Source organism: Oncorhynchus nerka, linkage group LG13 (assembly GCF_034236695.1).
Source record: "Oncorhynchus nerka isolate Pitt River linkage group LG13, Oner_Uvic_2.0, whole genome shotgun sequence".
In the NCBI taxonomy this organism is placed as follows: domain Eukaryota; kingdom Metazoa; phylum Chordata; class Actinopteri; order Salmoniformes; family Salmonidae; genus Oncorhynchus; species Oncorhynchus nerka.
In genome coordinates, this window is record NC_088408.1 from 17,445,733 (window position 1) to 17,517,821 (window position 72,089).

The window sequence follows — 72,089 nt, forward strand, 5'->3', positions numbered from 1 at the left end:
GTCCCCATTCTGCCAAAAATAACAACAATGATGTGCTACCTATTTGTAGCATTTCTGACAATACTGACATCTTTTCAGCTGAATCTCAGAGTTCTACAACTGGGTCAAGTAACTCAATTACTGCGCAACTGTCACGTTCTGACCTGTTTTCTGCTGAGTGTTTGTATCTGCACCAGACAGAACTGTTTCGGTTTCGTTCGTTCACTTTGTTGTTTTTGTTCAGTGTTCTATTACTTTATTAAAAATATGGAAACTTTCCACGCTGCGCATTGGTCCTCACCTTCTTCCACCGCCAACGGCTGTTACAGCAACTGTACCAATTGGATGAGAAGCAACAGGAAGGTAGCTAGCTAGCTAGGTTTATTTAGCTACGGATGGTTTTTCATATGGCTGTGTCATGTGTGTAAGCTGCTGACCTGGACACTTCTGCGTAATCAGAGCACAAACAAATAAAATAGCGAATGTCCTTGACTGCTACTGTATCCAGTTAGTTCATTTATATTATATGTACACACACCAGACAGACGCGTTGTTAACGTTACGAGATCCAGAGCAAATCCCCTAGCCCTAGCTCCTCTGCCAAAGCTATTTTATAATCCACATTTGCGCTGACTGATCAACACACTGTCAATTTACTTTTCAATGTGTTCCCGAAATGGGAAATCACCATCCACAAGTAAAAAGTAGCAGGGGTGTGGTTTGCTCACAAAGCATCCAGGTAAAACAACAACAGCATAATGATCATTGCTCGCGACCTGTGCACAGTCAAAAGAAAATGCCATGTTTTGCTAACTTGGTTAGCAATGTGATAAAATGAAACATTTTTCAACAGATCAGCTATATACAGTGCCTTGCGAAAGTATTCGGCCCCCTTGAACTTTGCGACCTTTTGCCACATTTCAGGCTTCAAACATAAAGATATAAAACTGTATTTTTTTGTGAAGAATCAACAACAAGTGGGACACAATCATGAAGTGGAACGACACTTATTGGATATTTCAAACTTTTTTAACAAATCAAAAACAGAAAAATTGGGCGTGCAAAATTATTCAGCCCCTTTACTTTCAGTGCAGCAAACTCTCTCCAGAAGTTCAGTGAGGATCTCTTAATGATCCAATGTTGACCTAAATGACTAATGATGATAAATACAATCCACCTGTGTGTAATCAAGTCTCCGTATAAATGCACCTGCACTGTGATAGTCTCAGAGGTCCGTTAAAAGCGCAGAGAGCATCATGAAGAACAAGGAACACACCAGGCAGGTCCGAGATACTGTTGTGAAGAAGTTTAAAGCCGGATTTGGATACAAAAAGATTTCCCAAGCTTTAAACATCCCAAGGAGCACTGTGCAAGCGGTAATATTGAAATGGAAGGAGTATCAGACCACTGCAAATCTACCAAGACCTGGCCGTCCCTCTAAACTTTCAGCTCATACAAGGAGAAGACTGATCAGAGATGCAGCCAAGAGGCCCATGATCACTCTGGATGAACTGCAGAGATCTACAGCTGAGGTGGGAGACTCTGTCCATAGGACAACAATCAGTTGTATATTGCACAAATCTGGCCTTTATGGAAGAGTGGCAAGAAGAAAGCCATTTCTTAAAGATATCCATAAAAAGTGTTGTTTAAAGTTTGCCACAAGCCACCTGGGAGACACACCAAACATGTGGAAGAAGGTGCTCTGGTCAGATGAAACCAAAATTGAACTTTTTGGCAACAATGCAAAACGTTATGTTTGGCGTAAAAGCAACACAGCTCATCACCCTGAACACACCCCATCCCCACTGTCAAACATGGTGGTGGCAGCATCATGGTTTGGGCCTGCTTTTCTTCAGCAGGGACAGGGAAGATGGTTAAAATTGATGGGAAGATGGATGGAGCCAAATACAGGACCATTCTGGAAGAAAACCTGACGGAGTCTGCAAAAGACCTGAGACTGGGACGGAGATTTGTCTTCCAACAAGACAATGATCCAAAACATAAAGCAAAATCTACAATGGAATGGTTCAAAAATAAACATATCCAGGTGTTAGAATGGCCAAGTCAAAGTCCAGACCTGAATCCAATCGAGAATCTGTGGAAAGAACTGAAAACTGAACAAATGCTCTCCATCCAACCTCACTGAGCTCGAGCTGTTTTGCAAGGAGGAATGGGAAAAAATGTCAGTCTCTCGATGTGCAAAACTGATAGAGACATACCCCAAGCGACTTACAGCTGTAATCGCAGCAAAAGGTGGCGCTACAAAGTATTAACTTAAGGGGGCTGAATAATTTTGCACGCCCAATTTTTCAGTTTTTGATTTGTTAAAAAAGTTTGAAATATCCAATAAATGTCGTTCCACTTCATGATTGTGTCCCACTTGTTGTTGATTCTTCACAAAAAAAATACAGTTTTATATCTTTATGTTTGAAGCCTGAAATGTGGCAAAAGGTCGCAATGTTCAAGGGGGCCGAATACTTTCGCAAGGCACTGTATATATATATATATATTTTTTTTACCCCCTTTTTTCGTGGTATCCAATTGTTGGTAGCTACTATCTTGTCTCATCGCTACAACTCCTGTACGGGCTCGGGAGAGATGAAGGTCGATAGTCATGCGTCCTCCGATACACAACCCAACCAACTGCTTCTTAACACAGCGCACATCCAACCCGGAAGCCAGCCGCACCAATGTGTCGGAGGAACCACCTGGCAACCTTGGTTAGCGCGCACTGCGCCCGGCCCGCCACAGGAGTCGCTGGTGCGCGATGAGACAAGGATATCCCTACCGGCCAAACCCTCCCTTATCCGGACGACGCTAGGCCAATTGTGCATCGCCGCACGGACCTCCCGGTCGCGGCCGGTTGCGACAAAGCCTAGGCGCGAACCCAGAGTCTCTGGTGGCACAGCTGGCACTGCACTGCGCCACCCGGGAGGCCCCCAGAACAGCTGTTTTTGACAAAAAAAATACCAAGCAAGGAATGCATTCCAGGTAACTACCTCATGAAGCTGGTTGAGAGAAAGCCAAGAGTGTGCAAAGCTGTCATCAAGGCAAAGGGTGGCTACTTTAAAGAATCTCAAATATAACATATATTCTGATTTCTTTAACACTGTTTTGGTTACTACTTGATTCAATATGTGTTATGTCATAGTTTTGATGTCTTCACTATTATTCTACAATGTAGATAAAAGTAAAGCCAAACCCTTGAATGAGTAGGTGTGTCCAAACTTTTGACTGGTACTGTATATATATTTTTTCTCACAAAGGTAGTTTTGTTTTAGCTGACCGATATAGCCATCTGTAGCCCGGGTACAAATTCTCAATTCCCAATCATCTTCCCACGGCTATTGATTCAGTACACATACAGTACATTGTAGCCTACTCATATGTGTTAGTTTCATTTAGTTGATGTTATAAATATGAACCGGTATGAAAATAAAGCACATAGCATATTGAGGTGAGATCAAGGTTTGATGAAAACTATTTAAAGGTGTAGGCTCTACAAAGTATTCCATTACAGTTTCAGGGTCAGACTTCTCGACCTTCTTAAAGTTCCCTGATTACCTCATTTGAAATATACTTACTAGAGGTGGAAGTGAAACTTGCCTGTTGAGGAACTAGGTTAAATCATGATTTGAATGGAATGAAAAACCATTGTAGTCAGATCTCCCTTTATATTGGTTCTGTAATGTGTACCGTGCAAAAAAGAAAAAGTATTCATCCCCCTTGGCGTTTTTCCTATTTTGTTGCATTACAACCTGAAGGAAAAAGGAAACCGCACACTGCTCTTGATAGTATCACTGCTCTTGATAGTATCACTGCTCTTGATAGTATCACTGATCTTTAATTAGCTTACGTATCGGCCTCACGGCCTTCGTCAGAGCTTTTGAGTTTTTTTTAAATTAGCACCCTTATGTAGACCTATGTAGGCCTAGCCCCACCCACATCCCTTCCACACATGGAAAGGGGTGGGAGGCGAAGGAAAAACAAAATAAATGCTACCAAATATGACAATATGCATTTCATAAATATTAAAATAATGTAAATAAGACGTGTTTAACACGTCTGTAAAACCACAATGAGGACATAGCAAGTTTTCATTAGTCATTGGGTACATCGTACGAAAAATAGAGTCATCTTAAATAGGGGCATAATTCATGTTCAAATTCACAACATAACATTTCATCATTAAGTCCTTTAGGAAATAATGTCTGGAGGGTGACAATCCCAAAACATAATTAATATCATCTCCCTTGTCTGATATCTTAACTTTCTCTATGCCACAACATCTAAAGGTAGAAATGTCCTGCTGTAGGTCATTAAAATGTACTGCGACTGGATAATCCCTGTATTTTCTCCTGATTAAACGTTTATGTTCCCTGATTCTCTGTTTGAGAGAACGAGAGGTTTTACCTACACAGCACAGCCCTCATGGACATGATATAATGTAAATAACATGGGTGGTGGAACACGTAATAATGTCATTTATTTGGAACCGTTTTCCTGCATGTGGGTTGCAGAAATGTTCACTTCATCATATTGTTGCACTGTGCGCATCCTCTGCATGTATAGCTACCATTTGGAAGAGGGCATAAAAGAGCCTGGCTGATTTTCTTTTGTGGCTGGCAGTTGGCATGAACCAATTTATCACGTAAATTGCGACCTCTCCTATACACAATAAGTGGTGGATTTTTAAATTCAGCTGGCAAAACTGGGTCCGATGATAAAATATGCCAGTGTTTCTTGACCACATCTCCCACTTTTTGCGAGTTCAAAGTATATATATTGCAAAAATCCCAGTGTCTAGATGTGCCAAGCTTATAGAGACATACCCCAAGAGATTTGCAGCTGTAATTGCTGCAAAAGGTGGATCTACAAAGTATTGACTTTGGTGGGTGAATAGTTATGCACGCTCAAGTTCTGTTTTTTTGTCTTATTTCTTGTTTGTTTCACAATAAAAAATATTTTGGTAGGCATGTTGTGTAAATCAAATGATACAAACCCCCCAAAAATCTATTTCAATTATATCTAGAGGATAGCGAAGGAGTCAGGCGCAGGACACAGGCGAAGGAGTCAGGCGCAGGACACAGGTGCAGGACACAGGCGAAGGAGTCAGGCGCAGGACACAGGTGCAGGACACAGGCGAAGGAGTCAGGCGCAGGACACAGGTGCAGGACACAGGTGCAGGACACAGGACACAGGTGCAGGACACAGGCGAAGGAGTCAGGCGCAGGACACAGGTGCAGGACACAGGTGCAGGACACAGGCGAAGGAGTCAGGTGCAGGACACAGGAGCAGGACACAGGTGCAGGACACAGGACCAGGAAACAGGCGCAGGACACAGGCGAAGGAGTCAGGCGCAGTACACAGGTGCAGGACACAGGTGCAGGACACAGGCAAAGGAGTCAGTCGCAGGACACAGGTGCAGGACACAGGTGCAGGACACAGGCGCAGGACACAGGCGAAGGAGTCAGGCGCAGGACACAGGTGCAGGACACAGGTGCAGGACACAGGCGAAGGAGTCAGGTGCAGGACACAGGTGCAGGACACAGAGCAGGACACAGGCGCAGGACACAGGCGCAGGACACAGGTGCAGGACACAGGCGCAGGACACAGGCGCAGGACACAGGCGAAGGAGTCAGGTGCAGGACACAGGTGCAGGACACAGGTGCAGGACACACGCGAAGGACACACGCGAAGGAGTCAGGTGCAGGACACAGGTGCAGGACACACATAAGAGTAAAAAAACACTGTATTTACTCAATCCAAGAACGTAACAAAAATCCCGTCACAAAACAGGACTCCTACTTCAACACACGAAAAACAATCACGCACAAAACAGAAAGGGAAACCAGAGGGTTAATAAATAAGGAACATAATCATGAGATGGGAACAAGGTGTGTAAAACAGACAAAACAAAAGGAAAAATGAAACATGGATCGGTAGCAGCTAGAAAGCCGGTGACGTCGACCTCCGAACAAGGAGAGGGAATAACTTTGGTGGAAGTCGTGACAAATTACAGGTTGTAAGGCAACTAAATAGGAAAAATGCCAAAGGGGGGGGGTGAATACTTTCGCAAGCCACTGTACTGTTTGTCCATCCAGTTTCACTGGGATTCCCATTCAGGTTCCAAAGAGGCCTTAGTGAAGAGAGAATGGACAGGTGCACGTTGTTGCACACACACACACACACACACACACACACACACACACACACACACACACACACACACACACACACACACACACACACACACACACACACACACACACACACACACACACACACACACACACAGCCTTAGGACACACATCCAGAGAACCGCAGAGGATTTCCTGGATGGAAAACATGTGCTCTGACTAAGGTGGTTATGTCTGGGTGGTTTATCTCATTGTCATGCCAGCCTGCAGAGCAGAAAGTGTTCTGATTATTCCACTAGGTAATGAGGCCTTGGTCCCTACTCACAGATATACTGTATACTAGATTGCTGGGGATTCATTTTCTGATGAAACTCAATGTTTGTGTATACAGTAAGTGTGCACGTTCTACTGTGCATGTTGTGCTAATGGATGTAAGCAGTGCTCTAAACATGACTACTGTATGACTAATGGACATATGCAGTGCTCTAAACATGACTACTGGATATATGCAGTGCTCTGTAGATAACTACTGGATATATGCAGTGCTCTATACATAACTACTCTATGACTACTGGGTGTATGCAGTGCTCTATACATAACTACTGTATGACTAATGGACATATGCAGTGCTCTATACATGACTACTGGATATATGCAGTGTTCTGTAGATAACTACTGGATATATGCAGTGCTCTATACATGACTACTGGATATATGCAGTGCTCTGTAGATAACTACTGGATATATGCAGTGCTCTATACATAACTACTGTATGACTACTGGACGTATGCAGTGCTCTATACATAACTACTGTATGACTACTGGATATATGGAGTGCTCTAAACATAACTACTGTATGACTACTGGATGTATGCAGTTGTCTATACATAACTACTGTATGACTACTGGATATATGCAGTGCTCTATACATAACTACTGTATGACTACTGGATGTATGCAGTGCTCTATACATAACTACTGTATGACTACTGGATATATGCAGTGCTCTATACAGAACTACTGTATGACTACTGGATATATGCAGTGCTCTATACATAACTACTGTATGACTACTGGATGTATGCAGTGCTCTATATATGACTACTGTATGACTACTGGATGTATGCAGTGCTCTATACATGACTACTGTATGACTACTGGATGTATGCAGTGCTCTATACATGACTACTGTATGACTACTGGATGTATGCAGTGCTCTATATATGGCTGCTATGTGACAACTGCTTGCTTGCTTCATTTTGTCAAATTGTGTTGCCTTGGCAACCACACCGTCCATCTCATCTGCTTTGCTGTGTGCTGCTGCATTGTAAGGAGAGAGAGAATGATAGAGAGTGAAGAAGATAATGCGAGAGAGAACAAGAGAGAGTGAAAGAGAGAGGGAGAACGAGAGAGAAAGAATGAGCGTGAGCTGGCCAAGGTTTTGGATGTTATACAGCAGGTACAGTATGAACCGTGACTGTTTTCCTGTGACTGTCCTACTATCCTCACCTCAGCCAACATAGAGCTATAGATTAGCCTGTCATATCGTCTGTATGTTAGGGGTTAGCGATTTGCCAGGGCTTCACTCAGCTATTCCCTTCATCTACTGAGCCAGTCTGCTGAGTTTCACTAGGCTATTCCCTTCCTCTACTGAGCCTGTCTGTTGAGTTTCACTAGGCTATTCCCTTCCTCTACTGAGCCTGTCTGCTGAGTTTCACTAGGCTATTCCCTTCCTCTACTGAGCCTGTCTGCTGAGTTTCACTAGGCTATTCCCTTCCTCTACTGAGCCTGTCTGTTGAGTTTCACTAGGCTATTCCCTTCCTCTACTGAGCCAGTCTGCTGAGTTTTACTAGGCTATTCCCTTCCTCTACTGAGCCAGTCTGTTGAGTTTCACTCGGCTATTACCTTCCTCTACTCTACTGACTCAGTCTGTTGAGTTTCTGGACTGGACCAGGTGGGATCAAACCAGGAAGGTTAGCATCAGAGAATGGACCAGGTGGGATCAAACCTGGAAGGTTAGCATCAGAGACTGGACCAGGTGGGATCAAACCAGGAAGGTTATTATCAGAGACTGGACCAGGTGGGATCAAACCAGGAAGGTTAGCATCAGAGACTGGACCAGGTGGGATCAAACCAGGAAGGTTATTATCAGAGACTGGACCAGGTGGGATCAAACCAGGAAGGTTATTATCAGAGACTGGACCAGGTGGGATCAAACCAGGAAGGTTAGCATCAGAGACTGGACCAGGTGGGATCAAACCAGGAAGGTTAGGATCAGACTGGACCAGGTGGGATCAAACCAGGAAGGTTAGGGTCAGACATGATTCCTACGATGGTCTGTCGGAGGACCTGTTGAGTTCAACAGTGTCTTTGTGTGTCTTTGTGTGTTTGTGTGCCTGTGCGCTCATGTGTGTGCATGTTTGTGAAGGTTGAAGAGGTCTTTCCTTCCATGTGAGAGACCAGTAACATGCCTTACTCCACAACAACAACAGCATGTGAAAGACAACACCAACCATGCCAATTGTGTATAAGTACATGTTTCACATTACACACTTTTTTTTAAAGACTGGGTCCTCCTGAAGAGCCTTGAAAATCCTATAATGTTTTTTTCCCGAATTTTTCAGCAGTGGTTGCCATGACAACTGTGCATTTTATTTCAGGCTCTTTTGATACAGTGTGGATCAGAGTACCTACAAATTATGTATGATGATTGTGGATTTATTCATGATGGGGTTTCCTGACTACCAGCTCTCACAGGCGCACGTCAGATGTTTCTCCAATGTCAAATTTCAAATTTGTTCCAAACATAAAATTAAAGGTAATAAAATAACAATAATAAACAGCGAGTAGCAGCAGTGTAGAAACAAAGGGGGGGGTGTTGGAGTCGTGCTTGGCCACTCAGTTATGGGTGAACAGGGGGGACTAAGCACGCACCCTTGAGGGGCCCCCGTGTTGAGGATCAGCGTGGCAGATGTGTTGTTGCCTTCCCTAACCACTTGGGAGCGGCCCGTCAGGAAGTCCAGGGTCCAGTTGCAGAGGGAGGTATTTAGTCCCAGGGTCCTTAGCTTAGTGATAAGCTTCATGGGCACTATGGTGATAAACGCTGAGATGATGGTGTTGATGTGAGCCATGACCAGCCTTTCAAAGCGCTTCTTGGCTGCCAACGTGAGTGCTACGGGGCGGTAATAATTTAGGCAGGTTACCTTCGCTTTATTGAGCACAGGGACTATGCTGGTCTGCTTGAAACATGTAGGTATTACAGACTCAGTTAGAGGGAGAGGTTGAAAATATCAGTGAAGACACTTGCCTGAGTACACGTCCTGGTAATCCGTCTAGCCCTGCGGCCTTGTGAATGTTGACCTGTTTAAAGGCCATGCTCACATCGGCGTGATCACACAGTTGTCCAGAACAGTTGGTGCTCCTATGCATGCTTCAGTGTTGCTTGCCTTGAAGCGAGCATAAAAGGAATTTAGCTCGTCTGGTAGGCTCACATCACTAGGCTGCTCGCGACTGGGTTTCCCTTTGTAGTCCATAATAGTTTGCAAGCCATGCCACGTCTGACGAGCATCAGAGCCGGTGTAGTAGGATTCAATCATAGTCCTGTATTGACACTTTGCCTGTTTGATGGTTCGTCTGAGGCCATAGCAGGATTTCTTATAAGCGTCCGGATTAGTGTCTCGCTCCTTGAAAGTGGCAGCTCTACCCTTTAGCTCGGTGCAGATGTTGCCTGTAATGCTCCAGAGGTGATGGAAGAAACCATTAGTCCCAAGCTCCTAGGTATAGTTTCAGAGGTGATGGAAGATACCATTAGTCCTAAGCTTCTAGGTATAGTAGAACAGGAACAGATGTAGAGTGATATGGTTTCGTTTATGGAGGACTCATGAGGATGCTTATGGAAAAGAGGAGAGAGAGGAGATAAATAAGAGAGGAAACCTTCCTGTGGGCCTCTCCAGATCCCTAAAGCCCAGAGAATGATTAGCCTGAGTCTCGCAGCCGGGCTCAACCGGTCTTTATGGTGCTGTGCTGCACTGGTGGCCGAGTCAGAACAGCCTCTCAGCCGGGCTCAACCGGTCTTTATGGTGCTGTGCTGCACTGGTGGCCGAGTCAGAACAGCCTCTCAGCCGGGCTCAACCGGTCTTTATGGTGCTGTGCTGCACTGGTGGCCGAGTCAGAACAGCCTCTCAGCCGGGCTCAACCGGTCTTTATGGTGCTGTGCTGCACTGGTGGCCGAGTCAGAACAGCCTCTCAGCCGGGCTCAACCGTTCTTTATGGTGCTGTGCTGCACTGGTGGCCGAGTCAGAACAGCCTCTCAGCCGGGCACAACCGGTCTTTATGGTGCTGTGCTGCACTGGTGGCCGAGTCAGAACAGCCTCTCAGCCGGGCTCAACCGGTCTTTATGGTGCTGTGCTGCACTGGTGGCCGAGTCAGAACAGCCTCTCAGCCGGGCACAACCGGTCTTTACAGCCCTGCACTGGTGGCAGAGACAACAGCACTGGTGGCCTCAGCTTGGCTCAAACTGTCATTTTGGAGCTGCGCTACACTGGTGGGAGAGACAGAACAGCCGGACTCAACCGGTCTTCACGGCGCTGCACTGCACTGGTGGCAGAGACAGAACAGTCTCTCAGCCGTGCTCAACCGGTTTTTACGGTGTTGAACTGGTGACAGAGAGAAAACAGCCGGGCTCAACCGGTCATTACGGCACTGCACTGCGCTGGTGGCAGAGATAGAACAGCCCCTTAGTCGGGCTCAACCGGTCATTACGGCACTGCACTGCGCTGGTGGCAGAGATAGAACAGCCCCTTAGTCGGGCTCAACCAGTCATTACGGCACTGCACTGCGCTGGTGGCAGAGATAGAACAGCCGGACTCAACCGGTCATTACGGCACTGCACTGCGCTGGTGGCAGAGATAGAACAGCCCCTTAGTCAGGCTCAACCAGTCTTTACGGCACTGCACTGCGCTGGTGGCAGAGATAGAACAGCCCCTTAGTCGGGCTCAACCGGTCATTACGGCACTGCGCTGCGCTGGTGGCAGAGATAGAACAGCCCTTTAGTCGGGCTCAACCGGTCATTACGGCACTGCGCTGCGCTGGTGGCAGAGATAGAACAGCCCCTTAGTCGGGCTCAACCAGTCATTACGGCACTGCACTGCGCTGGTGGCAGAGATAGAACAGCCCCTTAGTCGGGCTCAACCGGTCATTAGGGCACTGCACTGCGCTGGTGGCAGAGATAGAACAGCCCCTTAGTCGGGCTCAACCGGTCATTACGGCACTGCACTGCACTGGTGGCAGAGATAGAACAGCCCCTTAGTCGGGCTCAACCGGTCATTACGGCAATGCGCTGCACTGGTGGCAGAGATAGAACAGCCCCTTAGTCGGGCTCAACCGGTCTTTACGGCACTGCGCTGCGCTGGTGGCAGAGATAGAACAGCCCCTTAGTCGGGCTCAACCGGTCATTACGGCACTGCACTGCGCTGGTGGCAGAGATAGAACAGCCCCTTAGTCGGGCTCAACCGGTCTTTACGGCACTGCGCTGCGCTGGTGGCAGAGATAGAACAGCCCCTTAGTCGGGCTCAACCAGTCATTACGGCAATGCGCTGCGCTGGTGGCAGAGATAGGACAGCTTCTCAGCCGGGCTCAACCGGTCTTTATACGGTGCTATGCTGGTGGCAGAGACTGAACAGCTGGGCTCAACCGGTTGTTACGGTGCTGCACTGGTGGCAGAGATAGGACAGCTTCTCAGACGGGCTCAACCGGTCTTTACGGTGCTACGCTGGTGGCAGAGACTGAACAGCTGGGCTCAACCGGTTGTTACGGTGCTGCGCTGGTGGCAGAGATAGGACAGCTTCTCAGCCGGGCTCAACCGGTCTTTACGGTGCTACGCTGGTGGCAGAGCTTCATTTTTAAATCGGGAGGAGCCGGGACAAAAAGTGAGCGTGAGAGTGTGATGACCTGAGGAGTTCTGATGTAGCGGAACACATAAAACATAATAATAATAACCTTCATAGTAAAGCATTGCATGCATATCATCGCATTTGCGTGGTTGCATAGAGCAGTAGAGTAGAGGCACTTATAGAAGTTGCACACATGGGGAACATTTCTAGTAGCCAATGGTCCGGGAAAATGTTGGCCTTTATAAACACATTTTATGCAATTCTACTTCATTTTACATGACTGGAGACTTTGGCCTAATCTTTTTTAATACTGCACAAATTATCGAAATGACAGGCTACTTTCACTGAAAACTGAGGATCTGAGATCAATAAAAACAACCTTGTCTCATCTATCAATTGCCTAGGTGGGGGAAATTATAGTTTTAAAAATGCTTTCAGTTTCACTGACTCAAACCATAAACCTGGGCCAGCCCAACCCAAATCAACTTTTAGAATATTAGGCCCGGGCTGAAAATCAACTATTTTTACATTCGTTTTTTTTTGTGGGGGCAGGCGAGTTAACTAAAAGGCAACTCAAATGTACTTTGATCGCTTTTATTAGAATCTTTACATTGCAAAAATGATTCTTCATGCCAAGAGAGTTACCAGATCTGACCAAATAGGTTCCGGAACAAAAGAGTTAAAAATGGAGAGGTGCAGCTGAAATGAAGCACCGGCACTGCAATGGTGGCAGACATGGAACAGCCTTTTATCTGTTTCAATAGACCTGGCACAGGAGGCAGGGGCACAGCAAGCTCCTATTCAGCTTCAATAAAGTGAATATCATTATTTGATCACTCCCTGCACAGCAGGAAATGCAAATTGGTAGTGTATTAGAGGTTTAAAAAGGTTTCTAAAGTTCGTCATTTCCACTTAAATGTCATACTTGATTTGCCCTAAACAAAAATGTATCAACCTCATTATACTTATCAACCCCAACATTAATTATAATCCACATAATAATTCACATTTCCTGCTGCTCAGAAACTGAACTGATCAAATTAAGATCCTACATCTGTATGTAATATATATTCAAAGTAAATAATCAAAATCTTTATTGGATTTCATGAGATTTTAAAGATACACTTCCCCAGCTCTCTTGCTGCCGTTTTTGAAAGCAGCTGAAAAAACAATTGAGATTTGGAGCGATCACTTACTGCACCTGCATAAGGTGACTGAATGCATTTACACAAGTCTGAGCATAATTCTTATTACTCTCTCTCTCTCTGTGTATTTCTGTCAGACCAGCAGTATTCCCCTTGGTCCCCGTCTCGACACTTCGATGAAGGCAGACGCCACCCCGTCCCCCCAGCTAGGAACATGAAGGGCTTATCGGGCGGTCGCTCCCAGCACCAGATCCTCTCGCCTCATGGGCTAGACCAGTTCGACTACCCCCAAGACATCCATGGCATGGGTCACCATGGTGGCGCCTCCGACTCACGCCACACCTCCTACCTGCTCAGCCCCACTGAGAGCTGCCCCATGGATTACCACCACCGCTACTCACCGCGCAGCTCCATCCACTCAGACTGCATGATGATGTCCCCCGTCATGATGGCGCCCTCGTCAGTCGGCGTTGGCCCCATTGACCACGTTTCCAGCAGCACCTTCCCCAGAATGCACTACAGCACCCAATACTATGACTCAGCCACGCGGGACGACTGCGCCGCCATCACTGCCTCCGCCACCTCCCATGCTGCTGCCACTGCCGCTTCCGTCTTGCAGTACCAAGGCAGCGGCAAGAGCAACCGCATCCCGGCCAATCTGCTGGACCAGTTTGAGAAGCAGCTGCCGCTGCATCACGATGGCTTCCACACGCTGCAGTACCAGAGGGCGTCAACAACCACCACCACGGAGCAGCGCAGCGAGAGCCCCGGACGCATCCGCCACCTGGTCCACTCTGTCCAGAAGCTTTTCACAAAGTCCCATTCCCTGGAGGGATCGTCCAAGATGAACGGCACCAAGGGTGAAGGAGGAGGAGGGGGACACCACGGAGGCTCTCAACACGGCCACCACGGAGGCTCCCAACACGGCCACCATGGAGGCTCCAAGCACGGCAGCAAGCGGAGCAAGAGCAAAGAGCGCAAGGCGCACCGCTCGGGGGGCGCGGGTGGCTTCTGGAGCTCTGACGACAACCTGGACAGCGACAGCACCTACCGCACGCCCAGCGTCATGAGCCGTCACCACGGTGACTACGCCCATGCCGCCCACTGCTACCCGGACTCCATGCATCACAGTCACTTTGGGGACATGTCCCTCAAGACCTCGAAGAGCAACAACGACGTCAAGTGCTCGGCATGCGAGAGCATGGCCACGGCTCCGGAGGGGAAGTTTATGAAGAGAAGTTCCTGGTCTACGCTGACTGTCAGCCAGGCCAAGGAAGCTTACAGGAAGTCCTCCCTCAACCTGGAGAAACCCATGATGCACACAGACCTCAAGCCCTCACTACGGGCCTGTCACTATCTACAGGTGAGTGGTGTTCAGAGCCGTGTGTGTGTGTGTGTGTGTGTGTGCGTGCGTGTGCGCATGCACGTGCACACTGATACTGCTGAACAAAGATGTTGAACCTTGCCCAAAGCTTACAGTAGCTTTTATGTTGTATGTGGAATAATTCATGACAGAGGTAAAACATGACAGAGGTAATATAATAATTTCCCAATTTATCGTATCACACATCCAAATATATTACGAACAGTAGCAGCCATTGATCTCATTGATTCTTAGAAAGGACCTCCTGAGCAAAACATAATGATGGATGCATCAGTCAGCCCAGTCAGTAAAACCTCCTTGATTGAATCTGTACTTTTCTATTCTCAGAGGAACAATTCAAGCTCCTATGTGTGAGGCCAATATACTTTATCTGTGATTCCCCATTGTGAGTTCCCTGGGGGAGCTATTGTCTATTTAGAGCGATCAATTGAGGGAATCAATGTCATGGAGGAAGAGACTGTAGATAATAGGGATGGAAGCTTCCTTGGATAACCTTCTCTATCTGGTGGGCAACTCCTGCTGTTTTTCAAACACCATGGATCTTTTTCACGCACACACGAACAGAGAGACAGAGAGAGAGAGAGAGAGAGACAAAGAGAGAGACAGAGACAGAGAGAGAGAGAGAGAGAGAGAGAGACAGAGAGAGAGAGACAGAGAGAGAGACAGAGAGAGAGAGACAGAGAGAGACAGAGAGAGAGAGACAGAGAGAGACAGAGAGAGAGAGAGAGAGAGAGAGAGACAGAGAGAGAGAGAGAGACAGAGAGAGAGAGAGAGAGAGACAGAGAGACAGAGAGAGAGAGAGACAGAGAGAGAGACAGAGAGAGAGACAGAGAGAGACAGAGAGAGAGAGAGAGAGAGAGAGACAGAGAGACAGAGAGAGAGAGACAGAGAGAGAGAGAGAGAGAGAGAGAGAGAGAGAGAGAGAGAGAGAGAGATTTAAAGTAAAATACACTCACCAGACTTAACACACAGCAGCAATAAATGATGCTATTTCCAAGTTTGACACGTTTGGGGTTTCAGACTGTTAACCTACGGACACAAGGTATAGGCTACGGTTTTCATCTGTTAAATGTTTGATTTCTACCTCAATAACGCTGAATTGCAAAAGTGTTCAACACTGCCTTGGCATATTGGATTTGTGTAAAGTACACTTCCATAGAAGTTTATATAGATGTTATTATTCATTATAGCTCTTTGTTGGACACTAACAATCTTCTGAGATAGTATTGTAAGATGATCAGGGATTGAGTCAAGGGTATACGCTATTCACAAAATAAAAGAGACGCGAAACCTGTGTTTACTGTACGTGGCTTTTTATTTTGTGAATAGCGTATATCGGCTGTATTTTTTTTTTACCACTACATCCCTAATTATAATCTTGCAAAGTCAGCAAATGTGATACATAAAGACCTTTAGGACCAGAGGTATGTACATGCAGGTTTGTCTACTCTACACAGAGTCTACAAAACATTAAGAACACCTGCTCTTTCCATGACATAGACTGAATCCTGGTAAAAGGAAGGTGTTCCTAATATTTGGTATACTCAGTGTATAGTCAGTGGCCTAATTCTGATAAGAAACAGGTTGGTCTATATTCAGTGACCTAATCCCGATAAGAAACAGGTTGGTCTATATTCAGTGACCTAATCCCGATAAGAAACAGGTTGGTCTATATTCAGTGACCTAATCCCGATAAGAAACAGGTTGGTCTATATTCAGTGACCTAATCCCGATAAGAAACAGGTTGGTCTATATTCAGTGACCTAATCCCGATAAGAAACAGGTTGGTCTATATTCAGTGACCTAATCCCGATAAGAAACAGGTTGGTCTATATTCAGTGACCTAGGCCTGGTAGAAGCAGAGGACTCAGAGGTAGGACCGTGATTGAGAAACGCTGAGCTGCTTCTTCCAAGGGAAGTCATTATGCTAACAAGATCCAATAAGTGTCTGCTGCACCTGGTGTAGAAACGGCGAGACCACATCAAGATGATGGAGGTGAAGCCTGTTGTGTAATAAAGTGATACATTCAGGTCAAAGGTGAGGGTTTGATTGCATTACTTTCACTCCAGGCCTTACTGTCGCTTCAGTCACCAATCCTTCTGTATTATTGTGGGAGCGATATCACCCACAATATAGGCATTGATTAAAGCTAAATATTCAATTAAAATCTCCCCACCATCATATCTAAACCAATATGACACCAATCTAGATGAAGATTCGTAAATCAACTTGATTGGAAGCACAGAATACATTCTAGCCTCTCGTCATGAGCCGTCCGACTGTTACAGAGAACCACATACCAGATTATTTAACATGGTTTCTAGCAAACTGAGTTTTAAGAGTATTTTCTGCACCTACCTTGCTCAAATTTGAGACATCGGATTAAAATGAGACGACAGCATCCATAAAGTGACTATTGGATTTAAGAAATGTCGGATTGACTAAGTTTGTAGGTGCAACAATTTTAATTAAATGTATAATCTATTGCTCTCACATGCTAATTTCTGTTCATTAAGAACCAACGATGTGCTACCTTTTTGTAGCATTTCTGACAATGCTAACATCTTTTCAGCTGAATCTGAGTTCTAGAACTGGAACCAACATTTCGGTTGCTGCTTCTCACCAGTCAGATGAGAAGCACGCTACAAGCAAAGGAATGGAATTTAGCTAGATAGGTATATTTGGTTTGCATTTTTTTTCAAAAAGGACAAAAAAATCAAGAATCAAAGGTGAAACGTTCAACTACAGTTTGTTTATCATATGGCTGTTTATCAGTGAATCTGACCAATACAGGCCTCTCATCTTTTTAAGTGGGAGAACTTGCACAATTGGTGGCTGACTAAATACTTTTTTGCCCCACTGTATATATATATATTTTTTTACATTTTCACAGGTGGAAGGCCTACACCAGTATTGCACCGATATTGATGCAGCAAATGTGATGAGATAGTCTGGAGCCTGGTAGAGAGGTAGACTGGGCTGAATCTGTCAGTCTTCTGTACTGAGCAGACATTTGTATCCTATCCATTCATCCACATGGCTTTTGAAGTTAGATTTAGACCAAGTATTCTCAGTAACACATCTGAAGGTCAAGCTGGTGTCCCCTGGTGATTTGCACCAGTCATTGTAACAAATGATATCCCCAGGGCCTAAACACCCCAGCATCCACGTGCTTAGAGAGTGTGACACGCCTGCCTGCCTGCCTGCCTGCCTGCTTACCTGCCTACCTGCCTGCCTGCCTGCCTGTCTGCCTGTCTGCCTGTCTGTCTGCCTGTCTGCCTGCTTGCCTGCCTGCCTGTGCTCACCATGCAGCGTTATTGAGACGGATTAGGGTAATGGTCTGCATCCCTGTCCGGTGGGCGTGCTTCAACATCTGGCCGCCGTACATGCACCCAGTAATTGTAATGAATAAGCTGTCAAGCCTTACATATATATTTCTCCCTGAGTGCTCGCTGGCTGGGGCGATCTGCTCGCCACACTCAATAAAGTTTGATGGAATGGCTTCTTCTGTCCGGCTGTCATCTTGTGTGTCTAGCACAGCTCAAGCACAGGTGGCAGGACTTTGATTCTTTCACATTATAAACTGGGTGGTTCGAGCCCTGAATGCTAATTGACTGACATCCGTGGTATATCAGACCGTATATCACGGGTATTTGTACTGCTCTAATTACGTTGGTAACCAGTTTACAATAGCAATAAAGCACCTCTGGGGTTTGTGGTATATTACCAATATACCACGGCTAAGGGGTGTGTCCAGGCACTCCACGTTGCGTAGTATATTGGCCATATACCACACCCACTCAGGCCTTATTGCTTAATTAGAGACCCAGGGTGCCTGTGGCATTGTTTTTTTTGTTGTTTATCTCATTAATGCAATGTTATGGTTTCCATTTTTACTATGAGAATTATTACATACCCACACAGCCGGAAACTCCCTCCCTTCCTCTACTGTTAAACAGTCTGTTTAAGGGAGCGAACCAAATGTATTAGATGGTGGGTACTAACAAAAAAAAAAATGTTATCCAATGTGTGTCAAACTATTCTGAGCATTTTAGTGTTCATCATTCAAGATAGTCCATCTTAGTGTCCTAGAAACGTTTAACTCACCAGTCTATGGGTGTTGATAAAATGTATACCAACTAATGGCACCAGACCTTTTCTAGCCTAATCGAACCCAGTGGCGCAGCCAAGCGCCTCTTCATTCAGGTGTGACAACATCCACTCAGAGAAGAGACAGGGGAAAGCTAACAAGCTAGCGCTGGGCTCTCATGAGCGATGCCTGCCTTGTTAACCACTGCCCCAGCTGATCAAAGACAACGCATTAGGAGAAAAAATAATACCTTTGCTTTATTGCTGTCTTTAAGCATGATTAATTTAGTTTCCACACAATCACTGTATTTTTATTCAACTCTCTCTTGTGGGAATGGAGAAACGCAGAAACAGCAGATTAGTGTGAATGATAGTTTTGCTGATAGAGCTTTGAAGTGAAGATATAAGCAAGCCAGCTAATTATCCTTTTGGCTTGTGAAGTCAGGCATTGCTGAGGAGATTTGCGTTAAATTTTTTACATATTTTTATTTTTAGAGCTTAGCCTCTTTGCTCTCTTGTTAAGCAGTTTGGCATGCCAACATGTCCACTTAGGTCACAACAGCAGTCTGTCTGCAATTGCCTTTTGACCCAACCTGGCTTTGCAATGCTTTAGGAAGTGTTCATCAGTATTCACCTTGTATGTAATTAGTTACATTGAATTAGATTTTCCTGATTAATGTTTTTATTTGCTGTATCCCTCCCTCACTAATCGTCAAGGCAACACTACTTGAGAGGTACTGGAATGTGTAGCACATAGCATCCATACTGCCTTTCTGAGACAGAATTATTGTTGCTCCGGATTCAGAAATGCCTTGTCTTTACTTGGTCAGTGGTATTGACAGCGATTTTTGAGTATGTTGTGGAACGGTGAGGAAGGTTGCGCGTTCACGCCCTGGCTGGGGTGGAATTTTCACTCTGTCACATATGCAGCTTCCTGTTGGATCCGTATCACCTCTTCTTTGAAGTCACCTGACCTGATGTTCTTTTGCTCTATACAGATTATATGCTAGAAAGGAGCCGTTTATAGATCAGGTTTATGTCCACCGATGGCTGCATTTAATATACATATATGTGTGAGTGAGTGAGGTTCCCTCCAGGAACAGAAAACCCAACATTCATCCTACTCTGCTCTCTCTGATAGCAGCCCAGGGACTGTGGAGGGGAAATAACCAGACAGGGCCCATGATTGGTTGGGGGGAATAACTGGCAGAGGTAGAGAGGGAGACCACTAATGCCCCAGGCTGTTGTTCTAAGAACCACTGCTCCCCTTGTCCACTGGGGGCACAGCGTGATGGAATTTTATGTTATACATCCAGTACATACGCCTGATCATTATGCTGGACAGCTACAACATATGTCTGACATCATTCATTTGATTGGCCGTTGATGGCTAATTTCATGTCAATGCCAATATGCCTTGAAATGAGTAGATGTAAGATATATGGTTAAAGTATATGAATATGATCATCCGTCTTAGAGTGCTAGAAAATATTTTCAATTCGCATGTACTGTCTACTAATGTGGATTGACTAGAACATGCCTTATTAAACTATTAACCTTCTTTGATTTCACCAATTAGAGCTACTTGTACAGTAAATTAGCTGCTTTGTTTTGGTGTGGAAATGTTTATGGCAAAGCAACACCATGTAATTAACAATGATCCCTTAATCACTATTAATTGTTCTGCCGTTCGTCGAACGACTGTTACAGTCGAGGCTACGCCGTTGCATATGCACGATGTGTTAATGTCGCTCTTTTATCTGCAGTTGCTATGGCTGCAACCTACACACTAGCCTACATTCGCCTTAAAATGAGTGTGGAGGATTTGGGAGGAAGACATGGTATTATCCATGACTTTATTACTCCCCTCACTGTGCAGTGTAACGCTCTTCATCCTATAGCTGACCCTGAGACCTCTGGATTTTCAGTAAAATGTTCATATTTCTACCAACAGAACATGCACCACTTGTCTATGCTTGGTAACTGCTGTTGGGGTTCATGGCACATTACATCGTTTCCTAATAATAGTAGCAAGATTAATTAACTTGTCTGCTGCTAAAATTAATAATTTGTCACTAACTACAGTACATTGTGTCAACGTAAAAGTTACAAGCACAGCCTCAGGTGAATGAATGGCAGCCACTGTAGGTAAGGTTCAATCAAACCCACACTGTGCCTAGACCGCAATTGTGGGAGAAATCCCATTGTTCCTGCTTCTCAAGAATGTATGAACAGGTTGAATGTTGGTCTGTCTCTGCCCTAACAGTCTAACAGGGCAAAGTGGAGCTAGGCCACAGAGCCCCCCTGTAGATTAAACAAGCTTTTCTTTCCCACTCAATTCACACCCCTCCTCTTCTCACACTAAGCCCATTTCACTGGGACTAGTCACTCCGACAGGCTTGCAGTGCCATTCACTGTGTGGATGGCTTGGCAATCTGTGATGAGATGGAACTCTACAGGCCACACATCCATTCCCTAGGAAGTTTGACTCCACTCACTGGAGTTTAGACCTCAGAGCCATGCTGTACATGAGAGGATTACAAGGGGGAAGGGAATTGCCATTTGTATTCATCCCTGCGGTACACCATCTCTACAAAAATGTACATTTAGTAAATGTATTGTGTATATCAGTATCTCAGTACTAAGTCATCTGGATTAAATGTGCAACCAGAGGGAAAAAAAACTCTAGACCATCTTTTCTCCAAACACAGAGATGCGTACAAAGCTCTTCCTCGCCTCCATTTGGAAATCTGACCATATTTCCACAGTCCTGATTCCTGCTTGCAAGCTAAAATTAAAGCAGGAAGCACCAGTGACTCGGTCAATAAAAAAAGAGATCAGATGTATTTATTTATTTTGTATTTCACCTTTATTTAACCAGGTAGGCTAGTTGAGAACAAGTTCTCATTTACAACTGCGACCTGGCCAAGATAAAGCAAAGCAGTGCGACAAAAACAACACAGAGGTACACATGGAATAAAAAAAACATACAAAAGAAAACGTCTATATACAGTGTGTGCAAATGAGGTAAGATAAAGGTAAGATAGAGGTAAGGCAATAAATAGAACATAGTGGAGAAATAATTAAAATTTAGCAATTACACACTGGAGTGATAGATGTGCAGAAGAAGCTCATCTGGAGGTTAGTTAACAGCGTCCAAAGAAGGACCAGAAGTATACAGAATGGTGTCGTCTGCGTAGAGGTGGATCAGAGAATCACCAGCAGCAAGAGCGACATTGATGTATACAGAGACAAGAGTCGGCCCGAGAATTTAACCCTGTGGCACCCCCATAGAAACTGCCAGAGGTCCGGACAACAGGCCCTCCGATTTGAGACACTGAACTCTGTCTGAGAAGTAGTTGGTCAATCCGTCATTTGAGAAATCAAGGCTGTTGAGTCTGCCGATAAGAATGAGGTGATTGACAGAGTCGAAAGGCTTGGCCAGGTCAATGAAAACAGCTGCACAGTATTGTCTCCTATCGATGGCGGCTATGATATTGTTTAGGACCTTGAGCATGGCTGAGGTGCACCCATGACCAGCTCAGAAACCAGATTGTATAGTGAAGAAGGTACGGTGGGATTCGAAATGGTCAGTGATCTGTTTTGTTAACTTGGCTTTCAAAGACCTTAGAAAGGCAGGGTAGGATAGATATAGGTCTTTAGCAGTTTGGGTCTAGAGAGTCTCTCCCTTTGAAGAGGGGGATGACCACGGCAGCTTTCCAATGTTTGGGGATCTCAGACGATACGAAAGAGAGGTTGAACAGGCTAGTAATAGGGGTTGCAACAATTTCGGCTGATAATTTTAGAAAGAAAGGGTCCAGATTGTTTAGCCCGGCTGATTTGTAGGGGTCAAGATTTTGCAGCTCTTTCAGAACATCAGCTATCTGGATTTGGGTAAAGGAGAAATGGGGAGGATTGGGGTAGTTGCTGTGGGGGGTGCAGGGCTGTTGACCAGGGTAGGGGTGGCCAAGTGGAAAGCATGGCCAGCCGTAGAAAAATGCTTATCGAAATTCTCAATTCTCGTGGATTTATTGGTGCTGACAGTGTTTCCTAGCCTCAGTGCAGTGGGCAGCTGGGAGGAGGTGCTCTTATTCTCCATGGACTTTACAGTGTCCCAGAAATGTTTGGAGTTTGTGCTACAGGATGCAAATTTCTGCTTGAAAAAGCTAGCCTTAGCTTTCCTAACTGCTTGGGTATATTGGTTCCTAACTTCCCTGAAATGTTGCATATCGCGGTGGAAATTCGCGTTGGATGCTAATGCATTACGCCACAGGATGATTTTGTGCTGGTCAAGGGCAGTCAGGTCTGGAGTGAACCAAGGGCTATATCTGTTCCTGGTTCTAAATTTTTTTGAATGGGGCATGCTTATTTAAAGATGGTGAGGAAAGCACTTTTAAAGAATAACCAAGCATCCTCTACTGATGGAATGAGGTCCATATCCTTCCAGGATACCCGGGCCAGGTTGATTAGAAAGGCCTGCTTGCTGAAGTGTTTAGAGAGTGCCCCCATTCTCATCGACGGGGCTGTAATGGAGCAGGTTGAGAGCTTAAAGATCCAACAAACTGACATGGTCCAAGCACACCAAGACAGTCGTGAAGAGGGCACGACAAAACCTATTCAGAGGAAGGCCCTAAAAATTGTATAGGACTCCAGCCACCCTAGTCATAGACTGTTCTCTCTGCTATCGCATGGCAAGCGGTACCAGAGTGCCAAGTCTAGGTCCAAGAGGCTTCCAAACAGCTTCTACCCCCAAGCCATAAGACTACTGAACAGCTAATCAAAGGGCTACCCAGACTTATTGCATTGCACCCCCCCCCCCCACCCACATTCTACACTGCTGCTACTCTCTGTTATTATCTATGCATAGTCACTTTAATAACTCTACCTACATGTACATATTACCACAATTACCTCGACTAACCTGTGCCCCTGCACATTGACTCTGTACTGGTACCCCACTTTATATAGCCTCACTATTGATATTTTACTGCAGCTCTTTAAATATTTGTTATTGTTTTTTTTATATATATTTTTTGTATTTTCTTTTGTTGGAATATTTAAACTGCAATGTTGGTTAGGGCTTGTAACTAAGCATTTCACTGTAAGGTCTACCAGTAGCAGTAGCAAACTTCCGGGTTGGAGCGAGTGGTCGCATCCGCACTTCGCACTTCGGTCCGCAGGTATAACTTTTCATTACATTTCATTACATTTCATTATAGTACAACGGCTTGATTTGTCTAATCTTAGCAATTTCTTCTTAGCTAGCTACATAGCCGTCATTGTATCAAAGATAATTGCGTAATTATCGTATTTCGTCGTCCTAACGTAGTCTACACTGCTATCTGCCCAGCAGCTAGCCAGCTAGCAAACGTCCACCGTTTACCGAATAGCAGCACTGCAGAAACTATCACACTCAACTGAACGACTTGATTAGTGTAGTGTTAGCTAGCTACATAGTTGTCTTTGCTGTCTTCGTATCCAAGATAATTGTGTAGTTTAGAGTGTGTAGTTTTAGAGTGATTATCTTAATTTACCGAGGTTAGCTAGCCAGCTATTTGTCGTCCTTAACGTAGGAGACACTGCTAGCTAGCCAACAGCTAGCCAACGTCTACCGAATAGAACTTCCGCACTCAACAACCCGGTCCGCTTCGCTCCACAGGTAGTATCACATTTTCATTTCATTTCATTACAGTACAACGGTTTGATTTGTCTGATCGTAGCTAGCTACATAGCTAGCTGCATAGCCGTCTTTGTATCAAAGATAATTGTGTAGTCTAGAGCGATTTTCTAGGTTAGCTAGCCAGCTATTGTCGTTCTTTTAACGCAACGTAACGTAATCAACACTGCTAGCTAGCCAGCTAGCCCCCGAATAGCAGCACTGTAAAAACTATTACACTCAACGGAACGACTTGATTAGTGTAGTGTCAACAACGCAGCCACTGCCAGCTAGCCTACAAAGTCAACAACGCAGCCACTGCCAGCTAGCCTACTTCAGCAGTACTGTATCATTTTAATCATTTTAGTCAATAAGATTCTTGCTACGTAAGCTTAACTTTCTGAACATTCGAGACGTGTAGTCCACTTGTCATTCCAATCTCCTTTGCATTAGCGTAGCCTCTTCTGTAGCCTGTCAACTATGTGTCTGTCTATCCCTGTTCTCTCCTCTCTGCACAGACCATACAAATGCTCCACACCGCGTGGCCGCGGCCACCCTAATCTGGTGGTCCCAGCGCGCACGACCCACATGGAGTTCCAGGTCTCCGGTAGCCTCTGGAACTGCCGATCTGCGGCCAACAAGGCAGAGTTCATCTCAGCCTATGCCTCCCTCCAGTCCCTCGACTTCTTGGCACTGACGGAAAGATGGATCACCACAGATAACACTGCTACTCCTACTGCTCTCTCTTCGTCCGCCCACGTGTTCTCGCACACCCCGAGAGCTTCTGGCCAGCGGGGTGGTGGCACCGGGATCCTCATCTCTCCCAAGTGGTCATTCTCTCTTTCTCCCCTTACCCATCTGTCTATCGCCTCCTTTGAATTCCATGCTGTCACAGTTACCAGCCCTTTCAAGCTTAACATCCTTATCATTTATCGCCCTCCAGGTTCCCTCGGAGAGTTCATCAATGAGCTTGATGCCTTGATAAGCTCCTTTCCTGAGGACGGCTCACCTCTCACAGTTCTGGGCGACTTTAACCTCCCCACGTCTTCCTTTGACTCATTCCTCTCTGCCTCCTTCTTTCCACTCCTCTCCTCTTTTGACCTCACCCTCTCACCTTCCCCCCTACTCACAAGGCAGGCAATACGCTCGACCTCATCTTTACTAGATGCTGTTCTTCCACTAACCTCATTGCAACTCCCCTCCAAGTCTCCGACCACTACCTTGTATCCTTTTCCCTCTCGCTCTCATCCAACACTTCCCACACTGCCCCTACTCGGATGGTATCGCGCCGTCCCAACCTTCGCTCTCTCTCCCCCGCTACTCTCTCCTCTTCCATCCTATCATCTCTTCCCTCTGCTCAAACCTTCTCCAACCTATCTCCTGATTCTGCCTCCTCAACCCTCCTCTCCTCCCTTTCTGCATCCTTTGACTCTCTATGTCCCCTATCCTCCAGGCCGGCTCGGTCCTCCCCTCCCGCTCCGTGGCTCGACGACTCATTGCGAGCTCACAGAACAGGGCTCCGGGCAGCCGAGCGGAAATGGAGGAAAACTCGCCTCCCTGCGGACCTGGCATCCTTTCACTCCCTCCTCTCTACATTTTCCTCCTCTGTCTCTGCTGCTAAAGCCACTTTCTACCACTCTAAATTCCAAGCATCTGCCTCTAACCCTAGGAAGCTCTTTGCCACCTTCTCCTCCCTCCTGAATCCTCCCTCCCCCTCCTCCCTCTCTGCAGATGACTTCGTCAACCATTTTGAAAAGAAGGTCGACGACATCCGATCCTCGTTTGCTAAGTCAAACGACACCGCTGGTTCTGCTCACACTGCCCTACCCTGTGCTCTGACCTCTTTCTCCCCTCTCTCTCCAGATGAAATCTCGCGTCTTGTGACGGCCGGCCGCCCAACAACCTGCCCGCTTGACCCTATCCCCTCCTCTCTTCTCCAGACCATTTCCGGAGACCTTCTCCCTTACCTCACCTCGCTCATCAACTCATCCCTGACCGCTGGCTACGTCCCTTCCGTCTTCAAGAGAGCGAGAGTTGCACCCCTTCTGAAAAAACCTACACTCGATCCCTCCGATGTCAACAACTACAGACCAGTATCCCTTCTTTATTTTCTCTCCAAAACTCTTGAACGTGCCGTCCTTGGCCAGCTCTCCCGCTATCTCTCTCAGAATGACCTTCTTGATCCAAATCAGTCAGGTTTCAAGACTAGTCATTCAACTGAGACTGCTCTTCTCTGTATCACGGAGGCGCTCCGCACTGCTAAAGCTAACTCTCTCTCCTCTGCTCTCATCCTTCTAGACCTATCGGCTGCCTTCGATACTGTGAACCATCAGATCCTCCTCTCCACCCTCTCCGAGTTGGGCATCTCCGGCGCGGCCCACGCTTGGATTGCGTCCTACCTGACAGGTCGCTCCTACCAGGTGGCGTGGCGAGAATCTGTCTCCTCACCACGTGCTCTCACCACTGGTGTCCCCCAGGGCTCTGTTCTAGGCCTTCTCCTATTCTCGCTATACACCAAGTCACTTGGCTCTGTCATAACCTCACATGGTCTCTCCTATCATTGCTATGCAGACGACACACAATTAATCTTCTCCTTTCCCCCTTCTGATGACCAGGTGGCGAATCGCATCTCTGCATGTCTGGCAGACATATCAGTGTGGCTGATGGATCACCACCTCAAGCTGAACCTCGGCAAGACGGAGCTGCTCTTCCTCCCGGGGAAGGACTGCCCGTTCCATGATCTCGCCATCACGGTTGACAACTCCATTGTGTCCTCCTCCCAGAGCGCTAAGAACCTCGGCGTGATCCTGGACAACACCCTGTCGTTCTCAAATAACATCAAGGCGGTGGCCCGTTCCTGTAGGTTCATGCTCTACAACATCCGCAGAGTACGACCCTGCCTCACACAGGAAGCGGCGCAGGTCCTAATCCAGGCACTTGTCATCTCCCGTCTGGATTACTGCAACTCGCTGTTGGCTGGGCTCCCTGCCTGTGCCATTAAACCCCTACAACTCATCCAGAACGCCGCAGCCCGTCTGGTGTTCAACCTTCCCAAGTTCTCTCACGTCACCCCGCTCCTCCGCTCTCTCCACTGGCTTCCAGTTGAAGCTCGCATCCGCTACAAGACCATGGTGCTTGCCTACGGAGCTGTGAGGGGAACGGCACCTCAGTACCTCCAGGCTCTGATCAGGCCCTACACCCAAACAAGGGCACTGCGTTCATCCACCTCTGGCCTGCTCGCCTCCCTACCACTGAGGAAGTACAGTTCCCGCTCAGCCCAGTCAAAACTGTTCGCTGCTCTGGCCCCCCAATGGTGGAACAAACTCCCTCACGACGCCAGGACAGCGGAGTCAATCACCACCTTCCGGAGACACCTGAAACCCCACCTCTTTAAGGAATACCTAGGATAGGATAAAGTAATCCTTCTCATCCCCCCCTTAAAATATTTAGATGCACTATTGTAAAGTGGCCGTTCCACTGGATGTCATAAGGTGAATGCACCAATTTGTAAGTCGCTCTGGATAAGAGCGTCTGCTAAATGACTTAAATGTAAATGTAAATGTACCCACACCTGTTGTATTTGGCGCATATGACAAAAAGAAAAATGATTTGATATTTGTATCATGTAATGTTTTTGGAAAAACTTTTAGCTTATTACACTGAGAATATCTTGCCACCATTGAGGATAGTTTCTCTTGGAGTTGTTTCTGAGAAATATGTAATGCTATGGCGGACTGCAATAGCATCGAATAGTCCCCGCGATATGCAACTGTTCAGGGAAGTCAGGAACCAATACACGCAGTCAGTCAGGAAAGCCAAGGCCAGCTTCTTCAGGCAGAAGTTTGCATCCTGTAGCTCCAACTCCAAAAAGTTCTGGGACACTGAAGTCCATGGAGAACAAGAGCACCTCCTCCCAGCTGCCCACTGCACTGAGGCTAGGTAGCACGGTCACCACCGATAAATCCATGATTATCGAAAACTTCAACAAGCATTTCTCAACGGCTGGCCATGCCTTCCGCCTGGCTACTCCAACCTCGGCCAACAGCTCCGCCCCCCCCCGCAGCTACTCGCCCAAGCCTCTCCAGGTTCTCTCCAGGTTCTCCGCCATTGTCGCAACCCCTATTACCAGCCTGTTCAACCTCTCTTTCATATCGTCTGAGATCCCCAAGGATTGGAAAGCTGCCGCAGTCATCCCCCTCTTCAAAGGGGGAGACACCCTGGACCCAAACTGTTACAGACCTATATCCATCCTGCCCTGCCTATCTAAGGTCTTCGAAAGCCAAGTCAACAAACAGGTCACTGACCATCTCGAATCCCACCGTACCTTCTCCGCTGTGCAATCTGGATTCCGAGCCGGTCACGGGTGCACCTCAGCCACGCTCAAGGTACTAAACAATATCATAACCGCCATCGATAAAAGACAGTACTGTGCAGCCGTCTTCATCGACCTTGCCAAGGCTTTCGACTCTGTCAATCACCATATTCTTATCGGCAGACTCAGTAGCCTCGGTTTTTCTGATGACTGCCTTGCCTGGTTCACCAACTACTTTGCAGACAGAGTTCAGTGTGTCAAATCGGAGGGGCATGCTGTCCGGTCCTCTGGCAGTCTCTATGGGGGTGCCACAGGGTTCAATTCTCGGGCCGACTATTTTTCTGTATATATCAATGATGTTGCTCTTGCTGCGAGCGATTCCCTGATCCACCTCTACGCAGACGACACCATTCTATATACTTCCGGCCCGTCCTTGGACACTGTGCTATCTAACCTCCAAACGAGCTTCAATGCCATACAACACTCCTTCCGTGGCCTCCAACTGCTCTTAAACGCTAGTAAAACCAAATGCATGCTTTTCAACCGTTCGCTGCCTGCACCCGCACACCTGACCAGCATCACCACCCTGGATGGTTCCGACCTTGAATATGTGGACATCTATAAGTACCTAGGTGTCTGGCTAGACTGTAAACTCTCCTTCCAGACTCATATCAAACATCTCCAATCGAAAATCAAATCAAGAGTCGGCTTTCTATTCCGCAACAAAGCCTCCTTCACTCACGCCGCCAAACTTACCCTAGTAAAACTGACTATCCTACCGATCCTCGACTTCGGCGTTGTCATCTACAAAATTGCTTCCAACACTCTACTCAGCAAACTGGATGCAGTTTATCACAGTGCCATCCGTTTTGTCACTAAAGCACCTTATACCACCCACCACTGCGACTTGTATGCTCTAGTCGGCTGGCCCTCGCTACATATTCGTCGCCAGACCCACTGGCTCCAGGTCATCTACAAGTCCATGCTAGGTAAAGCTCCGCCTTATCTCAGTTCACTGGTCACGATGGCAAGACCCATCCGTAGCACGCGCTCCAGCAGGTGTATCTCACTGATCAGCCCTAAAGCCTTTGCACACCAATATCTCTACCTGTACATGACCATCTGATCATTTATCACTCCAGTGTTAATCTGCAAAATTGTAATTATTCGCCTACCTCATGCCTTTTGCACACAATGTATATAGACTTTTTTTTCTCCTACTGTGTTATTGACTTGTTAATTGTTTACTCCATGTGTAACTCTGTGTTGTCTGTTCACACTGCTATGCTTTATCTTGGCCATGTCGCAGTTGCAAATGAGAACTTGTTCTCAACTAGCCTACCTGGTTAAATAAAGGTGAAATAAAATAAAAAATATAAAATATTCAGCTGCTTATACACACCGAAAAGCACTTTGGCTAAATAACAAAACATTACATGTTAGAGAAAGATGAATAAAACAAAAATGGCTGGGGAGTAGGAGTAGAATGTTATGAGCAGTGAAACTGGTTAATTAGAGGAGCAGACCCTTGGGGAGTGAGGGGCAAGTCTGAGGGGAGAACAGAAGCTGGGGATCACTCTGCTCCAGTCAGTCCCTGTGTGTTTTATGGGAAAACTCTTCCTCAGTTGACTCTGAGTCATCTCTTACACTCTTTTGGCAGCTGGGCCCCATTTTACTAGCAGAGAACATAACTGCTTAGAGAGCAGTCGTACAAGGGGGGTTGGATCTATGTTACTGTTGTATCTATGTGACTGACTGACGGAGGTGGGCTCTCTGCTGCAGGTGCCTCAGGATGAGTGGAGTGGATACCCGGAGGACGGAGACAAGGACGAGGAGATCCCATGTCGGCGGATGCGCAGCAGCAGTTACGTCAAAGCCATGGGAGAGGTAGACAATGACTCTGGTGGCGAATCTGACGGCAGCCCCAAGTCCTCACCCCAGAAGGCCATCCGACCCGACGCCCTCGTCCTCAAATCAGTTTTGCAGAGGCCCCACATAGACCCCCAAAGGTAGGCCCATCTTAATGTCTCAACTAAAGCTCCTTGTGGTATGCACTGTCACGAGATCGTTGTTGCAGTGTCTGTTTTTAGCACACCCTCAGCCTCATAAGTCACTCCTGCTTGAGTCAATCCTCACCCATGAGGTATGAGGCTGAGGATGTTCTAAAATGGACACCGTACATGTCAGCCTAGTCTCATAGACTAGACGTAATATACATTCTTAGAAAACCCTAAAAGGGTTCTTCAGCCGTCTCCATTGGAGAAATATTTGAAGAGCCCTTTTTGTTTTCAGGTTTGCGTACCATATAGAGCCGTTTCTACAGAAGGTTCTACATGGAACCCAAAAGGGTACTACCTGGAACCCGAAGGTTGCTACTTAGCATGTTAGCCAACCCTTCCCCTAACTTAAACCTTTAACCTAACTCCTAACCCTCTAAGATAGCATAGCTAACATTAGCCACCTAGCTAACCTTAGCATTAGCCACATAGCCACTAGCTAGCCTAAGCCACAACAAATTCGTAACATAACATATGAATTGTAATTCATAACATATCATATGAAATGGATGACGGACACCCAAAAATGAATACATACTATACAAAACATAATATATCATAATAGTTGGAGTGTCCTGGATTTACATTTACTATTGTTGCGTGTGTAACGTGTACGCTAAGAATCGGGAAGCAAGTACAGGGAGTGAATTTAATAAATAACGGAACATGGAACAAAACAAGAAACACGAGTAGCGTATAGACGCGGGAAGGGACCTTGTAGGCGGCTGAGGTGTGGGGAGGGACCCTGTAGCCGGCTGAGGTGCGGGGAGGGACCCTGTAGGCGGCTGAGGTGCGGGGAGGGACCCTGTAGCCGGCTGAGGTGCGGGGAGGGATCCTGTAGGCGGCTGAGGTGCGGGGAGGGACCCTGTAGCCGGCTGAGGTGCGGGGAGGGACCCTGTAGCCGGCTGAGGTGCGGGGAGGGACCCTGTAGCCGGCTGAGGTGCGGGGAGGGACCCTGTAGCCGGCTGAGGTGCGGGAGCCTGATGAGCCAACCGAAGCTTGGGAACCTGTTGAGCCAGCTGAGTCATGGAAGCCTGACAGCCAGCTGAAGCACCCCCAGTTGCGCGGCAGCGGCACTTGGACCCGACGTCACCAGTAAAAAAAATCCCTGTTGCTTCCCCTTGGGGAGGCGTTATTCTGTAATGTGTAGGCTAAGATACAGGGAGTGAATTTAATACATAACGGAACATGGAACAAAACAAGAACCACGAGTAGTGTACAGACATGAAACACAGAAACAGTCAATAGCGCCTGGGGAACGAACCAAAGGGAGTGACAGATATAGGGGAGGTAATCAGGAAGGTGATGGAGTCCAGGTAAGTCTCATGAGGCTCAGGTGGCAGGTGTGCGTAATAATGAATAAACTGTCGATGTCAAGCACCGTCAAGCACCGGAGAGGGGGAGCGGGAGTAGACGTGCTAATAACCTATCCACAGCTGGCCGACTATATGTGATAAAGTTCAAATCTAAGGCCCGCTACAGCGAGACAGCAGACTGATTTTTTTTGACTATGATTTGTCTATAATTAGATGCATGCAGCTTCTGTTGCTCTAGAAGACTAATTAAAGCCTTTCTCACCAGAATAATGTCATAAATAGATAGAATGAATTATTCAATCTAGTTGACATTGTTAAAGTTTTCCCTGTCATCTCTGCATCTTTTGAGGAGAAAACAAAACAAAGACCAGAATATTTTCGGTGCAAAATTTCCAAATGACATCAGTTTGACCATTTGTCAAGAAATAACCCAACATGTTTCTGATAAGATTTCACTTTGGCTTGGATGCATATTTTATGTGGATGAAATACTATCAGCTTTTATGATGCTGTTAAAGATAGCACTTCTACAGATGGTGTCTAACTGTGTATTCTTGTTCTCTCAAGATGGTGAAAGAAAGCAATCACGTTTCTCCACAAAAAATTTGGCCGACATTTGGTGTATAATTTTACTGCAAGAAACGCTTAATTCTTTCTACAGGAGTTAAAATTAAGGCTATGTGAGAGGTTATAGACCTACAGTCAGTTTCCTGATTTCAGTTTCCATTCAACCCATCCGAACAGTAGGCTACAGTTCCCTTGACATGCCATAGGCCTATTTGAAATCCCCGTCTTGTGACTGTCGAATTTGTACAGCGCCTCACAAGCATCACAAATAACACAGCCGGCACTGCTATCATCCTCTTTTACCACTTCACCAAATCTTTCCCAAACGTTACTTTTCAGGCCCTCCCTTCTCTCTATTTTCAACTCTCCATTTTGCAGCTTTTCTCTTTTTGAATTAAATTCTAACATTTTCCTTAAATTCTAACATATTCCTTTTTGCCTCCATGGATCGACATGAACTTTTTAATGTTGTGTAGGCTATTTGGCGTGCATACAGTTAGGCCCTAAGCTTAGGCTTACACACTAATGCAGAATAGCCTAAAAAGAATGTAGCCTATAGATATAAATTGCACAAGAATGATACATTTCTGCATTTTTTAAGGTATTGTTTTCTCTTTATTCAACCCGCCCTTCATCGACACAATATTTCATGACCATAAACCTGTGGATATAACCGCAGGGACTGCGGGTTATGAGTCAAACTGCGCATCTGTAACGTCTACTTCTGAGTCCAGTTGTACGTGTCATTCCCAGGATAAGTTTCAAACATATTAATATTAATACATTAATATGCTGCTAAACTGTACAGACAAGGCAGCATTTTTTATGAATATGCCTCATGAAATTAAATTCGTAATTACACAGCGTTACTTACACGCTTTTGGTAAACATTTGGCTGCATTACTGAAATTGAAATAACTGTGCTCAAAAGCTGGATTTTGACATTGGATAGGATGGCAGGGTTTAAAATGATATTTTTGCCCAGATAGCCAATGTGGCTCATGGATTACCGTAAATAATGTAGAAGCTCTGACCTTCATCTTGACTGGATTTTGACCCTCTTTGAAAACCCTAAACACAGCACCAGCCTTTTTGACACGCCATTTCAAAACCTTAACCATAGCTCCTGGCTTTTTGCAAACTGTTTTTCATCTAGTCGGCTCAGAGATTCAACCAGCAACCTTTCGGTTACTGGCCCAATGCTCTTAATTGCTAGGATACCTGCCGTTATGGCTAGTCTACCTGTTATGTCTGTTTTATGTCTTTGTGACCTCTGTATGTAGTGGGATTATCTGGAACATGCATGATTTAGCCATGTCACTCAATGTTGCTGGGCAACAGAGGAAGAATAGCGCTATGTTACGATTGGCTGTGCATGTTCTTATCGTACCCCAATGCCTCTTCAGCCTGTATTAATGCGTGACTAAGAGCTCTGCTACATTTGTTTGGTCAATTGGTTTGTAGCCGCTTCACTGCTTTGTGCCCCTGTCCTTGTGTTTGGATTGTTCTCTGTTTACCATTGGAGCCCAGTTCTCCTCATGAGCTCAGATATTAAAGTAGTACTTTAGCTAGTGAGTGTCAGACCAATGCAGGCATTATATCTGACCTTTATCAACTCCTATTTCAATATTTGCTTACCGAGGCAATGCACCTCATGTTATCACAGCACTGTTGACAAGGCAGTGGTAAGTCTGTCACTTCTCTCAAATGTCACAGTCAAATGACTAGGTACAGTATTAAACATGAACAGGATATTCATTGGCTGACAATCAAATCTCATGTATTTCTTTGAATGTCTTCATATAGGTGAAATTGTCTTTCATTCTCACTTGAGCTGTCTCACTCCGCAAATAAAGAGCCTGTTTGCTCTCATTCCCCCTCTTGATAGGTAACACTCCATAGATTCAAAGATAAATGAGCTTTAGGACAACTATAAGAAGCAGGACAGTGATACAGAGTGATTTTGTAGTACAAAAAATGAAATGATTGGACAGAAAAAGAAAAGGACACCATCAAAATATTATACACCTAGATGTGTAGCATGGCATGGGATCTTGGAAGCAGTAAGGATGGTTACAATAACAATTATTATACTAACCAATCAGAAGATGCATAATATTCTGAAGGACAAAGTCCAAATTATTATCTCGGTATGAATGAAAGAGCTTGGAGACAAACTAATAAACCTCCTCTACTGATTGTACCATACATTATGCACCTCTTGGTATCAGTGCAACGTTTTCTATACCTTATTGTACTGTTGACTGCATCAGAGCAGAATATTTTCCCATCCTGATTCTGACCCAGATGATCCATCTGAGATGTATTTTATAGTTATTCTTGACTAGCTTTGCAAATCTTTCTTCCAGAACAGGACGGATGCTTGTGTTCTGGAGGTCTGCACTCACGCATGCACATACACACACACACACACTTTTAGATTAACTAACTTCTTAGTAATGACTCGGGACGTCGGTTTTGATACGAAAGCTTCTTTTAGTAAGAATACTTGTTTACGTTACATTTAACAACAATTTTTTTGGTACAGAGCAATGCAGGTAAGATGCTGTCGGAAAATCAGCCACAATCCCCACACCTGCACATAATTGGCACGTTATCACTCATTCCTCTCGCAAGGCATTCTGGGACTTGCAGTCAAAAAGCGTAATTCAACACAACCCAATACAATTACATATGCAAATAATTCTAAAGATTAACTCAAGCACATTAAAGTTACAACATCCCCCCCCCCGATGAACAATTGTGTTCATCTAGATCTCTAGGCAGTATATCAACTGAATAGGTCTCCTCAACAAAGTCCCTGAAGCAGTACGAACTGAACATGATCTAACTAAGCCATCTCGGCCTGGAAACAGTTCCTCAAACTTTCCTAGTTTCCAGGTTTGTCTGGGTGTGTTATCTTCTCCAATGAGTACAACGTCACCCGCCTTCAGTGGGGTGGGCTGTGGTGTGTCACAGCGGTGTGCTGACTTTAGATCCAGCAAGTAGTCTCTTCGCCAACTGTTCCAGAAACTGGTCACATGTCTCTGCCTGTACTTCCATCTGCGTGTCATTTCCCCCTTGTTTAATGTTGGGTGCTGAGTGTCAGCTGGAAATGGCTTTGGAGGCAAAGAGGTTAGTCTTTTACCCACCAGGAAGTGTGCTGGGGTCAGGGGTTGTGGTTCATCCACCTCATTGTGCACGAAGGTCAGAGGCCTAGAATTTAGGATAGCTTCAACCTCTGTCAGGACTGTGCACATCTCTTCAAAATTAAGTGAAGCTCTCCCAAGAACCTTTCGCAGGCATGTTTTTACTGACCTGACGAGTCTTTCCCAGAATCCGCCCCACCAGGCTGTTCGCTCTGCGATGAACCTCCAGGTGATGCCCCTTTCTGAGAAGAACGCCAAGAGTTGGGGCTCTTCGATTGCTTTCCACAGCTCTTTCAAGTCCTGATCAGCTCTCTTGAACGTTTTTGCATTGTCTGAGTAGATTACCTTGCATAATCCTCTCCTTGAGATTAATCTTTTTAGAGCCAACAGGAATGTTTCTGTTGACTGATCTGAGACCAGTTCCAAATGCACTGCTCTGGTTACAGCACAAGTGAACAGTGCAATGTATGACTTCTTCACAGAACCATTTTCTTTCACATAGAGCGGTCTTGCAAAATCCACACCTGTGACTTCGAATGGTGGGGATTCAGTTATTCTGTCTTTTGGTAAAGGCGCAGTGACTAGCTGCCTAGCACTCAAGATCCAGTATCGCTCTCTGATTTGAACTAGAGTGTCTCTTGCTCCAGAATGCATCACCTTCTCATGGTGGTACTGTATCAGCATTTCTGAGTATCTGGACTTATTGGGCAGAACCCTGCTCTCTGAATGTGAAGTTGGACTGTTGCAGTCTTCCTCCTACACTGAGTAGTTCGTGTTCGTCCAGGAAAGGTTTCAGTTCTCTGATTTTACAGTCATTGTTTAGGCTTTTTCCTGCCTTCAGTAGTTTGATCTCCTGTCCGAAACTCTGTTGTTGTGTTACCTTAATTCAGTACTTTTCTGCATCAAACAGTTCGTCAGCAGTCAGTTCACCTTGCATCTTTATGGTTGTACGAGCATTGGCTATGAATCTCTTTATCCAGGCGGTGACTCTGAACACTCTTTTCAGTTTGCTGTACCTTTCAAGCTCCAACACAGGTTCAGTGCTGTCTGTGCTGTTTGCTGCAAGTTGTACAGTAACCTGGCAACTGGATTTGAGTTCTATATTCACCTCTTCCGGAACCTTGTTATCATCAGTCTCTTCGGAATGATTGGGTGATGTCAGAATTCTGGGTCCATTCCACCATAGCTCGCTCTGTGTCAAGTTTCGAACAGTTTGTCCTCTGGTAGGGAGGTCAGCTGGATTAGTTTTCCCTTCAATATGTGACCATGACTCTGGATTGGTCAAGGACTGGATCTCCGTCACTCTGTTCGCAACAAACTGCTTCCATTTCTGAGCTGAGCTGCAAATCCAATGCAGCACGATCATCGAGTCTGTCTACATTTTGATCTGTTTTTCTTCCATTTTCAGTGTGGTCATCAAGTTGTTTGCTAGTCTCACTCCAATCACAGCTCCCATGAGCTCCAGGCGTGGCAGCGTCATTTTCTTAAGTGGGGCTACCCTGGACTTGGATGCGACTAGACTTGTTGTTTCCCTGTCTTGTGACTCACCTTGCAAGTAAGCTACTGCACTGTAAGCCCTTTCACTTACATCACAGAACACGTGTAGTTTCAGGGTGTGGTTATTCTGTGGCCGCATGTCTGTTCTGTACCACCTTGGTATGGTGAGCTGGTGTAACTGTGGTAGTTCTGAACACCACTGTTGCCATTCTCGTGTCAGATCAGATGGTAATTCTTCGTCCCAGCCGAGTCCCCTCTCCCACATTTCCTGGAACATGCACTTGATCCTGATGGTGAAGGGAGTTAAGAAACCAAGAGGGTCGAAGATACGTGCAGACTACTGCAGAACACTTCTCTTTGTGTTTTGCTTTTGCTTTAGAATGCTCAGTAGCGGCCTGAGGTCAAACACAAAGTCATCCGTTTCCGGCCTCCATACTAAACCTAAAACCTTCAGCTCTAATCCTTGTGTTTGTAACGTCAACGGGTGGTCTGTTGTCGTACTCTCCTCCCATTTTGTTTTCAATTCAGGAGAATTGGTCATCCATTTGCAGAGGTCCATGCCTGCAATCGGCAGCATTCGCTTTGCAGTTGTTGTCACAAGGAAAGCCTCTTCAACATTGCGTGAACTTGCAATGAAGTCATCTACGTAGAGTGACTCTCTCAGTATCTCTACAACTTCTGGTTGTTCTGTTTCATATTGTTTCAGGTGCTTCCTGATTGTAGCTGCCAGCAAAACTGGACTTGGGGAAGCTCCAAATACCACTCTTTTCATCCTCAGCACACGCAGCTCCTCTTCATTTTCTCCTCTTGGTGGGCCTGTGAGCCATAGAAATCTCACGGCGTCTCTGTCTCTCTCTGCTAGGGATATCTGCAGGAAAGCTTTCTTGATGTCTGCCATGAATGCGATCTCATGTAGTCTGAACTTTATCAGAACGCTGAGCAGATCCGGATTCAGGTTCGGTCCTGTGAGTAGACAGTCATTGAGAGATGGACAGCCATCTTCATGGGACGAGGCATCAAACACCACTCTCAGTTTTGTCGTCACCTTATCTTCTCGGAGTACTGCATGATGAGGTAAGTAGTATTTTACGTTGTCTGCACTTGATGCATTGTCCTTGGACACGTCCTCTGCCATATCTTGTTGTAAGTAGTCTTCTACTACTTCATTGTATCTGCTGTACAACATCACATCCTTCTTCAGTCTTTTCTTCAGACCTTCAAACTGTTTCTTGGCAATTCTATAGTTGTTTTGGAGTTCTGGCATTTCTCGTTTCCATGGCAACTCCACATGGTATCCCCCCATCTTTGAAGGTGGTTGTTTCCTCAAACCATTGTAGAGCCTCGTTTTCCTCTGGGTTCTGTGTTTTCTCGCTTAGAATACCCAGAGACTCAAGCTCCCAGAATGCATGCAGTTGCTTGGAGACTAGTGTGTCTTCATCAAGTGGGATGAACATGCAGGTTGCCTCGGCGACACTTGACATGGACACGGGTCCCTCCACCGACCATCCAAAGGTGCTCTCTAAAGCAACTAGCGTCTCCGTCAGTCACTCCACTCTGCCTGATACTATCTGCCAGTAGTAGTCTGCTCCTATCAGGACAGAGAGTTCAGGATCAGTGTCATCTCCTGGAAAGTCTGCGAGCTGCAGTCTCCTTTTACTGAGCTCATACTGAATCCGTTCACCAGGAACCTTCATCACAGCTGTGCACACTTGTGGGGTTTCAATTGCCTCTATCTCTATTCTCTGCTGTTTGTCCCAGACATTCTCCAAGATGACTTTCACTGTGTTGCGTTGGGACGTTGCTGGGGCAGAGGAGCCAAACGTGTGAAGAGTGAGTGCCTCTTGTCTGATTACTGGTAGCTTCAAGCCCTTCACAAGGTTTTCATGTATGAAGCTTCTCTGACTGCCTCCATCTAGTAAGCAACAAGCTATCTTCCTGCCCGATGGGCCTTCTACCCATGCCTTTGCCATTTGTAGCAACACAGTGTTCTGTCCATCTGGTTTCATCTTCACTGAATGGGGAATAACTGAGGAAACAACAGTATCTACAGAAACAGTAGGGGGTTGCACCTCACTCCTCTTACTGGTACACACCACAATGTGATGTATGCTTCCACATGTTGCACATGACACATCTTTGACTTTACAGAATTTTGCTATGTGTCTCTGTCCTAAACATACAAAGCATCTTCCCATGTTCTTTAGTTTCTCTTTGCGTGTAGCAATATTGTAGTCAGGGCAGTTTTCTGATTTGTGGTCTGCACTGTCACAAAATAGACATGTTTGCTGTTCCTTCTGGCTGGCTGTATGCAGTGCTGCAGCAGAGGGCATGTTGGGTCTTTTTGGTTTCATTTCATTGGAGAAGCATGACTTGTTCCATGGTTTGCTCTCTTTCTGTTGGTTGTATGATCTTGTCATTTGTAGCGCTCTCTCCCTGCTCTGAACCTCTTTCTGTAGGAAACTGATCATCTCAGACACTTTCCATTCATCATCTACTCCCCTCTGACGACTATAGTCAAGAGCTATGTCCTGTGGAATCATCTGCAGTAAGATTGGGAATAGTAGGCTTCCATAGGATTCTGACACTACACCCAGTGATTCCAAGCTCCTAATCTGAATTTCACATTCATCATATAGCTGCCTCAATGCATTTAGATCAGAGGATTTCTTCACAGGTGTGAGATTAAGCAGCTTTGACATATGAGCACTAATCACAAGATCTTTCCTTCCAAATCTGCTCTTGAGTAGAGCGATTGCATTATCCTAGTTACTGTCTGTTAACATCAGTCCTGCTACTGCCTTTGCAGCTGGTCCAGTGAGATATGTTTTCAGATAGATAAACTTCTCTTTTTTACACAGTGAATCATTGTTGTGAATAGCAGTCTCATACTGGCTCCAAAACTCCTGCCACATACTGACATCTCCATAGAATTTCTCAATAATCAACTTCGGTAGCCTTACTGAGTTAGCGTCACTCACCCGGGCTGGTAGTGGATTGACGTCCTGTTTCTTCGTTATCACTCTTTGTGCACGACTCTTCAGCATGATAATGCGCTCTTTATAATCCTCCGTGCATGCAATCTCTGCCTCCAATCCGTCCAATGGCGTTAACTGTTCAATTCCACAATCGAGTTCAAACAAATTGTCTTCCTTAGCTGATAACAATTCCAACAATGTACTCAAGTGATCGGTATCCGGATTTGACTTGGATATTTCCACGTCAATCTGATTCAAAATCCGTGTTGTTGCGCCTCGAATGGTACCCCGCTTTCGTCTCATTCTTTCTGCTTCATGCCGACGTTCCTCCTCAGCCATTTCAGCCACTTCTTCGTCGCAGCTCATATCCCGGGTTTCGGTACCAAATTTTAGATTAACTAACTTCTTAGTAATGACTCGGGACGTCGGTTTTGATACGAAAGCTTCTTTTAGTAAGAATACTTGTTTACGTTACATTTAACAACAATTGTTTTGGGTACAGAGCAATGCAGGTAAGATGCTGTCGGAAAATCAGCCACAATCCCCACACCTGCACATAATTGGCACGTTATCACTCATTCCTCTCGCAAGGCATTCTGGGACTTCAAAAAACCCAATACAATTACATATGCAAATAATTCTAAAGATTAACTCAAACACATTAAAGTTACAACACACACACACACATACACACACATACACACACAGGGAGATACCTGGGGAGGTGCCCTGCATGTATCAGTCCTGTATGCTACTCAGGGCTCAGACTCCCTATCCTTTTGTCCTTTTGTTACCCACAGCTTAATCATCATCTCCCTGGGATTCTACTCATGAAATGCTTTGAAAGTCTGGTCATGGCTCTCATCAACACCATCATCCCAGAAACCCTGGGCCCACTCCAATTCGCATACCTCCCCAACAAATCCACATATGACGCAATCTCTATTGCACTCCACACTGCCCTCTCTCACCTGAATAAGAGGAATACCTATGTGAGAATGTTGTTCATTGACTACAGTTCAGCCTTCAAAACCATAGTGCCCTCCAAACTCATCACTAAGCTAAGGACCCTGGGACTGAACACATCCCTCTGCAGCTCGATCCTGGACTCCTTGACGGGCCGCCCCAGGTGGTGAGGGTAGGAAACAAGACATTTGCCACGCTGATCGCTCAACACGGGGGCCCCTCAGGGGTGCGTGCTTAGTCCCTTCCTGTACTCTCTGTTCACCCACGACTGCCTGGTCGCGCACAACTCCAACACCAGCGTGTGCCAAGCACGACTCCAACACCATCATTAAGTTGCTGACGACACAACAATGGTAGGCCTGATCACCGACAACAATGAGACAGCCTATAGGGAGGTCAGACACCTGGCAGAGTGGTGCAAGGACAACAACCTCTCCCTAAACGTGAGCAAGAAAGGAGATGATCGTGGACTACAGGAAAAGGAGGGCCGAACATGCCCCAATTTACATCGACGGGGGCTGTAGTGGAGCAGGTTGAGAGCTTCAAGTTCCTTGGTGTCCACATCACCAACAAATGATCATGGTTCAAACACACCAAGACAGTCATGGAGAGGGCACGACAACAACTTTTCTCCTTCAGGAGACTAAAAAGATTTGGCATGGGTCCCCCACCATTGAGAGCATCCTGACTGGTTGCATAACTGCCTGGCATGGCAACTGCTCGTCATCCGACCATAAGACACTACAGAGGGTAGCGCATATGGCCCAATACATCACTGGGGCCAAGCTTCCTGCATCCAGGACCTACAGTTGAAGTTGGAAGTTTACATGCACTTAGGTTGGAGTCATTAAAACTCGTTTTTCAACCACTCCACAAATTTCTTCTGAACAAACGATAGTTTTGGCAAGTCACTTAGGACATCTACTTTGTGCATGACAAAATAAAATTCAAACCATTGTTTACAGACAAATTATTTCACTTATAATTCACTGTATCACAATTCCAGTGTGTCAGAAGTTTACATACACTAAGTTGACTGTGCCTTTAAACAGCTTGGAAAATTCTAGAAAATGATGTCATGGCTTTAGAAGTCATTTAGTCATTTAAGTCATTTAGCAGACGCTCTTATCCAGAGCGACTTAGCTTCTGATAGGCTAATTGACATAATTTGAGTCAATCGGAGGTGTACCTGTGGATGTATTTCAAGGCCTATCTTCAAACGTAGTGCCTCTTTGCTTGACATCATGGGAAAATCAAAAGAAATCAGCCAAGGCCAAGAAAAAAACTGTAGACCTCCAAGTCTGGTTCATCCTTGGGAGCAATTTCCAAACACCTGAAGGTACCACGTTCATCAGTACAAACAATCCTATATCGACATAATCTGAAAGGCCACTCAGCAAGGAAGAAGCCACATTGTACGTACTTCCGGGTTGGAGCGAGCGGTCGCATCCGCACTTCGGTCCGCAGGTAGTATAACTTTTCATTACATTTCATTACATTTCATTATAGTACAACGGTTTGATTTGTCTAATCTTAGCAATTTCTTCTTAGCTAGCTACATAGCCGTCTTTGTATCAAAGATAATTGCGTAATTATCGTATTTCGTCGTCCTAACGTAGTCTACACTGCTATCTGCCCAGCAGCTAGCCAGCTAGCAAACGTCCACCGTCTACCGAATAGCAGCACTGTAGAAACTATTACACTCAACTGAACGACTTGATTAATGTAGTGTTAGCTAGCTACATAGTTGTCTTTGCTGTCTTCGTATCCAAGATAATTGTGTAGTTTAGAGTGTGTAGTTTTAGAGTGATTATCTTAATTTACCGAGGTTAGCTAGCCAGCTATTTGTCGTCCTTAACGTAGGAGACACTGCTAGCTAGCCAACAGCTAGCCAACGTCTACCGAATAGAACTTCCGCACTCAACAACCCGGTCCGCTTCGCTCCACAGGTAGTATCACATTTTCATTTCATTTCATTACAGTACAACGGTTTGATTTGTTTGATCGTAGCTAGCTACATAGCTAGCTACATAGCCGTCTTTGTATGAAAGATAATTGTGTAGTCTAGAGCGATTTTCTAGGTTAGCTAGCCAGCTATTGTCGTTCTTTTAACGCAACGTAACGTAATCAACACTGCTAGCTAGCCAGCTAGCCCCCGAATAGCAGCACTGTAAAAACTATTACACTCAACGGAACGACTTGATTAATGTAGTGTCAACAACGCAGCCACTGCCAGCTAGCCTACAAAGTCAACAACGCAGCCACTGCCAGCTAGCCTACTTCAGCAGTACTGTATCATTTTAATCATTTTAGTCAATAAGATTCTTGCTACGTAAGCTTAACTTTCTGAACATTCGAGACGTGTAGTCCACTTGTCATTCCAATCTCCTTTGCATTAGCGTAGCCTCTTCTGTAGCCTGTCAACTATGTGTCTGTCTATCCCTGTTCTCTCCTCTCTGCACAGACCATACAAACGCTCCACACCGCGTGGCCGCGGCCACCCTAATCTGGTGGTCCCAGCGCGCACGACCCACGTGGAGTTCCAGGTCTCCGGTACCCTCTGGAACTGCCGATCTGCGGCCAACAAGGCAGAGTTCATCTCAGCCTATGCCTCCCTCCAGTCCCTCGACTTCTTGGCACTGACGGAAACATGGATCACCACAGATAACACTGCTACTCCTACTGCTCTCTCTTCGTCCGCCCACGTGTTCTCGCACACCCCGAGAGCTTCTGGTCAGCGGGGTGGTGGCACCGGGATCCTCATCTCTCCCAAGTGGTCATTCTCTCTTTCTCCCCTTACCCATCTGTCTATCGCCTCCTTTGAATTCCATGCTGTCACAGTTACCAGCCCTTTCAAGCTTAACATCCTTATCATTTATCGCCCTCCAGGTTCCCTCGGAGAGTTCATCAATGAGCTTGATGCCTTGATAAGCTCCTTTCCTGAGGACGGCTCACCTCTCACATTTCTGGGCGACTTTAACCTCCCCACGTCTACCTTTGACTCATTCCTCTCTGCCTCCTTCTTTCCACTCCTCTCCTCTTTTGACCTCACCCTCTCACCTTCCCCCCTACTCACAAGGCAGGCAATACGCTCAACCTCATCTTTACTAGATGCTGTTCTTCCACTAACCTCATTGCAACTCCCCTCCAAGTCTCCGACCACTACCTTGTATCCTTTTCCCTCTCGCTCTCATCCAACACTTCCCACACTGCCCCTACTCGGATGGTATCGCGCCGTCCCAACCTTCGCTCTCTCTCCCCGCTACTCTCTCCTCTTCCATCCTATCATCTCTTCCCTCTGCTCAAACCTTCTCCAACCTATCTCCTGATTCTGCCTCCTCAACCCTCCTCTCCTCCCTTTCTGCATCCTTTGACTCTCTATGTCCCCTATCCTCCAGGCCGGCTCGGTCCTCCCCTCCCGCTCCGTGGCTCGACGACTCATTGCGAGCTCACAGAACAGGGCTCCGGGCAGCCGAGCGGAAATGGAGGAAAACTCGCCTCCCTGCGGACCTGGCATCCTTTCACTCCCTCCTCTCTACATTTTCCTCTTCTGTCTCTGCTGCTAAAGCCACTTTCTACCACTCTAAATTCCAAGCATCTGCCTCTAACCCTAGGAAGCTCTTTGCCACCTTCTCCTCCCTCCTGAATCCTCCTCCCCCTCCCCCTCCTCCCTCTCTGCAGATGACTTCGTCAACCATTTTGAAAAGAAGGTCGACGACATCCGATCCTCGTTTGCTAAGTCAAACGACACCGCTGGTTCTGCTCACACTGCCCTACCCTGTGCTCTGACCTCTTTCTCCCTCTCTCTCCAGATGAAATCTCGCGTCTTGTGACGGCCGGCCGCCCAACAACCTGCCCGCTTGACCCTATCCCCTCCTCTCTTCTCCAGACCATTTCCGGAGACCTTCTCCCTTACCTCACCTCGCTCATCAACTCATCCCTGACCGCTGGCTCGTCTCTTCCATCTTCAAGAGAGCGAGAGTTGCACCCCTTCTGAAAAAAACCTACACTCGATCCCTCCGATGTCAACAACTACAGACCAGTATCCCTTCTTTCTTTTCTCTCCAAAACTCTTGAACGTGCCGTCCTTGGCCAGCTCTCCCGCTATCTCTCTCAGAATGACCTTCTTGATCCAAATCAGTCAGGTTTCAAGACTAGTCATTCAACTGAGACTGCTCTTCTCTGTATCACGGAGGCCCTCCGCACTGCTAAAGCTAACTCTCTCTCCTCTGCTCTCATCCTTCTAGACCTATCGGCTGCCTTCGATACTGTGAACCATCAGATCCTCCTCTCCACCCTCTCCGAGTTGGGCATCTCCGGCGCGGCCCACGCTTGGATTGCGTCCTACCTGACAGGTCGCTCCTACCAGGTGGCGTGGCGAGAATCTGTCTCCTCACCACGTGCTCTCACCACTGGCGTCCCCAGGGCTCTGTTCTAGGCCCTCTCCTATTCTCGCTATACACCAAGTCACTTGGCTCTGTCATAACCTCACATGGTCTCTCCTATCATTGCTATGCAGACGATACACAATTAATCTTCTCCTTTCCCCCTTCTGATGACCAGGTGGCGAATCGCATCTCTGCATGTCTGGCAGACATATCAGTGTGGATGACGGATCACCACCTCAAGCTGAACCTCGGCAAGACGGAGCTGCTCTTCCTCCCGGGGAAGGACTGCCCGTTCCATGATCTCGCCATCACGGTTGACAACTCCATTGTGTCCTCCTCCCAGAGCGCTAAGAACCTTGGCGTGATCCTGGACAACACCCTGTCGTTCTCAACTAACATCAAGGCGGTGGCCCGTTCTTGTAGGTTCATGCTCTACAACATCCGCAGAGTACGACCCTGCCTCACACAGGAAGCGGCGCAGGTCCTAATCCAGGCACTTGTCATCTCCCGTCTGGATTACTGCAACTCGCTGTTGGCTGGGCTCCCTGCCTGTGCCATTAAAGCCCTACAACTCATCCAGAACGCCGCAGCCCGTCTGGTGTTCAACCTTCCCAAGTTCTCTCACGTCACCCCGCTCCTCCGCTCTCTCCACTGGCTTCCAGTTGAAGCTCGCATCCGCTACAAGACCATGGTGCTTGCCTACGGAGCTGTGAGGGGAACGGCACCTCAGTACCTCCAGGCTCTGATCAGGCCCTACACCCAAACAAGGGCTCTGCGTTCATCCACCTCTGGCCTGCTCGCCTCCCTACCACTGAGGAAGTACAGTTCCCGCTCAGCCCAGTCAAAACTGTTCGCTGCTCTGGCCCCCAATGGTGGAACAAACTCCCTCACGACGCCAGGACAGCGGAGTCAATCACCACCTTCCGGAGACACCTGAAACCCCACCTCTTTCAGGAATACCTAGGATAGGATAAAGTAATCCTTCTCACCCCCCTTAAAAGATTTAGATGCACTATTGTGTGGCTGTTCCACTGGATGTCTTAAGGTGAACGCACCAATTTGTAAGTCGCTCTGGATAAGAGCGTCTGCTAAATGACTTAAATGTAAATGTAAATGAAACCAAAGGGTTTAAATACAATCAGGGGAAACGAGGCACAGGTGCAAATAATAATGGGGATCAAGGGAAAACAAAAGGTCAAAAGGCACAATGGGGGCATCTAGTGACCAAAAACCGGAACAACCCTGGCCAAATCCTGACACTATTGTAAAGTGGCTGTTCCACTGGATGTCATAAGGTGAATGCACCAATTTGTAAGTCGCTCTGGATAAGAGCGTCTGCTAAATGACTTAAATGTAAATGTCTTAAATGTCTAGAGTTTGTATGCTTCTCTGTGTGTGGAGTAAAGGTGGTCTAGAGCTTTGTATGCGTCTCTGTGTGTGGAGTAAAGTTGGTCTAGAGTTTGTATGCGTCTCTGTGTGTGGAGTAAAGTTGGTCTAGAGCTTTGTATGCGTCTCTGTGTGTGGAGTAAAGTTGGTCTAGAGTTTGTATGCGTCTCTGTGTGTGGAGTAAAGTTGGTCTAGAGTTTGTATGCGTCTCTGTGTGTGGAGTAAAGTTGGTCTAGAGTTTGTATGCGTCTCTGTGTGTGGAGTAAAGTTGGTCTAGAGTTTGTATGCGTCTCTGTGTGGAGTAAAGTTGGTCTAGAGTTTGTATGCGTCTCTGTGTGTGGAGTAAAGTTGGTCTAGAGTTTGTAAGTAAAGGTGGTCTAGAGCTTTGTATGCGTCTCTGTGTGTGGAGTAAAGTTGGTCTAGAGCTTTGTATGCGTCTCTGTGTGTGGAGTAAAGGTGGTCTAGAGCTTTGTATGCGTCTCTGTGTGTGGAGTAAAGTTGGTCTAGAGCTTTGTATGCGTCTCTGTGTGTGGAGTAAAGGTGGTCTAGAGTTTGTATGCGTCTCTGTGTGTGGAGTAAAGGTGGTCTAGAGCTTTGTATGCGTCTCTGTGTGTGGAGTAAAGGTGGTCTAGAGCTTTGTATGCGTCTCTGTGTGTGGAGTAAAGTTGGTCTAGAGCTTTGTATGCGTCTCTGTGTGTGGAGTAAAGTTGGTCTAGAGCTTTGTATGCGTCTCTGTGTGTGGAGTAAAGTTGGTCTAGAGTTTGTATGCGTCTCTGTGTGTGGAGTAAAGTTGGTCTAGAGCTTTGTATGCGTCTCTGTGTGTGGAGTAAAGGTGGTCTAGAGTTTGTATGCATCTCTGTGTGTGGAGTAAAGTTGGTCTAGAGCTTTGTATGCGTCTCTGTGTGTGGAAAAGGTGGTCTAGAGTTTGTATGCATCTCTGTGTGTGGAGTAAAGGTGGTCTAGAGCTTTGTATGCGTCTCTGTGTGGAGTAAAGTTGGTCTAGAGCTTTGTATGCGTCTCTGTGTGTGGAGTAAAGGTGGTCTAGAGTTTGTATGCATCTCTGTGTGTGGAGTAAAGTTGGTCTAGAGCTTTGTATGCGTCTCTGTGTGTGGAGTAAAGGTGGTCTAGAGTTTGTATGCATCTCTGTGTGTGGAGTAAAGGTGGTCTAGAGCTTTGTATGCGTCTCTGTGTGTGGAGTAAAGGTGGTCTAGAGCTTTGTATGCATCTCTGTGTGTGGAGTAAAGTTGGTCTAGAGTTTGTATGCGTCTCTGTGTGTGGAGTAAAGTTGGTCTAGAGCTTTGTATGCGTCTCTGTGTGTGGAGTAAAGTTGGTCTAGAGTTTGTATGCGTCTCTGTGTGTGGAGTAAAGTTGGTCTAGAGTTTGTATGCGTCTCTGTGTGTGGAGTAAAGTTGGTCTAGAGTTTGTATGCGTCTCTGTGTGTGGAGTAAAGTTGGTCTAGAGTTTGTATGCGTCTCTGTGTGTGGAGTAAAGTTGGTCTAGAGTTTGTATGCGTCTCTGTGTGTGGAGTAAAGTTGGTCTAGAGTTTGTATGCATCTCTGTGTGTGGAGTAAAGGTGGTCTAGAGCTTTGTATGCGTCTCTGTGTGTGGAGTAAAGTTGGTCTAGAGCTTTGTATGCGTCTCTGTGTGTGGAGTAAAGGTGGTCTAGAGCTTTGTATGCGTCTCTGTGTGTGGAGTAAAGTTGGTCTAGAGCTTTGTATGCGTCTCTGTGTGTGGAGTAAAGGTGGTCTAGAGTTTGTATGCGTCTCTGTGTGTGGAGTAAAGGTGGTCTAGAGCTTTGTATGCGTCTCTGTGTGTGGAGTAAAGGTGGTCTAGAGCTTTGTATGCGTCTCTGTGTGTGAAGTAAAGTTGGTCTAGAGCTTTGTATGCGTCTCTGTGTGTGGAGTAAAGTTGGTCTAGAGCTTTGTATGCGTCTCTGTGTGTGGAGTAAAGTTGGTCTAGAGTTTGTATGCGTCTCTGTGTGTGGAGTAAAGTTGGTCTAGAGCTTTGTATGCGTCTCTGTGTGTGGAGTAAAGGTGGCCTAGAGTTTGTATGCATCTCTGTGTGTGGAGTAAAGTTGGTCTAGAGCTTTGTATGCGTCTCTGTGTGTGGAGTAAAGGTGGTCTAGAGTTTGTATGCATCTCTGTGTGTGGAGTAAAGGTGGTCTAGAGCTTTGTATGCGTCTCTGTGTGTGGAGTAAAGTTGGTCTAGAGCTTTGTATGCGTCTCTGTGTGTGGAGTAAAGGTGGTCTAGAGTTTGTATGCATCTCTGTGTGTGGAGTAAAGTTGGTCTAGAGCTTTGTATGCGTCTCTGTGTGTGGAGTAAAGGTGGTCTAGAGTTTGTATGCATCTCTGTGTGTGGAGTAAAGGTGGTCTAGAGCTTTGTTTGCGTCTCTGTGTGTGGAGTAAAGGTGGTCTAGAGTTTGTATGCGTCTCTGTGTGTGGAGTAAAGGTGGTCTAGAGTTTGTATGCATCTCTGTGTGTGGAGTAAAGGTGGTCTAGAGTTTGTATGCATCTCTGTGTGTGGAGTAAAGGTGGCCTAGAGTTTGTATGCATCTCTGTGTGTGGAGTAAAGGTGGTCTAGAGTTTGTATGCGTCTCTGTGTGTGGAGTAAAGGTAGTCTAGAGTTTGTATGCGTCTCTGTGTGTGGAGTAAAGGTGGTTTAGAGTTTGTATGCATCTCTGTGTGTGGAGTAAAGATGGTCTAGAGCTTTGTATGCGTCTCTGTGTGTGGAGTAAAGGTGGTCTAGAATTTGTATGCGTCTCTGTGTGTGGAGTAAAGGTGGTCTAGAGCTTTGTATGCGTCTCTGTGTGTGGAGTAAAGTTGGTCTAGAGCTTTGTATGCGTCTCTGTGTGTGTAGTAAAGTTGGTCTAGAGTTTGTATGCGTCTCTGTGTGTGGAGTAAAGGTGGTCTAGAGCTTTGTATGCGTCTCTGTGTGTGGAGTAAAGTTCGTCTAGAGTTTGTATGCGTCTCTGTGTGTGGAGTAAAGGTGGTCTAGAGCTTTGTATGCGTCTCTGTGTGTGGAGTAAAGTTGGTCTAGAGCTTTGTATGCGTCTCTGTGTGTGGAGTAAAGGTGGTCTAGAGCTTTGTATGCGTCTCTGTGTGTGGAGTAAAGGTGGTCTAGAGCTTTGTATGCGTCTCTGTGTGTGGAGTAAAGTTGGTCTAGAGTTTGTATGCGTCTCTGTGTGTGGAGTAAAGGTGGTCTAGAGCTTTGTATGCGTCTCTGTGTGTGGAGTAAAGGTGTAAAGGTGGTCTAGAGTTTGTATGCGTCTCTGTGTGTGGAGTAAAGGTGGTCTAGAGCTTTGTATGCGTCTCTGTGTGTGGAGTAAAGGTGGTCTAGAGTTTGTATGCGTCTCTGTGTGTGGAGTAAAGGTGGTCTAGAGTTTGTATGCATCTCTGTGTGTGGAGTAAAGGTGGTCTAGAGTTTGTATGCATCTCTGTGTGTGGAGTAAAGGTGGCCTAGAGTTTGTATGCATCTCTGTGTGTGGAGTAAAGGTGGTCTAGAGTTTGTATGCGTCTCTGTGTGTGGAGTAAAGGTGGTCTAGAGTTTGTATGCGTCTCTGTGTGTGGAGTAAAGGTGGTCTAGAGTTTGTATGCATCTCTGTGTGTGGAGTAAAGGTGGTCTAGAGTTTGTATGCATCTCTGTGTGTGGAGTAAAGGTGGCCTAGAGTTTGTATGCATCTCTGTGTGTGGAGTAAAGGTGGTCTAGAGTTTGTATGCGTCTCTGTGTGTGGAGTAAAGGTAGTCTAGAGTTTGTATGCGTCTCTGTGTGTGGAGTAAAGGTGGTTTAGAGTTTGTATGCATCTCTGTGTGTGGAGTAAAGATGGTCTAGAGCTTTGTATGCGTCTCTGTGTGTGGAGTAAAGGTGGTCTAGAGTTTGTATGCGTCTCTGTGTGTGGAGTAAAGGTGGTCTAGAGCTTTGTATGCGTCTCTGTGTGTGGAGTAAAGTTGGTCTAGAGCTTTGTATGCGTCTCTGTGTGTGTAGTAAAGTTGGTCTAGAGTTTGTATGCGTCTCTGTGTGTGGAGTAAAGGTGGTCTAGAGCTTTGTATGCGTCTCTGTGTGTGGAGTAAAGTTCGTCTAGAGTTTGTATGCGTCTCTGTGTGTGGAGTAAAGGTGGTCTAGAGCTTTGTATGCGTCTCTGTGTGTGGAGTAAAGTTCGTCTAGAGCTTTGTATGCGTCTCTGTGTGTGGAGTAAAGGTGGTCTAGAGCTTTGTATGCGTCTCTGTGTGTGGAGTAAAGGTGGTCTAGAGCTTTGTATGCGTCTCTGTGTGTGGAGTAAAGTTGGTCTAGAGTTTGTATGCGTCTCTGTGTGTGGAGTAAAGGTGGTCTAGAGCTTTGTATGCGTCTCTGTGTGTGGAGTAAAGGTGTAAAGGTGGTCTAGAGTTTGTATGCGTCTCTGTGTGTGGAGTAAAGGTGGTCTAGAGCTTTGTATGCGTCTCTGTGTGTGGAGTAAAGGTGGTCTAGAGTTTGTATGCGTCTCTGTGTGTGGAGTAAAGGTGGTCTAGAGCTTTCTATGCGTCTCTGTGTGTGGAGTAAAGGTGGTCTAGAGTTTGTATGCGTCTCTGTGTGTGGAGTAAAGGTGGTCTAGAGCTTTGTATGCGTCTCTGTGTGTGGAGTAAAGTTGGTCTAGAGTGTGTATGCGTCTCTGTGTGTGGAGTAAAGGTGGTCTAGAGCTTTGTATGCGTCTCTGTGTGTGGAGTAAAGGTGGTCTAGAGCTTTGTATGCATCTCTGTGTGTGGAGTAAAGGTGGTCTAGAGTTTGCTGGAAGAAATGAGGCTAAATGGATTTAAGTTTACGTGCATTAAGGTCCCTGGCCACTAGGAGCGCTGCTTCTGGATGAGCATTATGTTTTATTTTATTTCTTTATTTTACCCCCTTTTTCTCCCCAGGAGTCCGTAAAACGGCAGCCATCCCCTCCCGCACCATTATAGGTTACAAGCCATAAGACTGCTAAGACTCTGGACTATCAGAATTGACCCCCCCCCCCCCTTTACACAAACTCTTTTATGACTCATCAAATACTATAAGCTACTGCTACTGCTTATTATCTATCCTGTTGCTTAGTTACCTTACCCATATGTACTGTACATATCTACCTCAATTACCTCGTACCCCTGCACATCAGTACTGGTACCCATGTGGCTCAGTTGGTAGAGCATGGCGCTTGCAACACCAGGGTTGTGGGTTTGATTCTCATGGGGGACCTGTATTAAAATGAATACACTCACTACTATAAGTCACACTGGATACGAGTGTCTGCTAAATTACCATTTTTTTGTACTGTATATATAGCCAAGTTATCATTACTCATTGTGTGTTTATTCCTTGTGTTACCTTTCTATTATTAAAAAAAAATATTCTCTCTGCATTGTTGGGAATGGCCTGTAATTTAGCATTTCACTGTTAGTCTACACACATGTCACAAATAACATTTGATTTGCTTATATTGTTGTACTATTGGGAGCTATAAGTGAGTTGACAAACTATAATTGTGGGGCTAGCGATTCAACAGTGTTTTGGGGTTTGCGAGTAATGCACTTGTTATCGTAGTTCGGAGTTGATCGTTAAAAGACTGCGGTTGTAAGAGGAAGAGTCACTTTTGCTGCCGGTCACACAACAACACAACACAAACCTGGATACAGCAGTAGGCCTACTACATGTCAGCTAGGTTACCTGTTTAACTGTTTTTTAAAATAGTTTGGGGCTTAGGTCAAATAGCCAGGGATGTCTAATCTCAGTTAACCCAGAACTAAAATCGTGCATCATTTAGTCAGATGCTCGATTATGTTTACATAGTCAAGAGATAAAGGTATATCTAACTGACAATACCTCTCATATTTCTCTCTCTATCTCTCCATTCAGCCAGAGCTACCACTTGCAAACCACCCGAGACATGATGCGGCCCCATCCCAGTGTCACCCTGGACCCAGCCTTCAATTACCCCCAACACCATGTACCCCTGGGGCCTCAGTTCCGCTCCCGGAACCAGAGCTACATGCGGGCGGTCAGCACCCTCAGTCAGGCCAGCTGCGTCAGCCAGGTGAGTCCCACACAGGATCCTTACAAGGGGAACACCAGGAGACCCGGGGGAGGAGGAGGAAGGAGAGATACAGTAGATGCCACCAGGAGCCCAGGAGGAGGAGGAAGGAGAGAAACAGTAGATGTCACCAGGAGCCCTGGAGGAGGAGGAGGAGGATGAGGAAGGAGAGATACAGTAGACGCTACCTGGAGGTGGAGTAGGAGGTGGAGGAGGTGGAGTAGGAGGTGGTGGAGGAGGAGGAAGGAGAGATACAGTAGATGCTACCAGGAGTCCTGGAGGAGGAGGAGGAGGAGATACAGTAGACGGCCACCATGTGGGCAGTGTGGGTGGGACCATCTGTTGTTTGCTAAAGGGATGGCAATAATCACAATAATCATATAGTTACTTATAGAAACACATTAGTCACCACTAGATCCCCTTTCATTGAGATGGTAGATACTTGTTCAGGCATTATTGTTTGAGAGAGAGGCTTTTTCATTGTTTAAGTTGTCATTGGTAGTACTGTTGACATATTTTGCGGTTTTCAGAACAATCCATGTGAAACCAATAGATTTGTGTTATTGGTGACATTGCATCAACAAGCAGAACCATACATATCTGTTATTTTCTATATTTATCTCATTACAAGTTCAGGTTACCTGTTACGGAAGTTCCTACACAGTACTAGGATGTTGTTTTAAACTGCTCAGTCAGTCTAGACAATGTTGGATGTTTGATCAGTAAAAAGCGTTGGTTTTATCCATATTTGCTGCGTATTAGCTACACTATACATTTAATATACCCAGTCATTTTTATTATGTTATTAAGTATCAGGCTTTTATGCACTGCGTAATATAAACAAGATTCATTTTGATACACAGGTGACGTTTTAGTATAGCTTCCTGCCTGCCGTTACGTTGGATGCATTGCATTGGAGATATACTGTATATATTCACAACATTGAAATTCCGCATGTTGTTTGTACTGTGTTGCACTGTAATTTCTACTTTTGAATAGGTTCTTGTAAGGACATCTGCTTTCCCATTTCCTCAGTAGTAACGTATGTATAAAGCTCCCGAGTGGCACTGCATCTCACTACAGACCTTGGTTCGATCTCGGGCTCCATCACAACCGGCCGTGATCGGGAGTCCAATAGGGCGGCGCACAATTGGCCCAGAGTTGTCCGGGTTAGGGGAGGGTTTGGCCAGGGTAGGCCGTCATTGTAAAATAAGAATTTATTCTTCACTGACTTGCCTAGTTAAATAAAGGTTCAATAAAAATACAAAATATCACAGGAGGCTGCCGAGGGGAGGACGGCTCATAATAACGTCTGAAATGGAGCAAATGGAATGGCATCAAACACCTGGAAACCATGGAAACCACATGTTTGATGTATTCGATTACATTCCACTTATTATGCTCCAGTCATTACCATTTGCCGTTGTCCCCACTTAAGGTGCCACCAACCTCCTGTGGTATGTATGTCTATGATGATGACTTACAATGGGATAGTACATACTGTAAACGGTATACCAAATGATGCATTGTTTTCGCTCTTTTCATTTGGTTGTTTATCTGCTTGATTTTTTTAAGAAAACAAAGATTTTGATGCAAAGTTGTTTTTTTTTAAGTTCGGAATTGCCAGTGCCTTTTTTCTCCTGCTAACACTCCTTCATATTTACTGTACTAAGGGGAAGAATCAAAGTGACAAACAGAAAGGAAGAGGAAAAATTAAGGACTGCTATTCCTGTTTTTGTCTCTCAGGTGAGTGAGACTGAGGTCAATGGCCAGTTTGAGTCAGTTTGCGAGTCCGTTTTTAGCGAAGTAGAATCCCAGGCCATGGAGGCTTTGGACCTGCCTGGCTCGTTCCGCACTCGAAGCCACAGTTACCTGCGTGCAATTCAGGCTGGGTATTCCCAAGACGACGACTGCTTGCCTTCAATGACATCCTCCACTGTCACATCAACTCTCAGATCCACAACAGGTAACAGTATGCATCGCAAAATCCCCCCCAAACGAGAGAAGGCCTAGAAAACATACTCCTCATACATTCTATGACATGTGTACATCCTTAACATACCTACATATGTACAGTGGGGTACCCTTGAGCTTTGAGAGATGCTTGGTTGAAAGATTCCGGTCATTTCTTATTTGCTACTTGTCATTGTTGTGTGTCTTGTTTGTCTTGCCTCTGCATATCCTGAGTGTTCCGAGGAAATTTGCTTGCAAGTGCGCTACATTGCACGAACGATGCATCATGACCCGGGCTTCCTGATTTGTCACTTGTGGCGGTGGCAAAGCTAAACCCGTAGTAGAGGGTGGGAGGGGCCTCATTCAAATTAGCACAATGAGAAGTCATACCCACAATGCACCTACACCACATCAACACACTACAGTCACACTCACATCACTTGGCATGTGCAAGAGGAACATGCCCTGTTCTAAGCATGTGAATCTCAGTGATATATGTGTCGTGTGTAGAGTGTGAGTTGTGTAGGGAAGGGTTAAGTGTTAAACAAACCAGTGGTTGGAGGGAGGGGCTATAGACCTCTACAGAGTGTTAGGAGGGTTCATGGCCTGCTCCAGAGAGGTTTTCAGCCTCCCCTTCCATGCTTTGTTTGACAAGTTCATTCCACTAGCACAAGGGTATTCAAATATTATCCTTTGAGGTCCGGAGCCAGCTGGTTTTCTGTTCTACCTGATAATTAATGGAACCCATGTGGTGTCCCAGGTCCCTGATTAGAGGGGAAGAGTTAAACTAAGCAGTGAAACTGTCTTCAAGGTCCAGATTGGATGTTGAGGGCACTAGCGTCTCTAACTGATCTTGACTTATAAGCCTACAGAAAACAAGACAGCATCTTGTAACCGACATACGGTAAGTCAACAAACTCAGATATGGTACTGGTTGCTCAAAGGAACTAGTAAAGGCAATTTAGAGCACGTAAAATAAATCATTTTTCTATATTGCTGTATTGTGTTGCATAAAACCCCATTTGAAGATATGATTTGAATAATATTTACTGGCAACTGATTTATTACTTCTGATGTTAGACCAATCAGAAGGCAGATCTTGCAATCATGTGAGGCTGATCAGTTGACTTGAGGTTTGACAAGGTTTGAAGGGCGCTCTCACTAAAATGTTCAACAGTTATTTTACCCGTTAGGCCCACCGTAATCTCACATTTAGACCTATTAGAAGAATGTCAAATCATCTCTTCCAAGTCAACTTGTTGCAATAATTGTTGTTTTGATATTAAATATTCAGGGATTTCAAGGTTTTGTGCAACATTTTACACACAATATCTTTGTCACAACATCAACATATCTGGTTGGTTGTGTAAACAGAACCACTGCTCCCTCCATAAACTAATTGCCCTAGTGCATTTGGTGTATGCCTGAAAGAGTAAAGCTATGAACCCTATTGAAATACTATAATTTCATATTCCGTTTTTCATTTGACAATATTATGACCTGGATTTTAACACATCTCGTGAAAGCAGTTGTACTAGCCCTCTGTATTTGTTTGAGTTTTTGGGGTTTCTTTGTTTTCTTGTACAATCTGGAGTTTTATTTTGTTTATGTTGTCATGCTCAATTGGGTTGCACAGTCAGAATCCCTCAGCCTACGATGTGACCTGCGGATCAAGGAGTGTCCTCCAATCCCACCGTCTTACCTGCTGAACTCCTTTCACCCAATAAGCTCTGTCCCAATTCTGTCCGCTTCCCAATTGGCTCACTAAATTTGCTCTGAAATGGTTGTCAGTTATTCAAGCGTTTTCTGCATATATTTGTATTTTTTATGAGTAGTTCTCAAGGACTTTTTTTCTCTTCCATATACAGTCATATCCAATTGGGCTATGGAACAGGATGTGCTAGTGAGCCTCAGGGAAATAATTGGCTATGACTTTTTGGCTCCATCTCAAGCCATATCGCAAATATTTCTTTACCTGGTATCAACCATTTGGTGTCATTTTTAAAGGAATAGCGGCTTTGAAGTTAAATTAAAATAATCCATAATATTTGACTGGCCTTGCCACTCAATTACATAAAAAAAAGAGAGATCTGAATTCTAAATCACTTCCCAACCAGATGCTAGCATGTCAAGGCTAGCAGGGCCCTTGAGTGGGAAGGGATCCTATGATGCCCCATTGGGCAGAAGAGCAGCACCCCTCTCTATTTGACCAGCCATGCAACTCTTGAAGGATAACCGGGGGGACTGAACAGCTGGAGACTTCAGTGATGCCTGTCACAGGTATTTTGATGTCAACACACATACATACGTCTATGTGTATGTGTGTTTTTTGCACTGCCTTCTCAGCAATACATAAAAACGCTAACTTTGATATGATACCAGGATGGACAAATCCCATTTAGATACTATGAGAAACAAACAGGGTTCTGAACAACTCACAAAACTCTGAGGCCTTGAATTCCTTGTTCGTATGCATTAATATTCCAGAATCATCTTTTTGATGATGGTGCCTCGCTGGCTTTTGCGAGTTGTTTTGAAGTGTGTCTATTTTTAAGCTAAAAGGGCATCATTGGTGTAACTGTATGATAAACCTGTACTTCCCAGTCTAATGCATAATCTGCTCATAGCACAGCCATACAATATATGGGGCGGCAGGGTAGCCTAGTGGTTAGAGCGTTGGACTAGTTACCGGAAGGTTGCAAGTTCAAACCCCCGAGCTGACAAATCTGTCATTCTGCCCCTGAACAGGCAGTTAACCCACTGTTCCTAGGCCGTCATTGAAAATAAGAATTTGTTCTTAACTGACTTGCCTAGTTAAATAAAAAAATATCCCTGAATGTTATCATATTGCCGCTGTCAACAGTCAAAATGTGAGCGCAGTTACAGTGTATTACAGTAGCTTTGTTTTTTTTATTTTATTTGATGAAAGTCGACCTCTGTAAAGTCCACATGTGGCTGGGTTTGACCCTCGGCGTAGAGGTTATCAGCCGTCTTTGACTGTGGGATTGCAGCCCATTCCCTGGTGCAGCACTATGGGGGGGGGGGGGATTTACCCGCCACTGGGGAAACTACACATGTCTTATCAACCTCATGGTGAGGGACCTGACATGTTCAATAGGGTTCATAACTGCTTCTCGGCCCAATGACTTGAGTTGTGATTCTTTCACTGCCTTTTCATCTTTTCTGTTGCACAAAAAAAACAAAACAAAAAAACAATAGGAAACACTTAGAAGCGTTCTTTAACAAAACATGCTTTAATGATTTCTTTCGGAGAATGGTCTTTTAATTTGAAACTGATTGGTAATGATGGTTTATATTAGGAACCAACAGGGTTCCACTTCCCAGGGTGCAGTGCGGTGAAAAGAGGGAAAGACTGTGGAAGGTAGATGTTCATTGAAATGAGTGAGAAGGCAGTGTAAAAACCGAAAAGCCTACAGTATGTGAGTTAAAATGCATCGCTCAAATGGCTCAGTGTACCTGGTTGAATAATTCCTTTATGCATTTTATTGTACCAGAGCTGTGTTAGAGAGCATAACAATTCTAGAGACCACTTCAGTGTCTGAAGGGCACCTCTTCATTAAGTTGTACACAGTCTCTTTTCGGGTTTGAATCTCAAATGCATCATCTGATTCAAGGGTAATGATATTCGCAGGAGATTAGCGATCAACAAATAGTCTACAACATTTCTACTCCATGTTCTCAATGCAATGATTTAATCTGATATATCAACTGGAGTTATAGGGTAGTTGTGGTATTTTACTCACATACTGAATGCATATTGTAGGTATATGTATGCCCACTCTAGGTTTGAAAATTTGGGCATTACAATTACATAACACTCCAGCTGTTCCCTCCCTTTGAATGTCCCTCTATTTGCATATTCAAATTTGTCTTCCAGAGGGATATGATATGCTGGAAGGCACTTCTTTGCTAAACGAGGACATGATAGAAGACGACGACGGGGCCAGCTCCTCGGCCTATGAGGAGTTGGAGCGCCTAGAGAGGGAGAACGCTGTAGCTCGCAGCCAGCACAGCACCAGCTCCACTGTAACTGCCATTTCTGTCCCCCCGACCTCGCCGCCTGCCTACCGGATCCCTGATGCCCCCTCCATAGCCGCCCCAGATCCCCCTGTACCTCAGGCCATCCAGGCCTTTAAAGAGTCCGCCAACATGGTGGCCGCCTTCAACATACAGTGGAAAGACGAGATCTCGGCCATGCGCTACGAACTGGCCGAGCTGCGCAGGGACGTGTGCGGCGAACTCAAAACTTTCAACAGCAACTTTTTCAACTTCACCCAGTGCTACAACATGTGGACGATGTGCCGCGAGAGCGCCAGTGACAGCTCAACACAGACCGGGGACCGGGTGTCTGTGGGCATCCAGGCTGGCACCAGCGGGCTCGTCAGGCAGAACACAGAGCACAAGTCTGTCATGTGCCAGCCGGAACCAGCCCCCTTTAACCTCATAAAACTGATGGACCCTCCCCGCATCGAGATCACTGGGGATTCAACGCCAGAGGAGGAAGCCAGCAGCCCCGCTAGCTCTCGGCTATCGGAAGATTTTTCAACATGGGACAACAGGGGGCAGAAAATACGCAAGCGCTCTTCGGGTGGCAGCCGCAGGAGTGCCAGTCTGGAACTGTGGAACAGGAAGTACACCAGTGGGCCCATGTCATACCTGTCAATGTCATTCTAATCATTCCCATGATACAACCCAGAAGAAATACAACATGAAGGGGTTTCCCCTTAACAACCCCCAGAGAACCAGAACAGGAGCCAAGGCGAAAAACCGCACACTATGTACACAGCGAGACAGGCAGGGCACTAATGTTGCTGAATGTCCCTTTACTATGGAGACATCTAGTTGTTGGCTTGTCATTCTCAGAGCAAGTAATGACCACATTGAACTAATCAATAATAAGGGTCCTGTAATGCCATTATCAAGGGATGTCATTAATATCTTGGATTGTGAAAGACGATGATTCGAATGTTACTTCTACAGTCTTGATCCCTAAGCACCACTGAGTGGCTTTCAGCACCTCTCTAACTAGGCTTCTGTGCATCAGATATTTAAAAAGTGTCTTGTGTGACACTGAGTCAACAGTTTGACTGTTTGAGATCAGCAGATGAGGAGGATGGTGCTCAATCCACCTTAAATAGACAGGGAATGTACTCTCTCATCTGCGCTTATGTAAGGTAGCTTATAGAATGTAGCCATTCCATGAGGTGAGGTTTAAAAGCCTTGACACCACTAAGACTAATTGAATGCACAAAATGACTTTATATATGTTTGTTATTTAAATATACGAATTGAATATAACGGCCTAGTAACTTTTCAGTCCCCTAATCATAGGTCCTATCCCATCCCTTGGTTACACCAATCGGATCCTTTTAAATCTGAGAACAACAAAGAAATAGGAGCTAGGGAACGGGACTAGGAAACATTATGAAACCGGCGACAGATAACAGACTGCAAATCTGCATACATCTGAATTAAAGAAAAAAAATTGTCACAAAACTTCAACCCTAGACTTGTTTGGTATTAACTGAGCCATGAAATTCCAGTAATGTGGTGGCTTGTTTCTTAACCTTATTCATTCCAGTTTCTTCTCATGTAGAAACCTAAGCACCTGATTATACTGAAATGATACTGTGAATAACTTTTTAAATCCCAATTTGTAATGATTAAATCAAAAAGAAAGATCATATTTGTGAATAGGTAGATTAAATGTAAAGTAAATCAAATCTATAACCATTCCCTAACCATTCCCTGTGTCAACGTACAAATGTATATTTTTCAGTAACATTTTGTGTAGTTAGTTCATGAAAATGGGCATTTTGAAAGCCCTAAATCTTATTTTGATTGGAGAAAAAGGGAACAGTAGAATGTACAAAAGCTGTATACACCTTAAAGCATAATATTGAAATTATTCTCAGTTTTTGCAACAAAATAGGAGATAATTCTAATTTCATTCAATGATGTTACCGTATTATATCTAACATTCATGAAGCAATTTAAAAGTGTAGTGTTTCAATTTTAAAATATTTCCTGATTTTACATAACCTACCATTTTAAGGCAGTAAGGTAACTCCTACATTTTAGATAGCCAGCTGCGTTAACTTAAAAAAGGTTTATGTTAACTCAGTATTCATTGCATTGTAATATACATAAGTCATACAACTTAACATTTAAAGTTAGACATTTAATATGTTTAAGTTGAAACAGCTAACATGTTTAATTGTAGTTAACCCAACATTTTTCTCAAATTTAAAATCTAAAGAAATGAACAAAAATCTTGCAATTTTATTCCAGTGTCCAATAAAGAGGAACTAAGTCTGCATTTACACAGTCAGCCCAATCTTCATCTTTTGCCTAATTATTGTCAGTAGATCTGTTCTGATTGGTCAAAAGATCAGAATTGGGCTGTCTGTGTAAACGCAGCCTAAGAGACCACACAAATGACCGTGACTAGCCAGGGTTTAGCATTATCTGAGTACGAATGTATCAGCTTAACTTCATTCCAGCACAAGCTATGTTACATGTTTCAACCCTATGTGTGTATATACACGTATACTGAACAAATATATGAACGCAACATGTAACGTGTTGGTCCCATGTTTCATGAGCTCAAATTTCGCGCACAATTTTTTTTAACATCCCTGTTAGTGAGCATTTCTCCTTTACCAAGATAATCCATCCACCTGACAAGCGTGGCATATCAAGAAGATGATTAAACAGCATGATCATTACACAGGTGCACCTTGTGCTGGGGACAATAAAAGGCCACTCTACATTGTGCAGTTTTGTCACACAACACAATGCCACAGATGAATGTGCAATTGGCCTGCTGACTGCAGGAATGTCCACCAGAGCTGTTGCCAGAGAATTTAATGTTACTTTCTCTACTATAAGCCGCCTCCAACGTCGTTTTAGAGAATTTGGCAGTACGTCCAACCGGCTTAACAAACCGGCATACCACGTGTAACCACGCCAGCCCATGACCTCCACATCCGGCTTCATCACCTGTGGTTCGTCTGAAACCAGCCACCTGGACAGCTGATGAAACGGAGGGGTATTTCTGTCTGTAATAAAGCCCTTTTGTGGGGAAAATTAATTCTGATTGGCTGGGTCTGGCTCCCCAGTGGGTAGGCCTGGCTCCCAAGTGGGTGGGCCTATGCATTCCCTGGCACACCCATGGCTGTGCCCCTGCCCAGTCATGTGAAATCCACAGATTAGAGCCTAATCAATTTATTTCAATTGACTGATTTACTTATATGAACTGTAACTCAGTAAAATCGCTGAAATTGTAGCATGTTGCATTTAGATTTTTGTTCAGTATACTATTTTTGTAAAGACAGAAAATGATTGCAAAAATTCCAAGTTTAGGTCATTCATAAGATTGTGACCATACTGTGTTCTTACATTACACCTCTAAGAGGGCTTAACACAAGCTAAGCTCGTAACTCTCTTACATGGTCCTAAATCAACCCCTGCACCTTTGACCCAGTGGAGTTTCATTCATTACTCAAATGCATCACCGTCTAGTGTGTTATATGTCTTAAACATCTCCTATTCAGTCCTCGTCAATGAGACAATCAGAGGGCATAGTTGCCCTCTACCTCTTCCTCAATGTTTCCAGAGGTATGTGATGCTATTGTACTCCTGAATGTACTAACACCGCCTTCACTAGTGATGGCCAAGCCAGGCTCTATGGAAACCTTAAAAGGTGGAGTCCTCAATTATCTTCTTTTAAGTGTTTCTAAAAATATATATATATATATATATTTGATTGGTCATGACCCAGTCACGTGACACCCATAACCACTCATCTCCTCCATTGTCACATCATACCAACATGGCTTATCAATGTAATGGTTGGGGCTTATGGAAACTTCGTCCACCTGAAACCGCTCCAAGTTCCACAGCGCATCTATCCATGGATGTACCCTCCAGAGCAGGAATGTTACAGAGGCATGTGCAAATGACACCACTAACCTAAATCCCTCAAATACTTTATACGGATGAGATGGTTCACCCTAAAGATGTTTTTACTTCATCTGGAAAGTGCATATTTTTATTTTACAATTTTTTTCATGACCAAAATACATTACTTGAGAAACACATGGCACTTTGGAATTATGACATTTACACCAAGTGTACCAGAAAAAGGATGTTGAAAAGATGATAACAGCCACAACAATATAAGATAATAGATATTATTTCCCCACCTGGCTACTGTAACTCAATGGGCCCAAGAACTTTGACCTCGCAGTGGATTGTTTTTTGTCCTTGACTTGTTACAGTACCACACCACCTGTTGGATGTCTATAGGATTGTTGGGCTGACAGTGGTCCATCCTGTCATAGAAAACAAACAACTTCCACTGTAACTATACCAGTTTTTCTCTTTGCAATACAGGAGTAACAATATACACATTTCATATTTTTTTTCCCGATTGTTGTTGACCCAGATTTCCAAAACAAAAAGGATCTTGAATGTTCTCTGAATGTGTTCCCCATGAGAAAATAGCCATGGGTTGGCTGACATTTCCTGTTGTTTAAGAGGATAAATAAGACTGAGAGCATCACACAAATCAACAGTTACAATTTTAATCTATGAATTAGTTCATGAAAAAAGAAAAGGAAAAACGGAATGGTCTTATAAACACAAGCATTCATATTTTCCTCTTTTCGCTCGGAATGACAAAGAGGACAGAATGCAGTGGCTTCCTCTCCATCCTTTCCAGTCTAGGGAGGGAGACTGATACTAAGGTGCTGAATCTATGATGGGGGCAGGTTAACTCTTGATATATCTCAAAACTACATTCATTCATTCTATGCAAGTCCTATGTCCTTTTCTGTTGTTTTGTTTCAGGTTATGGTCAGTTTTGAATTTGTTATTAGGTCTTTGGGTTTGTTCTCCTCATACAAGTCTTTAACACTGGAAAGTACATATCATGAACAAATGAATTGTGCAGAGGCATTAATGGTAGAGAATATGTTGCATGAAACTCAGGCAATGCATATTCATTTTGTTGCTTTTATTTTTAAAGATCTTGACGTACAAAATGTGTGATATTTTTTATTATTGTCAACTATTGATATAATGTCATATCAGTTAGCAAGAAAGATAGAAAGTACGATTCACAATTATTGCATCGTGTAGTCAGAAATTACAACATTCCACCCAGAATGACTTGAAATGTAGCAACGTGCTGAGAATAATATTTATATTTGGTCAGGAAAACATTGGGCGAAGAATTGTACCTCGATTACAAATAATAAAAGTAAAAAGATGCTGGCAGAGGCATGTCTTTTCAAATTGTATTTGTGTCTTGAAAACTTCTCATGACCTCTTTTGAGTAATGGGACCATATTAATGATATCATATCTGATCTGTTTATTTCCAGTAATGCTGCTACTTACTTAATGGGCCCCCGACATCTTAGTTTTTATTTACACGTCTTATTGCTGTACAGAGACCTGACACAAATACTGTGCTGCCCCTTTGATGGCCAGTCTTGGAGTCCATGGGTTTGGATTGGAATCTGAATATATATATATACAGTGCCTTGCAAAAGTATTCGGCCCCCTTGAACTTTGCGACCTTTTGCCACATTTCAGGCTTCAAACATGAAGATATAAAACTGTATTTTTTTGTGAAGAATCAACAACAAGTGGGACACAATCATGAAGTGGAACGACATTTATTGGATATTTCAAACTTTTTTAACAAATCAAAAACTGAAAAATTGGGCGTGCAAAATTATTCAGCCCCCTTAAGTTAATACTTTGTAGCGCCACCTTTTGCTGTGATTACAGCTGTAAGTCGTTTGGGGTATGTCTCTATCAGTTTTGCACATCGAGAGACTGACATTTTTTCCCATTCCTCCTTGCAAAACTGCTCGAGCTCAGTGAGGTTGGATGGAGAGCATTTGTGAACAGCAGTTTTCAGTTCTTTCCACAGATTCTCGATTGGATTCAGGTCTGGACTTTATCCATTCTAACACCTGGATATGTTTATTTTTGAACCATTCCATTGTAGATTTTGCTTTATGTTTTGGATCATTGTCTTGTTGGAAGACAAATCTCCGTCCCAGTCTCAGGTCTTTTGCAGACTCCATCAGGTTTTCTTCCAGAATGGTCCTGTATTTGGCTCCATCCATCTTCCCATCAATTTTAACCATCTTCCCTGTCCCTGCTGAAGAAAAGCAGGCCCAAACCATGATGCTGCCACCACCATGTTTGACAGTGGGGATAAGGTGTTCAGGGTGATGAGCTGTGTTGCTTTTACGCCAAACATAATGGCCTGCTCGCCTCCCTACCACTGAGGAAGTACAGTTCCCGTTCAGCCCAGTCAAAACTGTTCGCTGCTCTGGCCCCCCAATGGTGGAACAAACTCCCTCACGACGCCAGGACAGCGGAGTCAATCACCACCTTCCGGAGACACCTGAAACCCCACCTCTTTAAGGAATACCTAGGATAGGATAAAGTAATCCTTCTCACCCCCCTTAAAAGATTTAGATGCACTATTGTAAAGTGGCTGTTCCACTGGATGTCATAAGGTGAATGCACCAATTTGTAAGTCGCTCTGGATAAGAGCGTCTGCTAAATGACTTAAATGTAAATTTAAATGTTTTGCATTGTTGCCAAAAAGTTCAATTTTGGTTTCATCTGACCAGAGCACCTTCTTCCACATGTTTGGTGTGTCTCCCAGGTGGCTTGTGGCAAACTTTAAACAACACTTTTTATGGATATCTTTAAGAAATGGCTTTCTTCTTGCCACTCTTCCATATAGGCCAGATTTGACTGATTGTTGTCCTATGGACAGAGTCTCCCACCTCAGCTGTAGATCTCTGCAGTTCATCCAGAGTGATCATGGGCCTCTTGGCTGCATCTCTGATCAGTCTTCTCCTTGTATGAGCTGAAAGTTTAGAGGGACGGCCAGGTCTTGGTAGATTTGCAGTGGTCTGATACTCCTTCCATTTCAATATTATTGAAATGGGAAATCTTTTTGTATCCAAATCCGGCTTTAAACTTCTTCACAACAGTACCTCGGACCTGCCTGGTGTGTTCCTTGTTCTTCATGATGCTCTCTGCGCTTTTAACGGACCTCTGAGACTATCACAGTGCAGGTGCATTTATACGGAGACTTGATACGACACAGGTGGATTGTATTTATCATCATTAGTCATTTAGGTCAACATTGGATCATTCAGAGATCCTCACTGAACTTCTGGAGAGAGTTTGCTGCACTGAAAGTAAAGGGGCTGAATAATTTTGCACGCCCAATTTTTCAGTTTTTGATTTGTTAAATTTTTTTGAAATATCCAATAAATGTCGTTCCACTTTATGATTGTGTCCCACTTGTTGTTGATTCTTCACAAAAAAATACAGTTTTATATCTTTATGTTTGAAGCCTGAAATTTTTATTTATTTCACCTTTATTTAACCAGGTAGGCTAGTTGAGAACAAGTTCTCATTTGCAACTGCGACCTGGCCAAGATAAAGCATAGCAGTGTGAACAGACAACACAGAGTTACACATGGAATAAACAATTAACAAGTCAATAACACAGTAGAAAAAAAATGGGCAGTCTATATACAATGTGTGCAAAAGGCATGAGGAGGTAGGCGAATAATACAATTTTGCAGATTAACACTGGGGTGATAAATGATCAGATGGTCATGTACAGGTAGAGATATTGGTGTGCAAAAGAGCAGAAAAGTAAATAAATAAATAAAAAAAACAGTATAAAAACAGTATGGGAATGAGGTAGGTGAAAATGGGTGGGCTATTTACCAATAGACTATGTACAGCTGCAGCGATCGGTTAGCTGCTCGGATAGCTGATGTTTGAAGTTGGTGAGGGAGATAAAAGTCTCCAACTTCAGCGATTTTGCAGTTCGTTCCAGTCACAGGCAGCAGAGTACTGGAACGAAAGGCGGCCAAATGAGGTGTTGGCTTTAGGGATGATCAGTGAGATACACCTGCTGGAGCGTGTGCTACGGATGGGTGTTGCCATCGTGACCAGTGAACTGAGATAAGGCGGAGCTTTACCTAGCATGGACTTGTAGATGACCTGGAGCCAGTGGGTCTGGCGACGAATATGTAGCGAGGGCCAGCCGACTAGAGCATACAAGTCGCAGTGGTGGGTGGTATAAGGTGCTTTGGTGACAAAACGGATGGCACTATGATAGACTGCATCCAGTTTGCTGAGTAGAGTGTTGGAAGCCATTTTGTAGATGACATCGCCGAAATCGAGGATCGGTAGGATAGTCAGTTTTACTAGGGTAAGCTTGGCGGCGTGAGTGAAGGAGGCTTTGTTGCGGAATAGAAAGCCGACTCTTGATTTGATTTTCGATTGGAGATGTTTGATGTGAGTCTGGAAGGAGAGTTTGCAGTCTAGCCAGACACCTAGGTACTTATAGATGTCCACATATTCAAGGTCGGAACCATCCAGGGTGGTGATGCTAGTCGGGCATGCGGGTGCAGGCAGCGATCGGTTGAAAAGCATGCATTTGGTTTTACTCGCGTTTAAGAGCAGTTGGAGGCCACGGAAGGAGTGCTGTATGGCATTGAAGCTCGTTTGGAGGTTAGATAGCACAGTGTCCAATGACGGGCCGAAAGTATATAGAATGGTGTCGTCTGCGTAGAGGTGGATCAGGGAATCGCCCGCAGCAAGAGCAACATCATTGATATATACAGAGAAAAGAGTCGGCCCGAGAATTGAACCCTGTGGCACCCCCATAGAGACTGCCAGAGGACCGGACAGCATGCCCTCCGATTTGACACACTGAACTCTGTCTGCAAAGTAATTGGTGAACCAGGCAAGGCAGTCATCCGAGAAACCGAGGCTATTGAGTCTGCCGATAAGAATATGGTGATTGACAGAGTCGAAAGCCTTGGCGAGGTCGATGAAGACGGCTGCACAGTACTGTCTTTTATCGATGGCGGTAATGATATCGTTTAGTACCTTGAGCGTGGCTGAGGTGCACCCGTGACCGGCTCGGAAACCAGATTGCACAGCGGAGAAGGTACGGTGGGATTCGAGATGGTCAGTGACCTGTTTGTTGACTTGGCTTTCGAAGACCTTAGATAGGCAGGGCAGGATGGATATAGGTCTATAGCAGTTTGGGTCCAGGGTGTCTCCCCTTTGAAGAGGGGGATGACTGCGGCAGCTTTCAATCCTTGGGGATCTCAGACGATATGAAAGAGAGGTTGAACAGGCTGGTAATAGGGGTTGCGACAATGGCGGCAGATAGTTTCAGAAATAGAGGGTCCAGATTGTCAAGCCCAGCTGATTTGTACGGGTCTAGGTTTTGCAGCTCTTTCAGAACATCTGCTATCTGGATTTGGGTAAAGGAGAACCTGGAGAGGCTTGGGCGAGGAGCTGCGGGGGGGGCGGAGCTGTTGGCCGAGGTTGGAGTAGCCAGGCGGAAGGCATGGCCAGCCGTTGAGAAGTGCTTATTGAAGCTTTCGATAATCGTGGATTTATCGGTGGAGACCGTGTTACCTAGCCTCAGTGCAGTGGGCAGCTGGGAGGAGGTGCTCTTGTTCTCCATGGACTTCACAGTGTCCCAGAACTTTTTGGAGTTGGAGCTACAGGATGCAAACTTCTGCCTGAAGAAGCTGGCCTTAGCTTTCCTGACTGACTGCGTGTATTGGTTCCTGACTTCCCTGAACAGTTGCATATCACGGGGCTATTCGATGCTATTGCAGTCCGCCACAGGATGTTTTTGTGCTGGTCGAGGGCAGTCAGGTCTGGAGTGAACCAAGGGCTGTATCTGTTCTTGGTTCTGCATTTTTGAACGGAGCATGCTTATCTAAAATGGTGAGGAAGTTACTTTTAAAGAATGACCAGGCATCCTCAACTGACGGGATGAGGTCAATGTCCTTCCAGGATACCCGGGCCAGGTCGATTAGAAAGGCCTGCTCACAGAAGTGTTTTAGGGAGCGTTTGACAGTGATGAGGGGTGGTCGTTTGACTGCGGCTCCGTGGCGGATACAGGCAATGAGGCAGTGATCGCTGAGATCCTGGTTGAAGACAGCGGAGGTGTATTTGGAGGGTCAGTTGGTCAGGATGACGTCTATGAGGGTGCCCTTGTTTACAGAGTTAGGGTTGTACCTGGTGGGTTCCTTGATGATTTGAGTGAGATTGAGGGCATCTAGCTTACATTGTAGGACTGCCGGGGTGTTAAGCATATCCCAGTTTAGGTCACCTAACAGAACAAACTCTGAAGCTATATGGGGGGCGATCAATTCACAAATGGTGTCCAGGGCACAGCTGGGAGCTGAGGGTGGCCGGTAGCAGGCGGCAACAGTGAGAGACTTATTTCTGGAGAGGGTAATTTTCAAAATTAGTAGTTCGAACTGTTTGGGTATGGACCTGGAAAGTATGACATTACTTTGCAGGCTATCTCTGCAGTAGACTGCAACTCCGCCCCCTTTGGTAGTTCTATCTTGACGGAAGATGTTATAGTTGGGTATGGAAATCTCTGAATTTTTGGTGGCCTTCCTGAGCCAGGATTCATACACGGCAAGGACATCAGGGTTAGCAGAGTGTGCTAAAGCAGTGAGTAAAACAAACTTAGGGAGGAGGCTTCTGATGTTGACATGCATAAAACCAAGGCTTTTTCGATCACAGAAGTCAACAAATGAGGGTACCTGGGGACATGCAGGGCCTGGGTTTACCTCCACATCACCCGCGGAACAGAGAAGGAGTAGTATGAGGGTGCGGCTAAAGGCTATCAAAACTGGTCGCCTAGAGCGTTGGGGGCAGAGGATAAGAGGAGCAGGTTTCTGGGCATGGTAGAATATATTCAGGGCATAATGCGCAGACAGGGGTATGGTGGGGTGCGGGTACAGCGGAGGTAAGCCCAGGCACTGGGTGATGATGAGACAGGTTGTATCTCTGGACATGCTGGTTGTAATGGGTGAGGTCCCCGCATGTGTGGGAGGTGGGACAAAGGAGGTAACAGGGGTATGCAGAGTGGGTCTAGGGGCTCCATTGTGAACTAAAACAATTATAACTAACCTGAACAACAGTATACAAGGCATATTGACATCTGAGAGAGACATACAGCGAGGCATACAGTAATCACAGGTGTTGAATTTGGAAAGCTAGCTAAAAACAGTAGGCGGGGCTAATCCGCTAGCACAACAAACATCAGGTAAAATGGCGTTGACTAGGCAACGGGGCCGACAGGTAAGACAAACAAGCAGAAAGGAGTACCGTGATTAATGGACAGTCCAGCGTGCGTCAGCTATGTAGCCAAGAGATCAGTGTCCAGGGGGCAGCGGTGGATGGGCAGGGGGCTGGGCTGGCGAGTGTTATCCAGGTTTTTTTTTTTTTTTTTTTTTTAAACTAACAATGACTAACTAGCTTGTAGCTAGTTAGCTGGTTAGCGTCTGGGGGTTCTTGAGTGTGTCATAAAAAATAAAAGTAAAAGTAATAGCGATTCCGTATCACATTGGGTGAGGCAGGTTTCCGGAAGGTATAAACAAATTAAAAATCAAAAAGAGATAGAAAGTAAATGGGGTCAGAGAGTGATTGGGACGCGGTGGTTCAGACGGTTAGCAGGCCTGTGCTAACAAGCTAACAGTTCGTAGGCCCGAGCTAGACAAGGTAGCAGTTAGCGGACCGGAGCTTGACAAGCCGTTAGCAGGCCGAATTAGCAAGCAGGGAGATAGCGAGGGCTAGAGAGTTAACCTTTGGGGGACGTCGCGATGGGGGGAGTCTGTTTATTCCTCTTCATGCGGTGAGCTGGAGATACAGCGATTCAGAAAGCTCGCGGGCCTTGGCCAGCAGATGGATCTTTGGCGATGTCGCAGTGGCAAAAGGTCGCAAAGTTCAAGGGGGCCGAATACTTTCGCAAGGCACTGTATATATATATATATATATATATGAATAAAAATAGACTAGACTGTTTAAATAAAAATTCATTTTCTGTCCCTCAAGAGTTTTCTCCTCCTGTATTTATGATTTTCTAAGAAAATGAACACATTGCTTTAAGGTTACAGTGCCTTCAGAAAGTATTCATACACCTTGACTTATTCCGCGCTTTGTTGTGTTACAGCCTGAATTCAAAATTGATTAAATAAAACATGTTCTTGTCCATCACACAATACCCCATAATAACAAAGTGAAAACATGATTTTAGAGATTTTTGCAAATGTGTTGCAAATTAATTACTTAAAAATCATACAATGTGATTTTCTGGATTTTTGGTTTTTGATTTTTTAGATTCCGTCTCTCACATTTGATGTGTACCTATGATAAAAATTACAGACCTCTATATGCTTTGTAAGTAGGAAAACCTGCTAAATCGGCAGTGTATCAAATACTTGTTCTCCCCACTGTATATTTGGCCTTGTGTTCTAGGTTATTGTCCGGCTGAGAGGTGAATTAGTCTCCCAGTGTCTGTTGGAAAGCAGACTGAACTAGGAATTCCTCTAGGATTTTTCCTGTGCTTAGTTATATTACGTTTATTTTTTTATACAAAAAAACTCCCTAGTTCTTGTCGACGACAAGCATGCCCATGACATGATGCAGCCACCACCAGCTTGAAAATATGAAGAGTGATACTCAGTGATGTGTTGTGTTAGATTTGCCCCAAACATAACGCTTTGTATTCAGGACAAAGTTCATTTCTTTGCCACATTTTTTGCAGTTTTACTTTAGTGCCTTATGGCAAACAAGATTAATGTTTTGGAATATTTTTATTCTGTACAGGCTTCCTTCTTTTTACACTGTCCTTTAGGTCAGTATTGTGGAGTAACTACAATGTTGTTGATCCATCCTCAGTTTTCTCCGATCACAGCCATTAAACTATGTAACTGTTTTAGTCACCATTGGCCTCATGGGGAAATCACTGAGCGGTTTCCTTCCTCTCTGGCAACTGAGTTAGGAAGGATGTCTGTATCTTTGTAGTGATTGGGTATACATCCAAAGTAATTAATAACTTCACCATTCTCAAAGCGATAATCAATGTCTGCTTTTAAAAAAAACTATCTACCAATAGGTTCCCTTCTTTGCGAGGAATTGGAAAACCTCCCTGGTTTTTGTGGTTGAATATGTGTTGGAAATTCACTGATCGACTGACGGATCTTACAGATAATTGTTTGTGTGGGGTACAAAGATCAGGTAGTCATTCGTAAATCATGTTAAACACTATTGTAATGGTTTTCTGGGGAAAGAGAGGCG

At 45.2% G+C, this 72,089-nt stretch overlaps 1 protein-coding gene across 1 annotated transcript; it reads left to right on the forward strand.

The window, feature by feature from the left end:
• Positions 1-13,322: 13,322 nt before the first annotated feature.
• LOC115140378 (disks large-associated protein 2-like) lies at positions 13,323-59,580 on the forward strand. The gene is made up of 5 exons (XM_029678725.2): positions 13,323-14,518; positions 30,380-30,606; positions 52,758-52,935; positions 54,679-54,898; positions 58,784-59,580. The coding sequence occupies exons 1-5, from the start codon at positions 13,370-13,372 to the stop codon at positions 59,578-59,580; spliced, it is 2,571 nt and encodes an 856-aa protein (XP_029534585.2). The 5' UTR covers positions 13,323-13,369.
• Positions 59,581-72,089: the final 12,509 nt, after the last annotated feature.

Coding starts and splice junctions, on each gene's coding strand:
- LOC115140378 (XM_029678725.2), top strand. CDS start 13,370: ATGAAGGGCTTATCGGGCGGTCGCTCCCAGCACCAGATCCTCTCGCCT. Junction 30,607..52,757: donor CCCCACATAGACCCCCAAAG/GTAGGCCCATCT, acceptor CTCTCCATTCAG/CCAGAGCTACCACTTGCAAA. Junction 54,899..58,783: donor AACTCTCAGATCCACAACAG/GTAACAGTATGC, acceptor TTTGTCTTCCAG/AGGGATATGATATGCTGGAA.